The following is a 72089-nucleotide window of genomic DNA, read 5'->3' on the forward strand; positions in this document are numbered from 1 at the left end:
TAATCTGTAAATCTGCAGGTCTGATTCTTGTGAACCACACCGAGACAGTATATGTGTGTGTTCCAGGTGCTTGTGAAGCTCAGTGAGTTGTTATAGATTCCAGTTCAAGTTCAAGTTACCCTCTGAATGGCATCTAAAATTCTGTCTCAGATGGGAAAATAGAGCTAAGCTTTTCATTGCAAGGGCTCGTCCAGAGCTCTGCTATATATGCACACATTTCCTTGGGAAATATTGGCAAGACGTCGGGCCAACGTTCAAAGTCGAGCCAAAAGATGAATCCAACGCCTCCTGGTGGAGAATATTGGAAAATGTCTAATAATGTTACCAAGGAGCGACCTCTGTCTCTTGGTAAGATTATTAGACATTCCTCTGACCACTGACTAAGGATTATGCTTTTGCAGCTGTATGTAAGATAAGCATTAAACTCAGAGGCTGATGACGTGTTTTGGCGAGGGTGAAGGTCAGCTATGAAATATTTTATTTAATAGTGGAGCTGATGCCTGCTCAAATGGGGGTAAAACTGCAGTGTCGTGTCATGGGTAAACAGTGGTGTCTGAACCTGAGGGTCATGGATTTGAATCCTGGATTTGGACCTGCTTTTCAGGCTGAAAACATTGTGCAATGCTTCTGAAACAGGCTGAGCTGGTGAACACAACTCAGAACACAGCTAATTTAATATTAACCATTACCATTGGAGAAAGATTCACATACTTTTAGTATTTCTTATTCATTTCACATTTTTACAACAACAAGAGTCAATTGTCACACTGTTCATTTCCAGATGCCTTTATCCAGGGCAACTTACTTGCTGACATTTTTACATGATATGTTTATACAGCTGGGTATGTCTTGAATCAGTTTTAAGTTTGTTTAAATATGCAAAGATCTTTGCATCAAAGATCAAAGATACAAAGATGCTCACCACAGTGCCCCATGTGGGAATCAAAGTCTTCTTGCCACTAGATTACATAGCTGTGCCATTCTTCTGCATAGACACCACCCGGTCCATCTCCTCTAATTCTCATAAATATCAGGCTCTGGTAAATTTAATTTTAGTCAAGGACCAATCACTTTCACACTATCATGTTAAATATCTATAACACAGAAAATAGTGTAAACATCTGGAATGTGTATAGAGAATGCCTGCATTTAAAATGCTGGCCTTTCAAAAGACATCTTGGTGTTACAGTGTACTGTTGTTATAACGCAAAATTAATTATATCCCACACCTCTACTTTATAAACCATTTTGCTATTCTCTACACAATGGAACCTGTCTCCTAATCAGGAGTCTCCTCACCGTAGATCTCAAAAAGTACTGCACACTTCTTGCATAGAGACCTCTGGTGGCTATAATTAGCATTGTGCTTTAAACATGACTGCCAGCTTTAAATCTCAGTCCAAAGCAGTTAAGTGGGTTGCTTGCAGCAGATTGGTGTGTGTTTAACATTTTCATCTTATTAAGCAAAGGGCAGAGTGAAACCTGCACTTAAATTAAATAGAATCAGACCTTAGAACTTAAGTACCTCATAAACTGCTGCAGACTAGGCTGTAACAAACATGTGTAAAACCAGCATGCTTTGACAGCAGCCTTCTGGGATGTGTAGAAGTCAATAGTCCTGATACAGAGTTTCTAATGTTGCTGTTGCCTTTAATGACAAAGAATGGGGAAAAGGTAGGAGTTACCACTCTTACAGTCCAGTACAAAGACATTTTTCACTCAAAGAGAAAATGCCAGTAATAGTGTACTGAAAGGAGGAGGGACTCCACTTCATGAAGCCTGTTTATAAGTTATGTATTAACACAGCAGAGAAACCTTTTATGTGTACAAATGTACTTTCCCTATCTGCAGCACTGTCTGTACTATCATCAGCAGGCCCCGCGATCGCAGGTGAAAGGACAAACGTGCCACACCTCTGTGCTCTGGCACTCATAAATGTAGGAGCTGTTGAGTCATTATGAGTAAACCAATCCGTTTGTTTCAGACTTAAACCTCGAAGTGGCGCTGGTGCCATAAACTTCTTAGACAGCTGTGTGATATGTTGAGGAGACCAGACTAATCGCATTGTGACTTGTTCTGTCCTAAAGGGCAAATTCGTAAGAGAGGCAGCATTTAACAAGGACAGCATTTTCAGGAGGAAGAGAACACTGACCTTTTTTATAACTTGGTGACCTCTAAGATTCTCCTTTGAGAGGGACATTATAGAGGCTGGAAAAGGAAATGCATGCTTCTTCATGAGATATTAACCCTTTTACTGCCAAAACACTCCATTCAGTCCAGAACATTCCTTTCCCCATCACACATTGTTTCAGATAAGTTTCTTTTTTTCCACCAGCTATTTTGCCAGTTCTTGCCCAGTAATGACAGAATGAGTGGTTCTGGGAAACTGGTGCACATTTCATCAGCTATGTATTGCTACTTTTTCAGTTCACATGTGTTTGGCATATTTCCAGTAATTGCAGGACACTTGATTGGTATTTCCTGTTAGTGTCTAAACTCCAGTCAGACTGCATCATTTCTTCACCCACCACTTCAAAAGAATTGTGTGAGAATCAGAGTTGCTTATTTGGATTCAAATTTTGAGCTTGTTTCCATGACCACTCAGGCACCAGAAAGCTCATTGGTGTTTTATATAATATCATCACAAGATTGTTCTCTCCTGACCTTTATGAAACCCATCAGACCCAATGAAACAATGTAACGAAAAATGATTCGTTTCCAAGGAATATGTCCTCAAGTATCAACAACTAGCATGGTTTATGTCAACGTTTCTGAACTGTTGGCTTATGGCTGAATCTCAAGATGCCTGTCAACGCAGTGGGACACCTTGCAGAATAAATACTGTGGCTGTAAAAACAAGCTATCATACCTTCAGTCAGCAACTAGGCTATGACAGCAAACAAGCTAGAGTCTTAACACTGATTTTAACCTTGGTTGTTGTATACAATATACAATGCAATATACAAAGAAAAAAGTACGCCCCTTCTTTGCAGTTCACACTAAGGTCAGATGCCTTCAAACATATGGATTAAAACAAAATCATTCCAGGTTATGGGAGACCTGTCTCACACCTATACAGGGCAAAGGCAAAGCATCTGTGTGCTTACTTAACTAACCAAACAAACATTATTTGACCTTTAACTAAAGAAATTTGACTAAAGGCAAAACAGTAAAATAATTAACAAATGGAAGAAATGGTCAGTTTTATTTTTATTCAGAAAATCACAGTCACTAGGGCAGTAAGCTAAAGTACGTGTGACTCAAATTTCAGTTTTAGTTTTAGCTTTAGTTGTGTACATCTGGCTTCTGGCTTAATGCTGACTGTTTGCATTTACAAGAGAGATATGATTGGTTACTCTTGTCCTCAGATTCTGTTAAGTGTTAAAAGACATGTTTCTATGACTAGGCAAGTACACTGCTGTTAGAATTTAGCATCCTACAATAACAAACTGCTGTCTCACATTACAGTAATATTAAAGTAATATCAGAATGCTTTTTGTTTAGATTATAGTGTCAAACCATAATGCTTACAAGATTTCAAACAGTCACATTGTTCATAATGATGCTTATTACTACAGTTAGCACATGTTCAGGTGGAGCAAATAAATAAATAAATATAACACGCACACACACACACACACACACACACAGGCAAGGCATGTTGATAAATATTTTTTAATGTCTGTTTATGTGTACCATGACTGACTGCAAGTTCCGGGATAGAGTATACAAATATTTTTGTATCATTATTTAGTTCAGTGTTTTTTTTGTTGAACATCATGGGAAGGTTTATTTCCTTGTAATTTAGTGCGCAATGTCAGGAATGAGTTTTAGATGTGTCACTTGTGGTTTATCATCAAACCCATGGAATTAAGTGTTTTCTGTTCAACATTACTTGTACCTCAGTTACAATGCAGCAACCCTCCATTTTGTATAAACATTCCCAACATTGGCCAGCAGGGGGCAGACCCTCTCTGACAGAAGAGGTGAGGGTGGAAGTCCCCATCGACCTCTATCTTGCATTTAAAAGCTTCGGAGTCAGGATCAGATTTTAGTCACATTTTATAGTGGGAAAGCAATTTGAGACATTCCCCTGAGGGAAATGTGTAATTGCAAGAGCAGTCTGTGGTAATTTTGAGTTCAGGGGGAAATTTTATGGCTATTGCTTCAAAGGAGCCGAAACAAATATGCAGAATTCAAAAGTTAACAAGCACTTTGCTGACAGGATGTTGTTTTTTATCAGCGTTTATGGTACGTGATCCTTCTTGGAATTCCCTGCATGTCATGCTTGAGTGCGTATGTGTAGTCTGGGCACCAATCTCTCAGCAACCTATGCCCTGTTTGAAATAGTCTGCAGTGCCATCTTATTATTTCTGGTTACAGTGTATATATTATGTCATATTTTTAACAGGAAAAGAACACGTCTGCCAGTCCATGTGGTTTGACTAACACTTTGACTTAATTTGTGAGTTTGGTGTGTGAGGCAGTAATTGTAAGAAAATAAAAAAAAAACAAGCAGCATAAGTTTTCCTTTGGAAGATGTATCATGATCATGCAATGATCTCTATGTTACATTTATTCATTCATTCATTCATTCTTTACGACATGACAAGGAGATGTTGATAATGCCACCCCTCTTTCTCACAGTTTCTAGGCCCTGGGTTATATGAGTGTCAAACTGGCTACAGAGTTGGAACTTAGCAAAGGTGAGCCTCTTGCCAGAACTAACACAGTGCAAGGCTTCCTCTGTGTACCTTTGTGAAAGAATGTTCTCAACAATGTGTGCATTGTTCCAGAACACTGGAAAGTCCTGTAGGGTATCTCAAATCTCTCGGGATATGATCAACAGCAGCAGGTAAAAGGAAGGCATTCCATACATTCTCAAGTTTCAGAAAGTGGAGGAAGAGATAAGGTGAAGGCTGAAATATCCTCTGTTTATTAACAACATAGAGGTGATGTTTAAACATCTTGTGAATGGCCCTAGGTCTGATCTGAATATCCTTCAAACATGAACATGAATGTGATCACAATGATGGGAAAAGGTTTACTATTCCATTCATATTCTATCCCTCACCATATCCTCATTCTTAATCCTCTTCTCATCACAAAAATGCAGTGTTTATGCAAATTGTATCCCACCACCCCTCCCTGTTCTTGTATTCCCAGACAAACTATGGCTGTATTTTCCATGTAAGGAATACAATATATGGTGTTTTTAGTGAGAATTAGTGAGTCATATATGACTACCTATAAACTGTTTTTTTACATTGGCATGTAAGGAATGAAGGTGCACATATCCGCCCCACCCCTGACCTCTCACTCAGAGGATGTGTCTCAACAGAAGCCCCTAATTTATCACTGAAGCACCGCTATTACACCTGTATGAGCTGAGCATGATTCCTGGGCAGGAACATGGCATGCTGGTGCGTCAGCGGAATTTGGGGCGGGGTAAAGAAGGATCTGTCATCCTTCAGCAGTTCCCAGGTCAGTGACAGCAGGTCGCACCAATGTGAAGACAGCGCCAAGATTCCAGGCAGTGTTTTCAAAGCTCCCAAAGACCCATGGCACATGCTTGAGATAAGAGTTGTGACGCATTGTTCGACAGTGCTTGCAGACACTTGAGTAATAACATACAGCACGTTCCAAAATTAGAAGCCGAAGTCCAAAGTCCAGACTATTCCCCGTTTATGCCAATTCTCTCTCGTCAGCATGCATGAAAGAATGTATTATCACCATCTGAAGATGTGTCCAAGCTACAGAGGTGTGCCAGAGTTGACTAGGTCAAAGTAATTGTGGGGCTGAAGTAGCAACACCTACACATTCACATTGGTTCATAGCTGAGTGTGAGAAGGATAAGACCTGCAGCCGTCAGCCTACTGGTCTGGTAGAATGGTCCAGTGTTCCTTGTCTTTGTTCAGCATTGATAATTCATTTTGTTAAACAGTTTAAATATTTCATTTACAACAGCACTTCAAGTCTGAGTGCCATGGTAGTGTTATTCCTGAGACACCTGTGCCAGTGAGGCACATCTGAGGTTAAGGTTGAGTTAATTTGAGGGGCTGACTGGAGTTGGCGCCAGGGTGCCTGTGTGGGCTGAGAGGAAGGGCTTAGGAATGCACAGACTCTGCACAGACCATTTCACTCCCGATCTTCACCAGACAGCACCTGATTCCAGCTATAACGGCCTCACAAGTGCAATCGGTCTGCCTCCCAAAAATAGCAGAGGCCAGTGGTGCCCGTATGAATGCAGCTGTGGAGTTTATGTGGCGGAGAATTTTCCCACCACACTGTAGTCATGTGACTCACCTTCAGCAGGCCATGCTGGGTTTCTAAAATGGATAATCCCGAGGGTCTCGTTGCTTGAAGACTAGACATGAATGAAAAACGGAAAGCGCTCTTTAAATGTCCTGGGGTAGTGTTGGGCCCCAGAAAAACCAAACAGAACATTGACCCGCAATAACTCACAACTGCTGGATATGCAGACACAACACAGTTAGACTCAGGTTTACATTGAACTGTGAGAAAAAGAGAGGAGGGCATTTCCTGGGAATTACCTTGACTGTATGGCTTGCTTTAGTGTGAGAACGTAACAATTAGACCGGGCATGTCCCCAGCTTCTAGGCTGGGTCCAGGGCTCTGTCTGGTTTTGTTCATCTACCTGAACAAAAAAACTCTACATTAAGCCACTTCCAAATAGTTCTTAGTCTGTTTGTAATGATTGGGTTTCACTGTTTGTTGTGAGGGTTTCACTGGTCAATGGCCATATTAGAAAAACAGAAGAGAAGAGAACTTGATGTCTGTTTGCCTAGTATTGGTCCTGAGTAACATTCTGTAAAACCCACAGTTCAGAGTATCCCAGGGTGCCCACATCCAAGAATGCAAGTAGTCTAATCAATGCCAGTAGTACCTGCATATAATTAACCATATTGTTACTAAATGACCACTCTGTATAATAGAGTAACACACCCTTTCATTGATGCGTGGATAGTTCCATCAACCACAGTCAGAAAAAAAGAAACATGCTGTGCTCAGAGACAATGGCTCTATGGTCAACCTCACAACTACCCTAAAAGATTTGTAGGCCCCAGTCCTCCAGGAACAGAAAAGATCTTATTCTCTCTTTTATTTACATTGGAACATGATTGTTTTCCCAAAAGAAAAAAATTAATTCCCCATTCAAAGTGGATGTGCTCAGCCAGGGTTCAAGGCAAATTCCACTCTCAGAATAAACATGGCAGCTTTCCAGAAGAGCATTGTATTGTGTGACATATGCTTTAATGAAGCATATTACAATAATTTGACTTTAAAACTCATTTAGCTGATTTCCTTCTTTAAAGTAGACTAATTTTAGTACCAATAGTGTCATCTTAAAAAGAAAAAAATGCATTCACAGTTTCATTCTTACTAAGCCTGACTTCATACTCATCTGCAGAATCTGGTAATATTAAGAAAAATATGATGGTGTCAGTGATGAAATTTCGGGATGTCCAGCTCTGAAAGAATGGCTGATTTGGGAAATACTGTATGTCACGTGCTTGTGGGCAGATCTCTGTGATGGCTGCATGCTGGTCTCAGTGGTGGAGGTCTACCTCTCTGCAACAAAGTTACACAGATCCTACATCTGTACAGCCTTCCTTGTAGGCAATGCTGACATAAATACATGTGGAAGACTTGTACTCACAGACAGACACAGACAGTGTGTTTACTCATTTTATCTGGTGCATGTGCTGTTTCGTCCAACCACAGTCACTATTTCAGTTTGTTTTAGCCTTTACACTACTTAAGATGATTTAGTCATTAATCTTTTTTATTGTCATGGACTGTTTGTTCAAACTCTGAATACATAACTCTAATAAATTAAAGGCGTGGCTGTCTCAGTTCCTGCATCATTTGTGTAGCGATTTTAGAGGCTAGATAACATATGTCCGGCTTGGAATATGGAGGGAGAGGTTAATCTGGGCTGGTATGAAGTGTTGTTTAGTACGAAGGGGAAGGGAGGGGGCGAATTCGTGGTCCTCCACTTCCCGTCCTGTCTGTGAGGCATGTGTCTCCGACTCAGGAATTAGAGACGGGTCAGCCTGGGGGTTGGGGGTATTCGAGGATATTGCCTGAAGTAGGTCATACAGTTACCCAAATGTTTTACAGGCCACATAAACTCATTAACATTTGTTGTTTTTGTCCAGGCAAGGATGTAGTCACTGATTTGCGATGTGTATGTGTGTTTGTGTTTGTGTTAGTGTGTGTGTTTGTGTATGCGCAGACCAAACAGATGATTCCACGTTTTAAATCTGCGTACTTTAATCTTTCGGCTAAATAAGTATGTGAGGCTGACATGAACAGTTTTTATCAAAGGAACAAAATGACACATGGAGCCAGATTTCGAAAAAGTACAAAGAAACCTATTCTGAGATTAGTGTGAACTACCAAGGCAATCAGTCAGTGAAATAGATATAATCATCCTAAATTTTGTAAACTAGATATCTAAGTAAAAAATTAATTGTGGTTTCAATTATCAATAACCATCAAGGAAAAAACTATACTATGGCTAGTTGTTTACATATTGGGTGAAGGACTAACTTATATGAAGCAATATTTGAAAATGTTGTTTATCTGTCTCTGCAATTTCCCGCTGAACAAAGAGGCTAGCCTTGCTGTGACTCACTGCGAGACCTTCCCAGAACAGCTATACACATCATCCAATGCGTTAAAGCACAAAGTTTAAGATATCAGATGGCTGTGGAACTTCCAGTCATCTTTTTAATGGATGAGAGTAGAGTCAATGCTAGAGCTTTTTATAAGGCTGCCGCTGTGCTGTCCCACATTGTAACACCTAGGCTTTGCACCCAAGCTGAGGCTTTCATCAAAAGACAATTAAGCCATTGAACATGACTAGGAGGCAGGCCACACTAATGCGGTTTTTACCATTTTCGTACAACCTACAAGACAAGGAGAGACTGCTGTGAGAGTCTCCATAATCCTAACCGTTACTCGGAAAAGTAAGCCACAGCACCGGCAATATGCACAACATTAATTAACATTTAATCATTTGGCAGATGCTTTTATCCGAAGCGACTTACAAGTGAGGCAGAGAACGGCACAAGCAAATAACCTTGCACAACAACAGCAGCTGACGAATGAGTCAGTAGTCAAGGGAAATATGCTCCTGAGAGAGCCCTTACTTGCCCCACAAGGGATACAGGGCTGAAAATGTTCAAATGAGCCTTGGGAGAGAACAGTGTGGGTTGTGGTCTTGGGAGAGAGCAGTGTAGGTTGTGCATGTAGGGAGACGTCACCACAAAACAGGCTGAAACAGGGATCGTGGAATGCTTACACCAAAGGCTCCTGGGAGCAGCAGTCAAAGGATGATTTTCAGGGTGATGAGAAACTGTTGTGGAAAGATAAGAGATGTCAGCGTGAGAAACAGCACACACTATCTCACCATTTAATGAAATGGACTCCCACAAAAGCACACAAAGATACTTGCATTTTCCAAATGTATGGAATTGTAGGTGCACATAGGCCATGAGTCAGTTTGTTATGTCCATTTACAATAACAAAGACTGTTTCTGTGCAGTTCAAGGAACAGAGGAAGCTACCAATACAAAGTGCAATAGAAAAACAATCCTATTTAAATAAATGTATGGGAACTAGGCAATTTTAATTTGTTAATTAAAATTGTTGCATTATTAAAAAGGCAAATGTAAAAGTAAACTGAGTATTTGGGAATAGTAAAAAAGTCCATCAATATGTTCACACTGTCAGTATGTACTTCCATTGTATGATTTCCATAGTCCTTCCATAGTCCATAGCACCTTTAGTCATTTTCAATGAACGAGAAGCAAAGAACTCTAATGTAAAAACAGGGAATATTAACCTAAAAGCACAGTAGTTTTATAAACTGTTATTTTTAACAGCCTTTGCTGTACGACCAAAATGAAATGCCTAATGTGTAATGCGGCTAGGGAAGCGATAACCACAGTATTGCAGAGCTGAAAGTAGGGTGGGGTACTGTGGGGTATCTCCTTTGGGCAAGGTGTGGCGTGCTTAAGTCAATATCCACCTGTATGAATGAATACTGTGAATACTGTAGTCTATGTCAGTTTACTAAGCCAATAAAAACATAATAATGTACTATGTAATAGATGGAAACATTGCCATCATGACCTATGACTATTAGTTTGACTCAAGATTTGTTTGTCATGATTGATTGACTTGATCTGAACCTGATAAAATAGGACTTGAGGAAGCTTCTGCCAGACATATGAGCATTGCAATATGTAGCGTGTAGTCGTTTCCAGACATACCCAGCCAATGTAATGCGACCCCATGAGACTAACACAGAAAATAGGATGATTTATGGTTCGCAGACACACTGCACTGAATCCCACTTCCCTAATCTTATAGCATATTGAGAGTAATTTCACTATCGGTAATTTGCGGTGGCGGTCTGGAATTTGTATTTTTTTGCAACAGATTTGGCAATGTCTTTGCGAATTGTGTTGGATTTTAAGCAGAGCTTAGGAGCCAGCAATCTTTAGTGCTGTTAGCCATGTGAAATGTCAGGTTTAGATCTAGTGTTAGTTCAGGTATAATTAAATACACCATAGCAGAGCAACACCCATATTCACATGATAATACATCATCATGTAATAGGAGCGTGTTTCACGGGAAACCATAAATCCCATAGCCATGTAAAAACATGCATGTAAGCAGCAGGATAACACTTACACACACACACACACTTACACACACACACACACACACACAGTGTTGATTTTATTCAAGGAAATTAAGCCACAACCACATTCCAAAACAAGCAGGGGCAAAGCAAAGTGCTTTGTTTAGGAAAGGAGTGTTTCATGTAAGGGGCAAAATGGCTTCATAAATAAAAGTCAAAGATTAATATTTTTATGTTAATTGCATGAAAACAATCTGAAAAGCTGTCATAGGTATGTAAATTTAATTGTAATAGAAAATTGTTTTTGCTTTCAGCTCAAAAGCACAGTGTTGTTACCAGTGTTGTCTGGAGCTGTACTTTATTTGTTCTCATACAAAAAGAAAACACAAATTTCTGCAAAGCATTTCTTTATTATTATTTTCCAAGGACGTTGTGGTGGCAAACTGTGTACAACACTGCCTTGAAATGAACATAAATCAGTTGCACATTCGATCCAAGTTTCCCTCATGAAACGGTGGGGCCGCCGTGTCCACTGAGAGCCCTCCGCACCCCCACTGCCACTCACACTGTGACCCCACCTCTTTTCATCTGCCATAATCACACCACCAGAACTTAGCTCATTAGCGAATGTTTGCTCAGTGGTGGAGGTGCTGATACGCCGTTACTCAACACATTATGGCAAGGAGGTGGTATTTACTTAAGCGGGTAATCTGTCCACACGGTTCGCTCTTAGAAAAATATTCTCATGATGTGAACGGTAATTGGTTACAGGGTTCTTGGAGGTGGTTTTGTCGAAGACAGCATAAGGCTGACCATATTTTACCATCATACATTTGCCTGTTCCTCTCATGCCTCCTATGGCTCGTTCTCTTTTGTTTCATTGTAAAAATTGCCTTTTGTTGTGGTCTTAAGGTTTTTTAAATAATTGGTAGTGCCGGGGTTTAATGCAGAACGAAAGGGGATGGGACTCTCATCTCTATTGATTCAGATGGGATGATAAGAAATGCTCAATGTAGTGTTTGCTCTGCTCACCGCATAGATGCTAACGTTTGTGTGTCTGTCTTATTTGAGCAACTGGCCTTGTGAGTTAATGTTTGTGTTGAGGGGGATTTGTCACTTGTGCAGTTGGGGATCACACCTTTTCAACAAATTTGTCTTTGTTCACTTCCACTGTGCTGTCATGAGAGTCTTTTGTTTTATTTTCTTTGTTGAGACCACAGGGATTGGCTATGTATGTAGACAGTATTGCTCAAGCTATGTTGTTGGCATCGTTGGATTTTTTTTGTTCACATTTCGAACTGTGCAGAAGCATACTCAGTGTTAAAATAATACTAACGAGCTATCTCACAGCTGCTTTGCATTAGTCTATATTTATATGTTTATATTTATATTGACTCAGTTTGTCTGTTTTGGAAAATGTGAACACAAAACTATCCCTGAAAACTGGAAGCACGCTCTTGACCCAAGAGACTGTCAGCAGTGGACTTAATTTTCTTGTCAGCACAATGAAAAATTACATGAAATCAAATACAATGGGTTTTTGGGAGTTCTGGAATTATTTGGACGAGAGTTCTCATTACTGCTTAGACTCTTAGACACTTAGATGTTAATGTGGCTGAAAAGGATATGCACGGTCACCATCATCATCACCATCTTTATCAACCTGAAGTAGCCTCGACCTTATGCTGTAAATTCAGGTAACTGAATTAACGTGAGTGCTGCCCTGGCAACCGATCCTCCTTGACAGGAATAGCCAAGGTCATAGAGAGAGTGACGCTATTCCAGTGACTGTGATTTAAATTCATTACTCACAGGAACATGGAGAGAAGGATATAAAGATAGAAAAAAACACACTGATGTCATTGGAACAGAGGTCACCCCTCATGTCACACAGATATGGACAAGCATTCAGTCAATGCACATACTGAGAGCAGAGCAATGTTGTTGTTTTTTTGCTCAATCCCCATGTTAACATATTGTACATTGTACAACTTCTGTGTTCTCGGCAGAGATTATGTTTTCCCACCAGAGACATTCTGGCAGTGAGACTAACTGAGGATTTTTGGTCCATGTGGACTAACAATTTTCCTTTTAAAGGTCAACAAGACTGCTGCAAAGGGAGGAATGCAAAGCGTTCTGATACCAGCTGAGTTTAAAACGTCACTCTTTGTGGGTTACGGGTGCTGCATACAGTACAAACATTACATTTGCGTTTACCAACTTTAGAGACCCTCTGATTGGAAAATCTTGCGCAAGTTTTGTCCTAATTGATACATCAAGCGTGGGAAAATATGTGGTACATCTGAAAATGACAGACCTCCTCTGAAGTGGGCTTCTTTGTTTGACGTCTCAGTTTTCATAGTGCCTCTTGTTGTGCTTTCATCTCTCCTCGGCCCTGGTGCCAAACAAGAGGCACCTCCATGTTCCTGGCTCAGCTCCAGGTAGCCTCTCACACAGCGTTTCCTGTGGTCACTCTCGGGCCTGTCTTTCCCTCACAGCAGCAGGAAAAGACCCCTGGGGTGCACATGCTTAATTTGCAGCAGTGATCACTGCAGTGGAGCAGTTTCACTGTATTCTTTCAACTTAGGCAGTGAGGGCTAGTGATTGAGTAGTGAGTTTGTAATAGAAAGGCTGCAAGTTTGAGTCACAGGTAGAACATTGCAATATTACCTTTAAGCAAGGTATGTAACCGGAAATGTCTAAGCATACATTCAGTTGTATAAATAAATGTGTAATCTGTGAGCTGTGCAGATTGTCCTGGGTGAGGATGGCTGCAAGCACGTAAATCATGTAATCTATCTTGCCCGCCTCTTACATTTTATTACATTATTGGCATTTAGCAGACATTCTTATCCTCAGCAACTTACAGTTTTTAACATGCTATGCATTTATATATCTGGATATTTACTGAGGCAATTCCGGTTTAAGTACCTTCCCCAAGGGTACAACAGCAGTGCCCCAGTAGGGAATCGAACCAGCAACCTTTCAGTTGCGAGTCCTGCTCCCCACCACTACACTACACCACCGGTTACACAGACGGCATGAAAAATGTTGTGTGTAGCCTTGGTAGCTTGCTAACAGGTTTTATCTGGAAAGTAAACCTAGTGACCTTGTTTGGGTTGGCACTGCCAGGAATTCATTAATCCCATTTGCAAAAGCTCTTGATTGGTAATATTCCCTGTGTTTAATGTTTATATACTGTTGGCTGAATGTTAAGCTTTTGGCATGGGCACTCATTGTGCAGTCATTTTAACTGTGGTTAAAGGATCTACTGCCATAACAATGTTGCTTCAGAAGTGAACAAAGCAATGCCACCTTTTGCCTGTGTCTGATGCCAGGTGTGATCATGGCAGTGTCCATATTTGATATGGGCAGATGCTGCTGCCCTTAAGGGATTTCGCATTAAGAGACTGATTGCGACATATCGTGGTCAGCGTTGGTATGATAACCGCATGCTGTATGGTGTCATTCTAGTTCAGTTGGTCTTCTGTCTTTCAAAATGCTGAGTAGCCTCTCAGTTCTAGAACCTTTCAGCGACTCAGAGAACACGGAATCCCAACATTCCGGGGTGGGAATCTCACAAGAGCCTCTCATCTCCTCTGTTAAAATACAAGTTCACCGCTAACATTGTAACATTTGCTGGCCCTTACGTTGAATTTAGTAAGACACATTGAGCCCAGTCACCTAAAGTATTTATAAAGTTTTGAGATTTGAGAGTGTGACTCTCTAAGACTTTCCCCACTCCTGACTGGTCCTGTCTCATTTTGTTCAACTTCTCCATTACAATGATCCACATAGCATCAACCCAAGTCTCTGTTTATGAATGCCATGTTCCACATTAGGTGATTAATGTAGTGTTCCTGGCAGATGACTATAGCTAGACAACTCAGACCACTCATCCAGCTGAGGTGCCATTTATACACAAATCACCCTGTGACCTTTAAACATCCATGGAATAAAGTAGTGTAACTATACCAACAATTTTCTGCTGTTGGGCTCCCAAATGCCTTCTGTCAGCAATTAAACAATACAATAGTACTAAAAGACACTTTTTTATTCACTTTTAATTCATCAGGATCTGGTCCAGGGGAGCAGTCAAACAGTATATCCCAACCACATGCCCCCAAGAAATCCCACATTTTGTTTTTATGGATTAGAACCTGTTTGAACTCACATGCCATTCAGCCGTCACCACTGATATGAGCAGATTTCCTGTTCCTTTTGATAATCCGCATTCTGTAAAGTAGGTCTCCTTGCAAACTTTTAAGCGTGATGTGGTTCACGTCAATCTGTCATCTCCCTTTGCAAGGTGGGCAGGTCTAAGCAGAAGAATGTTAATGCAAGGTTATACCATTATCCAGCATCTGCAGCTCAACCAAAAGTAAACAAAATCCCTGAAAACCGTCCGTAGGTATCTGGCTTTTGCAGCACACGCTGGCCTTCTGTCAGGGCAGCCAACTCTGTGACTGTTTACATCAGCAGAGCTGAGATTTTGATTACAGTAATTGTGATAATTGTGACCAGGAATGCTGTTGCTGGTATGTTCAGAGTAAGGTCAGTAATGGGTTCTTTTGTTGGTAATGGTTCTGTAATGGGTTCCGTGGTTGCCGTTGTTCTAAAACAGCATGATAAGCTCTGTAAAAAAGTTTATGAATTGGAATGATAGGTATGACAGTTAGATAGAAGATAGTTAAGCAAACTCCCAAGTGAGCGTAGCACCTGACAATGGTAAAGTAAATTAACATAAAAGTAATACAAGTTGACTGCAGTTTTTTAGACTAAACATTATGATCTATGAACATGACATTTGCTGTTTTTTCCAGACTTACTCATTTTTCCATGGAAGTGATTCCCATAAAGAGTGATATGGATCTAAGCGCTGTGGGTTGCGTGACGCAGGAAGGTTTGTGGTCCACGTTTTCAGTAAAGGTTTTTATCCCAACATCGACTGGGTGCAGCAGCCCTCCCATTTCATTTTCGACACGTTCCCACTCGCCCTGTAGGTTACCAGTCTCAACACATTCCCGTAAATTTAAAATCTGCACTGTCTGTTGCATAACTGTGTCGGTATAGAGTGCTGAGACATTTAGACCATAGATGTGATTCAGACAGAAGCCTTAACATCATAACACTATCACTGGATGTAAGACACAATGGGCCCGCAAAAGATGTCCGCAACAACATGGTAGCAAAACAGGATGCACTTCCGGCAAAAATACAACAGACCCCCCTTTATACTGAAGACTTCCTCAGCATCAGAAGAGGAAGCTTCTTATTTCCTTGGATCCAAAAAAAAAAGAAATTACACGCAAGGCATAGGAATTCTGCCTCAACACTCTCAAGGGAACTAAACTGCTAGCTGAGAGCTAGACAAATTTTTCTGTTATTAGGACTACACACACATAAGCAACAGCGAAATGAATAAAGGGCCAGCTCCACATGTGAACAGTTACTAAAATGTAACAAATGTTACATTTTAAGAACAGGTATATATTTATATCGAGGTGGAGCCAATGGCCTCATCTGCTGTTGCACTGAAGTCTTGCCTTTTTATACAGTACTTTGAGGGTAGTATTATTGCACTGATTTACACATTATTTGTTATTGTCAGAGTATATACTACAGCACTTAGTCTTCAGTATGGTGCCAGTTATGACAGTATGTGAAATATTCACACTAGATCAAAAATGTGGTCTGTTGGTTTCTGTATATACAGTTAAATACATGGCCTTACCATGTGCACTTACATAAATTTGCTTTGTAAGCTGCTCTGTCTGCAGACTGAATAAATGTCCATGTCTGACGTTTAAACGAAGAAGGTTACACATTCCTTGCATTATACATTCAGCTCCATAAGACAAGGTACTCATAAAGTTTTACAGCTCTGCTGCACTTGGCACACACATCCAAACCCAGCACTATCTCCTCTCCACATCACCGGCACACACCCATAAAACCAGCCAGTCATGGCTTCAGTGCAAAAGGATACCTGAGACTGTTGTGATTACATTGAGAGACTGACTGACCTACAAGTCTAAATATGTCTGGCTGATCCAGCCCCTTTGAAAAAATCAAAATTCATTGTTTTATGTTTGGAAAATGTGTAGTAATAACATTGTCTGCTACAATCTCTCTTATTTACTGACTCCATTATAGTGAGACAAGTATGGGAGAGAAGTCTTGTTTGTTTTTAGAAGGATGGCATATTCATACAAAAAACACCCATTGATTCATCATCATTCTTCACACCGGTACTTTTTTCTGAATAACAATGCCGATTTATTGTAAAGACATACAGTCAATCAATCAATCAATTGTTATCAGCTGTTATTTTTTTTAATCTATTTAATAAGTGTTAACAGAAGAGATTACCCCTCAATAAGAATCCTTGTTTCCTGTTTCCTTTACATGAGGACATTTTCATTGTGTGCTTTGGCTGAAACGTCTCTTTGTCTTAGATCCACTTTAATATCAGGCATCATAAGTTTGATTCTGTTGACTTGAAAAGTCTGGGGCTGTCATTACAGGTCGAATGTGTTTAATTACAATATTGAACCTATTACAATTGTTGCTGTGACCCAGCAAATAGGGCAGACAGGACTTAATCAGAGAGACCGCTCTCCATATCTGGACTACAATGGACATTTCTGGGAAATTGATGACATCATCCTAAATGAAACCTCATAAAACACCAGAGGTAAATAAGTACATCTTTATCAAGTCTGTTATGAAATAATCACCCTTAATATTAATTCACTGTCTCATCCAGTGATTCATTTTTACACAAAAAATGTGTAGAACTTTCTGAGACATAAGATCTTGTAACAATTTATAAAAATGGAAAATATCCCAAAACAAAACACAAGTCAACAAGCAAGCAAATATTAATTTTAGTATATTTTTAAAATTTGGTCACCTTGGTGTATATTTTCATCAAATGTGCTTGCAGAAAATATATAAGCCCTAGCTTTGTCAATTCAGAGAAAAGGCGGGTGTGCATTTTATTAAAGCCACATTTACTTTCCTGGAGAGTTCTTGTGCAGTAGGCTTTGGCTGCCTGCTGCTCTCATTTCAATGGAAGCCCTTTTTTTCATGAATCAGTATTCAGAACATTTCGTAAGTACTTACACATGCAAAACCACAACTGAATGTGAGGCACCTCTTCATTAGCATATGCTTTGTAGTAAGAGGTGTCTTTATTATAGACATGGAGCGGTATGTAAGTGAGCTAACCACATCAGTATTTCTCAGTGCTCATAAGAGGAAAGAAACAAATTGTTTTTTTCTATTGAATACATGAAATCTGGAATCAAACTGCAATTACTGCTAGTATTATAATTTCAATGAAATAGAATTATTTCAACCTAGAGAATCCGCTTTGGAAATCCATGGCTAGGATAATCTCAAAGTGTCAAAGTGAACTGTGCTTCTTTTACTGTGGTCCAAACACGGCCCATGCCAAGGTGTCTGCAATGATTATAGATGAAGAGGAAGAATCACACACAAAAGTGGCAGTCAAAAGGTGTTTAAATTATCTTAAATTACTCACACACACAACATGTGTTGTATATAATTAGGTATACAGTGATATTTGTAACCATGGTAATGTAACTTGTCATAGTTACCAACTAACTTGTGCAGTGGGCTTGCCTTGGAGATGGACCTAAGGCCAGGAATCTCACAACCCTTTAGAGGTCATTAAAGCACTGGGCCTACCATTACCAATATTGAATCATGCAATTGTAGATGTGGTGCTGAGAATGACAGTAACACACCACAGGCTCAGGCTCAGGCTCTGGCTTACTGACTTGGAAATCATTACATTACTGGCATTTAGCAGATGCTCTTATCCAGAGTGACTTACATGGGTTACAGTTTTTTTGTGTTGCCCAAGGGAACAGTAGCAGTGCCCCAGCGGGGAATCGAACTGACAACCTTTCAGTTACAAGTCCTGCTCCTTAACCACTATGCTACACTGCCGCTCACTTTTAGATCTGTGGTATCACGGTGAACATTACTGCTGTTTTTCTCATAATATCACAGAGATGAGCAATGCATTTAATTCTGTCCAGCTGCTGCTGGTTATCATCACTCTTTACTCCAATCTGGGTTCATGTGCACTACTTCCTGTGAAGTGAGAGTTATTTTGACAGTCTCAAAGGGTACCTTAGACTTCAGTGCTTTAGACTTCCATCTTTACATCACCTATGAATGTATATTTCCAAATGGGGCAGAATTTAAAACTCAGTCATGCGTGAGTCATGGAAAAGGTCAGTGAATAGCTGTGAAATTATGCACAGAATCAGTGCGGATGGAGCACACATGGTGTGGTCAATCACACACTTTTTTGGGTTCAAGTTTCAAATGTAATTTTTACATATATTAATTGATGTTTTTTCATTAAATGTTTTACTCATGAGTTTTCAGCAAATATTTACAATGGTTAATTTAGAATGTCTACTTTCTAGCTGTACTTAAAGATTAAGGAATTTTTCAGGAGCTATTGTGGTGGTCAGTGCATGCTTTTAACACGACTATATATTTAGTGGGTTGTTATTTATTATCTTATAATGGCCAGTGTTCTATTGGTTGCATGCATAATATAAAAATGCTGAATATAAGACAGTGTTTGTCTTTATATGCATTTATCTTTCACAGAGTATAATGAGACATGTCTTCCATGGCGTAACCGGTGAGGTCCGTGGGGGGGGGGGGGGGGGGGGTCATTGGTGTTTAGGTTTTGTCAATGTATAAACAATACATACATAGAAAGAGACCTGTTGCTATTTTGTTTGCTTTAATTGTACGGTACACCATCTGAACTGAATAACTTCTCATGTGTGGAGCTTTCATATGAATATGCATTGCTGAATGAATAATAAATCGTAAGAACATTATCTAGAGCATCAAAATACATAGGTCTACGGTATGTAGCCACCTGCTGCTGCCAACGTGCATAAATTCAAATTGCTGCTGTCAGTGGAAGCGCTGATGATATAAGGAGCTGCGTTCGCGCCCTCTCTCACAACTATCACATACAGCGGACACTAAATACAATTCTAAACGGACTTGCGCATGCACTTGTCTCGGAGGAGAAGTTCTCAACCACTGATTTTTTTTTTATCCAGTTGTATTTAGCTTCAAATTTTCAAGTTGTATTTAGCTTCAAGTTTTAGCTCTAAAAAACTTTAAAAAAATGAGTGTCTAGGAGATTGTACACTCATCGTTTACCCAGATCTTGAGCAATGCCCTTTTTTACCAAAATGGATTATATTCATTACCATATGTGTCGCCACGCAACCAATCTACGTACCAGCAAATTCCAAATAATACCAAGACTGAATTCCGGGAAAAGTAGCAGAAGTGGTTGAGGAGTGGAAAACCAGTTTGATGAGTTTGTAACAAAGTGTCATTGTATTACTTTAATTTTATGAGCCAACTATTTAATGCATAGTCCATGTAGCATTTGCACAAGATAGAAAGGGACATTTAACGAAGGTGGGGTAAAACATTAAAGACACCGTTCCCCATCTGTTATATGAGAGTGTTTTGCTATATTGTAAACGTGTCATGCTCAGAGGAAAATTACTCTCACACTGAGAATATCTTAGTGCAGAATGTGTGCAAACAGATGGGCTGCTTTTGTAAGTGCAGTGGCTACAAACTTACTACCACCATCAGTTTATTAATGTTGCTCGGTTAGGTGACTCAACAGGTCACTGTTCCAGAATTACACTTACGATTCGACACTTCACAGACATTCCGCGAAGAAATGAAGCTCTATTGCCTGCTTCCAGGTGGAGCAGGATAACCATATTTGGTTCGAAATAGCGTCATTATTTTGGTGGACAGCGTGCTCAGCCAATGGCGTTCCATTCATTAGCGAGGGGCTGTGATTGATTACTGTGGTGCACACGATTTATATTCAGTTCTCTGGCTGGAGATTAACCGGTGTGACTGTAACTGTGTGCTTCCGAGACGGTGTTGACCTGAAAGTACTCAGTGCGGAGTGTACGTCTTCAAAGGAACCGTCTGTAATAACTGGATACTGTACAAGTAAGATAACTCATTCAGGTGGACAAGGTGTGCATTCACCGATCGTAAGGAATATAACGAATATGCTGGAGACGAGGATTTGCACGGCACTATTATTTTCTTTTTTCTATCTAATCGGAGAAGTTGCAGGTTAGTAAAAGACATTATTGTCTTTAATACGCTGGTGGATTTCAGAAACAGACCCGTTTTTCATTTCGGCTGCTATATGGTCAGCCCAGCATGAGGTTCAAATTCCTTTGTGTTGTCTTACTGAACAATGCATCGACATGATCATCTAACATTCGTCTTTTACGTTATGTATGAAACGCAGCAGTTTTGGCTCTGTTTTTTTTTAAATCAACATTTTCATTCGTCGTTTTTAATTCTCTATAGGTACGTATCCCAGGGCGCAAAACGTCAGATGGTCTTCATCTAATTTCAAGACACTACTGCAATGGAGTCCCGAACCAACCAACTACTCGTACACGGTTGAATTCTCTGTGTAAGTAGAAGTAGAAAAGGTTGCGTTGCCTTCTGTTTTATCGTAGAAGTTGCCATGCTGTGACTACATCACTAGCACTTAAAGTAATGTGTTCGCTTATATTTTCAGTAGGTTGCTGGCGCAAAATAATGCTTGAATCAATGACATGAGAATATTTCACTATGGTGCGTAATTAGGCTGTGCGTGTCCCTCACTGAAAAATCCTTCCAGTTAATCGTAGAAGTTGCTGTACTGTAACTATACTGAAAGTAACAAGGGTTAGCGTATAGTTACAATAGTTGTTGGCGCAAGATAATACCCGATTACATTACTTAATTAATATTATTTTTTATCTTATCCTTCCCTTTTCAGTCTGGCGCGTAATTAGGCGATGTTAGGCGTTATGTTACCACATCGCAAAATAATTTCGCTTGTCTTGAACTGCGCTCGAATTAGGATAACAATAGCCTTGATACTTCCATTGAGCAAGATCGCCGAGAATTAACTTTGTTGCATTTAATTTCAAATGGTTTTGCGCTGGCATGGGCGAACTTGTACCGTACATGAAATGTCAGGGTTCATTTTTGTTACATGTGTTATGTGACTCATTTTAAAACACAGTCCAAATGTCCCTCATAGTTTGGGAATCGCAGATAAATATGAAATCCAACCTTGTGTCATGGTGTAATTGTAATGACTGCATTCATGTACCGAGGTTCTATGGTCTGTGTTAAAAGTATAAAACCATATTCTGCTGCAATTTTTTAAAAATCCAGAATAATTTCAAAATGGGTTCATGTTCAGCCTTTACAGTTACATTTTCATTGTATATTGTCGTGTGGCAGACACCCTCAGCAATTCACAGCAATTTGCAAAGAAGTGCATGTAATAAAGGTGAAACACGGTACATACAGGGCATGTTAGAACGTATGCAACCCCTTTACCTACCGCTGTGATAGCTAGTTCATACATGCTTTGATAAATTTGCAAGTGTGATACTGCAATACAGAAATACAACACACCCTACAACCAGACTACACAAATATGGGAAGCTCAAACATGGTGAAGTGCCAGGAGTCTTCTGTCTGTAAAGGTCTGTGAAGGAGGATGGGGTATCATGCAATCATGCCTGATTACATGTGTGTATGTTATACACCACTTGACACATATATTCTCATAAGAGCAAACGTAGTTATTGAAAGCGTTTATGTACGTTGAGGTACACAAATATTCTTGGTGTTCAGGATCTTTTTTGTCTGTAAACATCACTGCCAAGGTTATATTGTGGAGAGCACTGAGAATACAATATGTGTCACCAGTATTGATTCTTTGAAAGATTCTTTAGCTATGCTATATACCATTTGAGTTAGTGTATTGACTGAGGATGGTTTCAAGGATGAAGATCAGTGCTGTTTTCATAAGTACACCATTTAAAATGTATGGGAATTCACATGGCTTTACTGTGCAGATGTAAACAGAAATCCAACTGCTTTGTGTGTGGTCCAATTCATTTTCATTGAAGTGAAGCAGATAGCATAATAAAAACAAGCAAGCTGACAATCAAGCAGTGGAATAAATTTTATGTCCTTTCAGTCTTTGCAAAGCCAGTTAACTGGACCTGGAGTAGAACACTGAATGTATGTGTACACAGAAGGGAATGTTAGTGTTCATGATGTTAATGGCTGTATGTGTACCTTTATTTCAGTGTTGGTAAAAATCGAGAGAGGAACCCACACTGTATCAGATCAAGTAAGACAGAGTGTGATTTGACCAGTATGTTGACTGACTTGAAGGCGACGTACTCTGCTGATGTTATCTCCGAGCCCTTGCCGGGGCAGAGCTCTGACCTGCCAGAATTCCCACACACCAGATCGGACACGTTCTGCCCATACAAAGACAGTAGGTGTCCCACCCAGCTGTAATCATCTAGCATGCTGCACTGATCGAAATACTGCAATATACAGTACATAATGGACACATTTGGTTATGATAAATCCTGCTGATCGTCTTGTTTTTTCCTTTCTTTAAGCTGACATTGGAAGGCCTGATTTCAGCATAGAGGTGAACAAGGAGAAAGACAATATTACTCTTTACATTAAGGATCCTCCATCTGCCATTTATAAGGATGGCAAACAATTAAACATGCGGGACATCTTTATGAATGACCTCAAGTACAGAGTCACATACAGAAGAGCCACAAGCACTGGAAAGGCGAGTGGAGTGTAACATTTTTTTTGCTCATTTGTGTTGTATATTTTTGCATAACCTTCACTGGCATGGTGTGTGTGTGTGTTTAAACAAGCATATCTGACATACGAAGCGCTTCAGAAGAATTTACACCTCTGGTCATTGTGTGTTGCTGTCTACAGAAAACGGCAGACACAGACAGCAATCAGATTACGCTGAAGGTGGATAAAGGCGAAAGCTACTGCTTCAACGTGGAGGCCTACATCCCGACTCGCAGCCCAGGGAAGCAGCTGGGGGAGATGAGCATGACGAAGTGCTCCCAGGCCGGGGACAGGCCCTTCTACGAAGGTAGAATAGCAGCGATTCACAAGGGCAACCTTACACAGTGCATCATGTCGTTCTGCGTTGGCACTGAGAGGGAGACCCCAGATAGCTCTCCCGGCACTGTTGAATCGAAGTGGAGTGGAATGGAATGTGGAATGATAAGGGCTTCTTTATGAATCTTCTGGGGCCATGTTTTACAGCCGGCAACTAGCAAGCAACGGCTGGGTTCCCAGCGTTCTCCAGGGCTCCCAACACACTGACCGACTGTGTGTGTGTGACCAATGACTGATAACAGTCTCGGCTGACTTGGCAAAAAAAAAAGTCTGTGCGCTTGCCCATGAATCAACAATCTCTCTCTCTCTCTTTCTTGTTCGTCTTCCTGTTCAGAGTACGGAATTGGTACCATCGTGTGCGCCATCCTGATCATCATCGTCGCCATAGCCGTAGCCATCACCGTGACCGTGGTGTGCTGCAAGCGGCGCGGCCGAGCCGGGAACAGAGGAAAGGAAGGAACGCCTTTGAACAGCGTGTAGACGTGTGGGGCCGCGGCACAGGAAAAACATGGTACGGCTGCACTGGGTCAAGCCCTTCCAAAGGGAGGAGACAGTGCACCCACAACATTCCTTTGTCAAACATTGGAATTCTGCACTGTTTCTGTGAAACATTACATGTTTGATATGTTACACATATATTTTACTAACTGTTTCTGTTATGTTAGTTTAAAAAAAAACAAAGCTGTATCTGTACATGCTGAGCATAATGGTGACTGGTACTTATAATGGGAGGCTAGAAAAACTGCTGTGATTATTTTTTCCCCATACTTCTGTACTTATTTGTTTTAGGCACATACACTTTTCTAAACTTGTAAGTTGGGGTAATCACTGGGAAATACTAGTTGATTTTTGGGAGATTTGAAAACAAGATTATAGGGGAAATGAAAAATCGGTGTACTATATTTTTCTAGATATTCTGGTTGTAATTTATTCTTTGTCATGTCTAACAGGGAACTTTTTGTATATTTTGGTATTTTCTTAACAGGGTATTTATGGTTTAAGGTGTATGGGAGCAATAGATTTTTATTTTGTTTACAAATACTATGATACTTAATATTTAATATGCGTGCACTGACATGGTTAAATAGAAGATGGAAATAATATCAGTGTAATTATAAATGCTTATGAATGTTTAACTTTGTTCATGTCTCAAGTGCAAATTATCTAAGGTGGAGTGACTGTCTATTTAGTTCTAGACTAAGTTGACAATTTGTGATGCACAAAAAGTAAAATCAAGTGTACATTTTTAGTCATGAATTAATTGTAATTTTGATCCATGATGAGCTGGTGCGTGTCCACCTTGAGTTTTCTTCATAAATGTTTGACAGTATGGTGCATTATACTTTTTTAACAATAAATTTTATTCACCATTCTGCTTATCTTTGCCATGTAAACCATCTACCTTTCACATTTACACAGTTTTGAGTAACACATGGCTGTTCAAACAAAGGATATGTCAAACGTTCTATCTTTTATTTTCAGTGAAAACAGAAGTACTGTCACATTTAATTCCTAGCTGTCTGCGTTTTTGCAGCACAGGCTACCAAAAACAAGCAAGAGCCTCAGTTTAATGTAATCCACATCCCCTTCCTCTTTCAGTTTAGAGGATATTGTATTTTTGTGTATTGCACATAAACAGAATAGCATCACTCACTTCCCTGACCCCCGTTGTCCTTCGCTTAGAACAAACAGTAAAAAAGAAATTGGACAGTGTTGATATAATGCCCTCTACAGGCTAAGTAGTTTCCTTGATAAAACTGGATAGAAACAACATCACATACTCTTGCGAAATTCTAATTAAAAATAAGTACAAAAGATATGTGCTTATATAATTTTGGGAGACATCCAATCGAGCCATAATTCTCCTTTTTCCATGGTACTGAGAAACAAATTGAAATATTTAAATGTTCATATGCCTTTTATTTGGACATGTAATGAAAAATGAACATTTGCATGTTACTTATAAAGAACAAAGTGCTATAGCCATAAAATAGAATTCCCCTCTCAGTTAAATTCATTTCCAATGCAAATTATAATTAAAATAGTGTGAGTGAGGCTGTGTTTAAAAGCAGGTTACTGTTGATGAAAAGTTGTATCTCCTCTCCCTCTGTCAAATTCTGCGTTTCCCCAAAGTGGTTTGATACAAACATTTTCCATCAGCTTGGACGTAACTGATAACCATTTTTTCTGGCATGACCTCAAAGTGTACAAAGCCACCTCTTGTGTTGTTGACAGCGCTGGAGAATTGCAGCCAGGAAGCAGGGAAACTCTCCCTGTGGCTGACAGACAGGTCCTCAAAATTCCCACTTCCGCTGACGACATACGCGCTCCCATCATCCTCTTGGATAAACTACAAATGGAATTGAGAAAATGAATATGAGGCATTAAAAAGAGCGTACAATGATTTCAGCATGTTACACCAGCTCAATAGAGATAGCCCTTAAAAATGAATGAAGAGGCAGACTAACAATTCTTCATCAGTAGGAGCTATAAAAATGCCTGGGGACCAAAGAAAAGCATAGCGCATTTAGTCTGAATTAAGACTACTTTTACTCTTCTGAGAATTCACTCAATGAATGTGACTCAACTGTGTTAAAGTCAAGGTGCATTGTACTTTTTAGTTATAAAGATGAATCATGTTATCTAGTGTGAGTGTGTGCACGTGTTCATGTATGCTTTGATCACACGCCATGTATCACGTATGTGTGCATGTTAGAGAACAAGACGGACATGGAGCATGTCATCGTGAACTGTGTGTTGTAGACAGCGATATGGTGCACCGTGGTGGTCGTCGAGCACGTCATGGTGATGTGAGTGACATGTGCAAAGGATCGAGTGACAGAAGGCCTACCTGAAGGCTGTGGTCATGGCCGCTCAGGTACACTGTGACGTTGTGCTTTTTCAACAACGGTCTGACTTTGTCCAGTAGACACCGTGTGGGGCCGTGGTGGCCGACTGACCACACAGGGTAGTGCCCAGCAACAATGACAAACTCAGACCTGAGTGAGAACCAAGGTAACAAAAATTGATCATGACTCAGATTCAGACTCAGACTCAGACATGATCATACGTACATAAAGACCCTGGACCAGGGGTGCGAACATCACCACAATCTGAAGTTACATCAATGAAGGCTGTAGAGTGGGGATTTTCTGAGACTGACCTACACTGACCTTGGCAACTGCTGGATTGAGATGTGGGGATGAATTCTTTAAGTATGGTCTGTAGGGGGTGTATTCTCTTAGTGATGTCTGTAAAGGGTGTATTCTCTGCACTGCGTTCAGAGAGTATATTCTCTGAGTGAGATTTTAAGTGATGTTTGGCCAAACATTGGGCTCTGAAGAATGTGAGGGTGGATCAGGGGAACTGAGTGGTAGGGATGATGGGAGTCACAGGATCCAAAAATACACTCTCATATTTCCATATTCTTTCCCAGGGACTTACACTAGGCCAAGGGAAGGGCACAGATGATATTGTTCTTGCAAAGATCAAAGATATTTTTGGTCAAATCAGTTGTTTACACACTCACTCCTTTGTTAGACTTCTCTCTCATTTCACTGACATTTGTTTAGCGAGGACTTTGGGAGTATGTACAGTGCGTAACATTCCCGTAGTAGGGGAGTATCTGAGAGGTGTTATGAGGCATTTTCTTACTTTGTGTCCTGTAGGCGTGCGTTAATCCAATCCAGCTGCTTGTCAGCTGCCTCAGAGTCGGCAGGCCCCACAGGCTGGGTTCCGTCATAGGTGTTCCCACACAGCACCACCGTGTCCGTCATTAGAACGGTTACCGACGAGTTGCTTTGTGGGACCTTAAAGCGGAGCTCATAGTACAGGCCAGGGAAGTGCCTGTGAAGCGCCGGCAACAAACTGAGCACAAAGTCTGAAAAAGGGTGCTCCGCATTGGTGCCGCCTGGGCTGAGCAACAGGCCTTTTTTAAATGTAATCTGTTGTTATTACTATCATTGTTATCATTATTATTTTGTAATTAAAAACCTGAGGACAGCGCACAGGTCAGGGAGGCTCACCATCTCTCAGATCTCAAGGAGTAAGCAATCTGTGCCGACACATTCCTCAAATGGTCGTGATTTCCTGCCACAAGATACCACGGGACTTTGAGTAGTGGCGTTTCAGAGAAGACTTTTTCAAAAGTCACCTAAAGAGGAACAAATCCCAGCATCACACAGGAGTATCGAATGCTGTCCTCAACACACAGCCCGCCCCAAAAAACTACATTGTCTTATGATGATGTCATCAACATAGCCACAAGGTGGCACAAGCTCCATTCAAATCACATGCCATCACATGACACAACAGTGTGTTCAGAGTGCTTGTCAAACTAAGTGGCTATTCCACCAGTTTTCACTGTCACCCCATACTAAGTAACTTTCCTTTGTGAAACAGTCCGTTGGCGGGTTGTCATTAGCAGCAGGGAGTTGTGACATAGCATATGTTGACACATCTCTCTGAGTTTAACACGGGACACATTAGATTTAGACAGGACATTAGAACAGAGAAGAGGTTTCATTGCTACTGTATAGCACAGTAACAAACACATCATTAGCAGAAGTTTTAAAAGCTTGCAATTACCTTGAAGCGGAAATCCTCAACATTCTTCACCCCTTCATAATAGAAGTGATCTCCCAGGCTCAGAATGAAGTCAAGGCCTGAGGTTTGAGCCACTCTGGCCAGTTCGGCTGCATTGGACTTCTCCAGGTGTGTGTGGAATGGTGGTACAGGTAGACCCCCCCAGTCTCCTATCCCCACAAAGCGAAGGGCTGTTGGGGAGAGAGTCATAAATCAACAGCACAGAACTGCTAACTTCTACAATGACTCACCATAGTTCCTCTTCAATCAGTGGCTTTTGCTTTCAATGTCTGAAAAAATATCACACGCTCCTTAAAATTTTAAACAAATACAAAGTACAATGCTGAAGAACTGTAATGCATCCAGCCTTTATATATCAGAGAACTCCGATCATGACAAGAGGTTTCAACAGTGTCACTTTACCCATACCACACCAGAACAATGACATTGTACTTTACCATGCTCCCGTGACTGGCATAGCGTCCACAGCATCTGAAGACACACCAGGACAACCAAAGCTATCTTGTACATTGAGTCTACTGTTAGGTTCAGTCACATGTGTCATCCACAATTAAAGTGAGTCAGAACTCCACAGACAAACAGACAAAAATAAGAGACGCGTCTCTTTCCACTTAGGGCAGCACAAATATAGGAAGCAGTTTTGCGGTTAAGAGACTTCCTGTATTATGCGGAACAAGATAAGCAGGCCAGTGATCACACTCAGTAAACATACTGTAGACCTGAGGGTTCATAACACAACATCAGATGACTTTAAATGCAACTGATGATAAGGGCTATAAAGACATACAGACAACTCCACAAGTGATATTCATGTTCATTATATATGCTCATGTTAAATTAATTAAATGAACTTGTACAAAACACAACTATGAATTGTGAAATTTAAATTTTAGACCTTATCATTTAAGATTGATACATCTTTGCATCTAGGTAAGGACTATAAACTGTAAATTTTCAGACTTAAGGAAATTCAGAATCAGTCATTGCTTTTCCAAAAAACACCATAAATTTATCTAAAGTGGTCACTGTTTAACAAAGCTGAAAAAAAAACTAAGAAAGAAAAGAACAGATTGCAAATTGTATATTTTGAATGGGAAAGTACCCAAAAGACCCCAGGCATAATAACTAACACAATGATACCGTACTGCTTTGCGTTCACGGATACTGGTTTCACAACTCATTGACAAAGCCAGTAACCTCTGACCCAGTAGGACTGGGAGACATTCCAAGATGAGGCTGGCCACGGGGCAAAGCTCAGGTGCACTACAATACAGAGATCACACAAGAAACCTACTAAGCTTACAGTCTGGCTGCTTACCAGTCGTTTCTGATCAAAAAACGTAGGTGCTGAATCTCAAAATATCCATTTTGAAAAGAACACAGAGCAGCAAGCCCTTTAGCCAGCTGAAATCACACGCACTGCGTGTGCAACAGCCATAAGATAGGCCATTTTGTTGCTTGTCTTCTTTCCTAGAGCTAGTGTATCCTTCCAGTCAGAGCGACCTTTGGCACTCCCCACGCAGTGTCAGGAATCTCGCACTGTGGCATGTTTGTGCAGTACTGCCTCCTGTCATGGGATGAACCCCCGCCCCCCCCCCCCCCCGCCCAAAAGCAGCCAGGATGAGAAAATCAGACACACTTGTTTTCTCGGATCTTTTCTTTAATGAAAATGTACAGTTCAGCTTATGTCAAGTCCATGCTCTTGCATTTCAGTACAGGTGTTCCTATGTTATTGTAGTTTCCCCATATAAAATCATGAACTTCAGGTTTGTTTACAGTTTGAAAATGACTTATTACATTGTTACGTTTACACTGAAAAGTGAGGCATCTACTGAGAACGTACAGTTTAAGCAAATCCCACATCCCATAGAACACCACTTGATCATTTCGTAAAACCAGGGTGAGCAAGCCCTTCCCTGGAGCACTTTGAATCATCTACTAGGCAGTACTGCAGGAACATGATGTAGTACTTCAGCACAGATGCAGCACTGTAACAGCTTCCGTTAATTAGCAGTTTGGCCGATACAAAAACCTGCAGTTTCTCCAGAACTCCAGAACAGAAGAGCTGCTTACTTACATAGCAGACTACACAAGAAGGCTCAGATCAAGCTCCTTGCACTGACACATACATGTTATCTGTGGGCTGATTTCTCTTCATCTTAAAATTCATCCTAAATCTCGGACATAGACGCGAACTCATTTAATTCAGGATCAGCCCATGAACTCAGCCCAGCCTATATAATTGGACATTAAGGTATTAATTACAAGGTATATACAATCATTAACAACAAATGCTTTATTAATTGGACTTCTGGATCTTTAAATACAGTGTCAAAACCAACAGTTACAATTGATTAAAAACAACTTCCTAGCTTTAGTTTACAACTCAATTTAGTGCAGAATTACTGAGCTTCGTCCCCCTGTTGTGCTGTGCTGTGCCACGACCTTCTTACGACCCGAACTCCACCGTCTCTGCAGTGATGGGTTTGAACTCGTAGTTCCCCCTCCCATCCATGTGCAGGTAGAACTGCAGAAAAAAAAAACATGGTGTCAAATTTCCATCCAATGAGAACAGGGCAAAAGCTGGGAAAGGAAACTTTTGGAGGCTTTTTGGGAAACTTTTGGGGCTTATTAGTTCCTTTTCGCCATCTACTGGTAAAGTAAAGATATTGCCATAAATTAGGAGGCACTGCTCACCATCAGTGGAACAAGTAGGACCATTTTCAGGGCTGCTCAGTCGCAACACAACATAATATATAAAACACGAAATCATTACATATAAATATATTGTTCATACACAGAAGGCATTTTATTCATGGATTTGCACTCCAAATTCTTTTCCAAGTGTTACAGAAATACATAATAACCATTTGTTCATTGCAGAATAACATTTTCAAAACTCATTCTGTGGTTCTTTTTTTGTGTTGGGAACAAACACCGCTTTGCATGTTACATGTCTAAAAAGCAGAGACATGGTGTTCCTGGGAAAAAGAGGACATTCAGGCACGCTGAAACACATGGGAGTCACATTATTCAGGGACCCAGGAGTGTTCAGAGCTTACCTCATGGTGTTTCCACAACGACTTCCTGTGAGAAACTGTGAACAGTGTAATGCCAACCTACACCGTGAGAGAGACAAAAAGAACATTATCAGCTTTGAAGAGTTTTACAGGGATATGCCAAACGTGCGCTTTAGACCTTGATCAGGACTGTAATGATGGTTTGGGTCTCTGTGTGCTCTCCTTGCTTTAGGGCAGCAGACAGTGCGGTGCAGAATTAGGGAGCAGGACTTGGTAAACTAGTCAAAAGGTCTGTGATTCCTAGGTGGGCCACTGCTATTGTACCCTTGAGCAAGGTATTTAACCCAAACTGCCACAGTGTATATCCAGTTATATCCAGTCGTGTATATTGATGCCAGTTGCTCTGGCTAAGAGCATCTGTTGAGGACACGTAATATAATACAATAGACTGTAAAAACTTCCATATTGAGGAACACAGCTCTCCAAAGTGCACTCTAATGATTTCTATACTGATGCTATACTAGATACAGGCAGTATCCTGTAAGAGCCACCAGGACTCTGGAGACTCCTTACCTTTCTGCAGTGGCTATAGATGTAGTCCTCCACATCAACACTGACAGCACTGGTGCACTCATCCAGGATGGCAAACTGAGGCTTGTGGTAGAACAGCCGTGCCATCTGGACACAGAAATTACACCCAATCACCACAGGGCAAGAACTCATTTCAATATACAGTATATCAAAGGGTTCTGAGAACATTATTAAAATGGCTTTAAGCCCAGCTCAACACATCACTTTTAATACAATTTTTATGCATTAATTTAAAATTGCAATAAATACAGCCATAGAACATACAGAACAAGAACATACTGTATGTACAAATGCATTTTCTTGCTATAAATGTCATTTGAAACCATAGACTGCAATAAGTGCTGCTGGAGGTGGAGTTGGATAATCTCAGATTTCTCTGAAGTTAATGCTGTCTGTCCTCCTGTTGGAAAATGCTTATCTCCCTTCCTCACTCACAGCCATCCTCTGTTTCTCCCCTCCACTGAGGACGTCCATCCAGTCCTGCACGGTGTCCCACGTCCCCTCCCTGTCCAGGATGTGGCCCAGCTGCACGTTGTCCAGGTACTCCTTCAGCACCTGTTCCCATACACACACATGCGTACACAAGAATAAATCTGCTGCTATGCCCAGGGAACACATCTCCTACATGAAATGGACCTGTCTTTTTTACTACTTTTTTCCCTATATAGAATAATACCAGCCATTATGACTGAATGCATGCTGCCTGACATGGTACCGCACCTGATCAGAAATCCCTTTCCTTCTCTGGTCCTCCTGGGTGTCTGGGTAGATCACCTGATCCCTCAGGGTCCCCAGGGTCATGTAAGGCCTCTGTGATGAGATTTCACAAATCACTACCCTGGATCCAACAGGTCCCTCATTTCCAACACGCAGGTGTGAAAGTTATACAGCAGCACAACACTGATGCATTTCCAAGATATTTCACATTTACAAAAAGGAAAGAACATACAGACTGTTGCAGGAAGCAATATAACTGAAACATCAATGATAAAGAGCTACATGACTGTAACATTACTTCTAAGCTGAATGAAGGGAGAGATAGTAAAGAGAGTGGGCCATAGAGGGAGACATATTACAGAGAGAAAGGAAATAGAGTGAGGGATGAAGGGAAACACAGGTCAGAAAGACACGAAAGAGTGAGTGAAAAAGGGAGGTAGATTATAGGGATAGGAAAAAGTGACAGATGAAGCCAACACTGCTGCTCAAATGAGCCTCTCAGGTATGACGTTTTACCTGTGGCACGTAAAACAGCTTCCCTCTCTCAGGCTTGGTGAGGCGTCCGCCAAACAGAGGCCACAGCTGAGAAATCGACAGGTATTTGCAACCACCATTCAGAACTTGACTTTATCTCATCAATGTCCTGCCAGATATTTACAAAGCCACACCACCATTCAGCACTTTACACAGTGAACTTTCAGCCAGACGTTTACGTCACACCATGATTCAGAACTTTACACCATGAACTCCCAGCCAGATATTTACAATGTCACACCACAATCTAGCACTTTACTTGATAGCGTGAACTTCCACTCTCATTATTTACATTTTTGAGCTTGATTTTAAACATGCAATGACAGTAAAGGGTAATACAGTGTTAACATTCGTTAATCACCAACACAGCTCTTCTGCATGTAGAATATAAGGAAGTCTTTCTGGGTTTCATCTCTGTAACGCCTACCTCTCCAAGCACTCGGAAGAGGGAGCTCTTCCCACAGCCATTGGGACCACAGACCAAAACGTTGGTCCCAGATTTAACCTGAGGGAGTTAAGCAAATTTGGTTACATCCTGGACAGCAATATGTACTCTGAATGCAAAAAAGTTAATCAGCAACCAGCACCAAGAGCCTTATTTGATTTTATGGTATTAGAATCAAGGCTCACATTTTCAGTTCTACAAAAAGAGCAATGCACTTAAGGTCAGAAGTACTGATTAAACTAAAAGTAAACATTCTTTTGAGAGAATGATTCTGGAGTTCTCAGTTATAATTATAGGCAGGTATATTTACAAACTATCGGTACATGTAACTGATTAAAAACAAAATCTACACACCTCAAAGGTAAGATCTCTGATGAGAACATCTCCGTTGGGTGTTGCTAAGGGTGTGTGATCGAACCTGAAATACAAACATTTCTGTCTGAGCAGACTGCTCTCAGGGAAAAAAATGGCACCTAGACAGTGAAATTTAGAAAATTTGTAAAGCTGTCAAATATAATAAGGGGAAATTTAGTATTACAAGAAAAATACAGACATGAGAAATTGTTTTCGAGAGATGAATTTGCAATATTAGTGTTTCACCCACTTACTTGATAATCTTGTCTACATTAATAATATCTCCGCTTCCAGGAATCAGCGTGAGTTTTTCTACAGCTTCCGTTTCTAAAAAGAATACAGCCATTAAATATTATCAGACTTGGTTTTTTGGTGTGGTGTGATCATTGCATCCTGTTTTTAAAACGAAGAAATGTGTTGATCCAAACACTGATCACTACCTCTGTCTTGCTGAGTGACCATGGTTCGCTCGTATTTGCCCACGTTCAGCTCTTTCAAGACCTTCATGAGCTCTGTGATGCGAGCTGTGAACCTGGTAACACGAAATAGGAGTTTACTGTCAGATCATTCCGATCTAGCAGCCGATCATTCAGAGGTTTTCCCCTGAAAGAGGCCTACGGAAGAAATGGAGGAGGAGAGGCACAGGGGAGCTCAGAAAGCTGCACAGGAGCTCAGGGACTGGGCAAGACTCACCCTGACAGCCTGGTCATCTCCCGGCCCGCCAGCACAATGCGGCCCAGCGCCTGAGACATGCGCAGTAGCATCCGCCCGCTCTGGTAGTAGTCCTGCAGACAGAGGGGTCAGACTGGATTACACCACAGGGGAATTCTGGGGAACATCTGCCTCTTTTTAGTCCCCCATTTGTAACACTTAAATCCTCTGTTCCTCTGTGGGGGATTCAGCCTCTGAAGTGCAAACTGTTCATTTGGGCATTACTGAATGATTACATGACATTATTGTCATTTAAAAGAGCCTCTTACCCAGAGAGACTTAGATAGGTTACAGTTTTCACATTATCCATCTATACAGCTGCATATTTACTGAGCCAATTCTGGAATAAGTACTTTGCCCAAGAATACAGCAACAGTACCCCAACTGGGAATCGAACCAGCAACCTTTGGGTTAGGAGCTCCTTACCACTACACATTTAAGTATGGGGTCTGGTGAATGCTTGTTGCACTAAAAATTTGACAGGCTAGTCCATCTGGTTTGTTGAGCTATAATATTCAACATTGTATACATGCAATACAATGTGAGTAGGTGTTTAGCAGGTTAGACTAAGTATGAGTGGAGGTATGTAGCAGTTTGAGGATTTGTGGGACATATGGTTTATGTATTGGTTACAGGTGACACCATACTCTTGTAGGGAGGTAGGACTACACTGTTTTAAGGTAGTTCAGAAAACATGGTTCTTTTGTGGCTCTTTCTATTGGCCACCATATTTCAGAGGATGTCAAATCTCCTTCACCTCGAGCAGTTCTGAGTGTGTGCTGTTCAGGTGGCGAGGGTGAGACAGGTTCAGGAACGGCCGGCTGACCACCAGGTAGCCCACCACCGTGGCCAGGTCTGCCAGAGAGAGAGAGAGAGAGAGAGAGAGAGAGAGAGAGAGAGAGGGGGGGGGGGGGGAGTAAGAGTGACAGTGAAGGAGAGTGAGAGATAGGGAAAGAAAGACAGAGAAAGAGGGAGAGAGAGAGAGGCCTATGTCAGTACAATCACATCTGTCTATTCCAAACATCCACTCCAAATTAACAAGGACGTACCAAAAAGGATCTTCTTTCACTTCCCCCTCAAGCATCATTAGCCGACCATTAGCGGTTCATTATGTTCTCCAGTTCACTTGTAGCATTAAGTATTGGGAGTGTCAAGTAACACTCACTTGAAATATCAGGTAGCTCATAGAATATTAAGTGTTGAAATACCAGATAACACTTACACTTGGCAATGATGCTGTCCACAAACCCCATGGAGAAGCGGAAAAAAATGAAGTTGTGCAAGTGGTCAACCTGAAAGAGAAATGGCATGAGAAACCTTAATCTTAATTGGCCACAGAATCCATTACCAGCCAAACAAGAAACAATTTCTTCACCATGGTTACTAAAATGTTTATTTGTCACATTCTTTTGACTATGTGTACTTTAAAGCAAAACAAAAATAATCAGCTAACAGCAATGTCACCTAAGGCCTGCTAAGGCCTCTCTTGGCACAATTGGGACTGAGGAATGTTCTTACCAGTTTCTGGAAGGTAGAGTGAATTGTTTGTTTCTCTCTTACATTGCCATTGTAGAAGGCAATCTCCTCACTGTAGGGGATAAGAGATGATTTTAATTCAGGTGCTTGACACTGGTGTCAGTTTTCAAGCCTCCAACTTTTGAGATGTTCCCCTGTAGCTTATAGAGCAAGATTCCCCTGCAGCCTGGAGCTGTTCCAGGACCTACCTGTTGGTGATGAGACGGGAGTTGACGTATCTGTACTCGCCCTCGTATCTCTGCTCTGTCACCGTCATTTTGCCGATGGGCCGCCGCAGCCTCGTCAAGAAGAGCCCAGAGATCAACAGGTAGGCCATCATGGTGGCAGGGCCCTGACAGCCAAGACAGATCACATCTCATTAGGCCAAGTGCATGACGAATATCTGAACAAACCATAGTAAACACTCAGAAAGTTACCATTTAAAGTTACCATTTTGTCACTTAGCAGACGTTCTTATCTTGAGTGATGTATAAGAAGTGTGTATACTAACATCAAATTTACATATTTGATACTATAATGACATACCTGGGCACCAATGGCACTTGTGAGCTTGAAGATATACAGGCCAATGTCGAGAAGAGGCTAGAAGACAGAATCATTTTATTTTAATTTCATAATGTTTCACTGTTTGAAGACATACAAATAATATTACTGCATTTTTTATACCACCCATTCAATACTACATTTTCCCAGGGTTCCTCATAGAATTTTGAGTTTAAAAAGTTAGTTTTGAGTTTTATTTTTGAGAAACAAGTTTCTCACAATAATAGAGTAATTCATCACAATACTGTCACAGGGATTATGAGGTGCAGTTAACACAACACTGAATTTGAATTGCTTGCACAAAACAATGAACCCACACTATCTTATCGACATATGCTGTCAATGCCCGGAGTTTGAATTAAGATAAAAATGAAACAGATGAATCTCTATGTCCAAGTACATGACAGGGTAACCTTACATAAGACCTCAGCAGAGAAAGACAATGCAGCTTTATGCTGTGTATGCAAATCAAGGTCTATGTTCATGCATACAGAATCTAAAGGTTGAGACAAGCTTTTGCTGACAGAAAAAAAGCACAGCTGTAGTTCTAGAGAGAGTTACAGTTGTTACAGTCATGTCATGACAGAAGTTCTATATCAGTGAAATGTTGCTACACCAGTTGTAATCCACTATTCCTCCTGGTCAGTTAGGTAAGCAGAGCTCTCTCTAGAACTACAGCTGTGCTTTATGCTGTGTATGCAAATCAAGGTCTATGTTCATGCATACAGAATCTAAAGGTTGAGACAAGCTTTTGCTGACAGAAAAAAAGCACAGCTGTAGTTCTAGAGAGAGCTCTGCTTACCTAACTGACCAGGAGGAATAGTGGATTACAACTGGTGTAGCAACATTTCACTGATATAGAACTTCTGTCATGACATGACTGTAACAGCTACTATCTGAAGCAGCAATAGAAAATATTGCAGATTTTGGAATGTTGATGAAGTTTCAGATATAATTTACTAAGAATATGTGGTTATAAATAGGAGAGGCATGGACACACTGCATTTATCATCAACATTTATCATCATCATTGACTGTCAAGGAAGAGATAAGAAATCAAGAAACAGTGCCCACAGTCATGTTTTTAGTTGAGGAGCACAGTCATACAGAATTTGAACGGCTCTAAAAAGCACTAAAGTATTAATTCCGCCTTTAGGAAATTTAAAGCGGTATTTCACTGATATTGGAAAATAGTTCAAGAAAGTGTACTCTAACAATTACTCCAACAATGACAATTAAAAACAACCTCTAAAAAGTGCAATACCTTCTATAAAGGAGCTTCAGAGAGGGAAGAGGGAAAGGAAAGTGGGTCTTACCTTGCTCAGGTTGGAGTACAGGTCGACCACACTGTTACAGAACTTCTCCACATCCTGTGTCAGCAGCTGGTCAGCGTTGGCAATGCGATTGTCCAGGTTGCCCATTTTGTAGTAGGTGTAACCTCTGGCAGGAGAAAAACATAAAACAGGAACTCATACACATTCAGTCCCTTTGGGTTGATTCCTTAGGAAGCGGTAGCAGTGACTGGCTGACCAGGCTTCTTGAAACATGACACAGCTTGAGATATGTTACTCTGCCAGCGACATATAATTACTGAAACCTTTGAAAGTAAAATGCTTCCAACAACAAAGCATCTCAGCTGGATTAAATCCGTGACCAAATAGCACACAGTGACTCAGGCTGTTGAATGCTTCATGAACCCTTTAGTGGCCACCACTTTCTAGCTTCATTCAAACACAGACCTTGGTCATGACGAGTGATTTGCAATGCTGGTCATGCACAAATGTACTGAAAAATGTACTGGTGGACATGACATGAATCCAGATGGTGACCTGTTTGGCCATCACACCTGTTCTACAGCACTGACTTAATGGAGTGGCCAGAGGAGGCAGGGCAGCAGGACTCACTTCAGGTACTCGTCATACAGGTGCTTGGTGAGACGCACTCGAAATCGAAGCTTCAGCTCATTCAGTCCCAGCTTCAGAAAGTTGTTCACCAGGGCAATCTGAAATGAGCAGGGGTGACGGTCATTCAGTCCGACAATTATACAAGTACAATGTAAAGGCAGAGATGAATACACTGTAAAAGCAACTACTGTACATAAAAGAGATGTTGTCTGGGCAATGCAGCTTGATTTGGTAATCTTTTTCAAAATACACTACATTTTACGCTATCAAGAAAGACACTACATCAAAAGATCACTCTCTGTGTAAACCATACCACACCTTGCTCAAATATTTTCTTGCTGTATAAATGATAATATCTGTACTTATCTTTTTAATCTGTGTAAATAACTGTTATAGCTTTCTTTATTTTTAATGTATTTAAATTATGATCATGACCTTTTTTATTTTTTTACTTTTTGTGAAAACAGTGATTATAAACATACACCACTTAATTCTGTGAAGAAAAGACTAAAATCACATCTAAGTTTTAGAATATGTTCTTGACAGAACAACAGATTTCTGATACCCATTGCATACCGAGATACATTAATGCAAGGTAATATTGAGGTTATACGTTAAGTAGTCTCTGTGCAAATAAAGCAATCGTGAAATGAGAATTGGTGCACTGGATTAAAGGAGAAATCAGATAAATATGGATGTTTTATGATATGTACTTTATGATAAGTATAAGCAGAAAAACTACAGGGGTTTGTATTTCTTCACAGTAGGCTGGATTGTGTTACAGACCAGAAGAAGGGAGTTGAGTTTTTCGCTTAGTTTTTTCGGTGTGTGGCTAGGAATGCTTAATTGCAGAAATAAGTACTTTAAACATATCATAAAACATATCAAATGCATTATTTTGAATGCAAGTCCTTGATAAAAACTTTTCAGTACCAGGGTTCAGTCTACAGTCACATTATGGCTATCAGAGTGGATGAAGGCCATATATCACAAATTGCAGTCTACTTTCAGGATATTGTAAGCGCCAAACTTGAGGACTACCTGTGATTCAAAAATCAAAAATGAAAAATGCAGTAATAATTCACTTACAAGCGGCATGGCTGTGATAAAGTTGAACAAGTACCTCTTGAAATCTTTTGTTGAGCGACCGATAATTGCACTGCAAACCACAACATGCACAAAAAGAACAGTCAACATATACTAGAGGACAGAGTGCAACAGGAGGATAGCATGGGAGGCCTGCAGCTGCGATGGCGATTGTTCTGAAGAAGCGCTCCGACAACATGATTCTCAGCAGCCTGGCTGAATATCCACACCCCGATCTTCTGCTGTGTTAAACAATGGGCTGGACAGAGGAGATCTGGGAAAGTGTACGAGGCGCTACACATCACGGATATACTACCTTGAAGCAGATGTGCATTGAGAATACTGTGACCTGACTGGCCATTCACAAACTGCAAAGGGATTAATAGGTGCATCCGTGACTATGTTATACAGTCAGACAAACAAAGCGCACACGGTTACAGATTTTGATGCTTTCCACGCCAAAGTCACGTGGACATTTACCCCAGGTATGACACCAACATAGGAATAAAAGTGCTTCTTGAATAGCTTGATATCTCTGCTAATGATACCACTGTGGGGGATTAAAAAGAAGTAATTAATATCTGTACCTGACACTGATCAAAACTGTACGTTTTAAAGTTAACATTCAGAAATACATTGTTGGTTATTGCCATAAGCCAAGTTCCAAGTACATAAAGGTAGAAATGATGAACAATGAGGAGAAGTACAGATTTCAATCAATATCAGAGGGGCTCGTAGAAAAAAAAAAGCTTTAAGGAAGAGTCCTCAAAGTCAAAAGGGAGTCTTCAGAGTGAAGAGTTGGGAATGGTCACTTCATAACATGAAGGAATACAATTCTGAGGCAGGAGATAGGTGTCAGGTAGAGCAACAAGTTTTAAAAAGAAAATGCCAATGCTCAGATACCATTGAAACTGACTGCAGTCAGTTTTCACTGACCGGCTGGCATTTACTCAGCACACTGCGTGTGCATATTACATGATTACATGACTGATATTACAGTATATATGTATATTTACTGAGCATATTGCATGTGTACATTCGGGGTCTTACCTTTCAATCATTGTACCATTCTGGATCATCCACACATCACAGTACGTCCGAGCTACCAGCATCACTGCGATGAGGAGCAGGTATCCAGACTGGGAAAATGACAGCAGTACAGACCCGGGTGACATACAGAACAGCAAGAAGTCACAGATACCAGTCACCTGAGCTGAGGGACCTCCTCCACCCAGTTAAAGTTGTGCTCATAAACTTCACTTGAATGAATGCATGAGAGGATTCCTACCAAAATACTTTCAGGTAACTTCTGCATTAAGTACATCCTGCATTAAGTTCTCTTTTTTTTTTCTTCGAACTTGGTATGGGCCACTGACACCTTTTCATACTGACTTCACTACCTAGCAGGGCAAATGACACAGAAAGTTCCAGTCCACTTTAAATTCACAATATCACTGCGATTCCATCTTATCAATGTTAAAACGTTTTTATATAGTGGAAGGGTCTATACTCTCCTCAAATGGTGTCAGGCTGCAAGGAGGTGTAACACAGACTCAGAACAGCTCTGACACTTTTAAATGAGTCATCAATAATAATCTCTGAGGAGCTGATTCAGATGTGAGATATGCATGCATACACCCCTTAGCAGTGCTCCCCAGAAGAGCTCTGTGATTAATTACCACTAAGGAAATTCTAGGATCCTAAGTGGTCCACGTGGGAGATGTGCACTTGGGGTGGAGTTTGCACAAAATGACAGCATGTCTCAATTATTATGAAGATATGTGCATTCTGCTTCCACACTTAAGTCGATTTTCGTACTGCAACGCTTATGCTGATATTAACATTTTTACCTTTGACCATTTCTAGCAAAAACACTGAAAAGGCAAATCCCAGTTCCAGAACTGAAATAAATGCTCAGCTTTCACAATTACAGTTGCAAGTGTCTTGTGGCTAGGTTCTGCAATGAGGAATGGCTGTAAAGGAACTCTGTGAAAATAATCATTGGCCACCAGGCTATCAGAAGGGAAGTGTAATTTTTACCAGGGTGAAAAAGATACATACCTTTTTAAGTTAAGTCTGAATATAATAAATAAAATCTGCATAAAATCAGGTGTGCAGAAAAAGCATTCAGCTGCCCTAATGTTAAACTGGAATGATTGCATTTCTCTACTGCAACAGTCCACAGTCTACAACAGATAAACAGCTGAAAGAGGTCATGTAGCTAAGGGAATGTGTCAAAGTGTTGCAATGACTAAAACTGTACGGACTCTGCTGATTAGTTAATGCTGTCATATAACAGAAGGGCAGGGGAGATTTGTTGGATTGTTCCCATGCTAATTGTTAATATGATGTAACAGGCAAAAAACAGAAATATGCAACATGATAACTAATCAAAATCATAATAAGATATGCACCACAATTAATGACTGAGCACTCACCAAAAATTGTCACATGAATTACATAGTTTCAAACCCTCTGTTTTAGAAATGTAACAGAATCTCATCAGTATCACATTATATACTGACCTGTTATCATTACTAGTCTGAATGAATGAAGTGTTATTCTACCTGAACATTTACGACAGTTCAGTTTTTATAAGTGAGGGAGAGGGGTCATGAATGAATCGCAGCAGTCTGGTATGTGTCAATGTGTAGAAGCAGTACATAGCATACATGAGGCCCACCTCTTTACAGAACGTTCTGGGCACCATGATCTTCAAGATCCGATAAAGCCTTGAGAAGAAGACCTTGTCGACTGCCGCCCGGTCCTTCTTTGCATCTTTCTGGACAAGTAAACATACATGGAAATAATGTATCAAATTCATTTTAATAACAAATTACATGCAGCGCATGAGCAAACAACCATGACTACAGCATGTCTTCCTTAAGACTTCTCACAACTATCTGCATGTCCAAGTCTAATTTGTCAGTAATAAACCTTGGAAAATTCATCCAGCCAACCACCTGCACATCTTTGCATTTCAGACTTAAGCTGACAAACTGGAAAGATGACAACCATTGAATATACTTGCTTTTTTTAAAAAAAGAATACAAGTGTTACAGCTAGTTAGCGAGCTACACTGGTAGAACTTGAAATGTCAGAAAGGAAGTTGCCGCTTACATCGCTGTTGGGGTGTGCTTCTGAGACCCCTTTTTTACTGTGAATGAAAAAGGTACAGGATTAATAAAATCTGGATGGTAGACACGATCTTAGACGTATTAATTTAGAAATAAGGTTAAAGATAACATATTGCTGGCTACAAAGTTGCAAAAAAAATGACAGGGTGAAAAATGTTATTCGTCTGTACTGACTTTAAACGCAGCTCAGTCAATGGCTGTTCGCGCATATTTCTCTTGACAGGCAAGAAGGTGTTACTTGCGTGCTTCACATTTCTCGCTGAGCGCCGACCAGCTAGGAGGAGTTGTCAAAACTGTTAAACAAAATTGCTAAAATTCATAGAAACTCGCCGTTGAAGTACAGCATTTTGGCGATAGCAACATTCAAATCTGCAGAGGAACAATAATCGTATATATACGGTTTGATCCTGTGCAGTGACGAACAGTGGCATCTTTGTTGCTTCATTGTCGAACGTTGCAACATTTCACTGATTAGCTTGCTAGCCAGCTTGTCTGTCTCGGAAAATAAAGACCTCCATTGTTTGCATATGAGGAAAGATTCGTGAAGCATGCGCTGATATATAATGCATGCCATACACAGCACTTTGCACCAACTACATTAGTTAAAGCGTCAAGAAGACATCCCTTATTTAAAGGTTAACAGTGGCTAGTTACTGTTACTATAAGTTCCGTACAAAGGAGACAGTCCGGCTAAATAACGCTACACCTGTCTATGTATGAAGGTTAGCCAGATAGCTAGCTGGCATCGCCTGCTGCTGTACCTAGTTCTAGCAGCGATCTGACAGCCGGGCCGTTATTAGCTATATCATGAGGAACAATGAAACATGTTTTCTGCATTCGTGGTGCTCATGGCACATACCCGTTGAACTTGGCGGATCTTCTTCTTTGTCTGAGAAGGTACAAAACTAGTAAAACACCACCAGCAATGGAAGAGTTCTTGGTTGTCAAGTATTTACTGATGGCCGCCATGTTTCCGACACTGAGCCGGTCAGAGACCAGCAACTTGCATGCCGGGATGTTGGGAGGGGACAGATGACACTAGGTGTATGTCACGATGTTACGCTGCGCAAAATGCTGCGCAGATTGTTTGATTTGAATAGTAGCTGGATGGTTGAAGAAATCATCTACACTAATTATATTAGTCTATGTAGCAAAGATACTCATCAGTGAATCTGCGCAGAATTTGTGCTGCATGCTTCGATATACCTAGACTTACAACAAGTGTCAGACGTTTTGGCACGTGAAGAAAGCAAGTACTCCCTCTAAAAATTGACCTTGGTTAGGTTTCCTGGTGTTACTGCTTTATAGTTTGTTGAGCTGCATTTTCTTGTAATTTAATATTTCCTATTTTTCATTTAACATGAATTCCATATTTTTATATTTCATATCACAACCCAAAATTTGCAATTCATGTGTGGATGATAAAAGCGCGTTGAAAGGCTTTAGCGAGTTACCGTAATGCATAATGGTGTAATAAACTTGATGACCTCGTTACGTCAAGCAAATGGGCATACGCACGCACGCACGCACTTATACAGAAATATGTATATAACATTGGTGTCATTCGTTTGTACTGGTCTGTACAATTATTTCCCCCATTCCAATCGTAATTCAATACCTCCACACCATGCGGTTACTAAAATTAAATTATTAGTACAGTGTAACGCGGTGGTAATACAGTTTTTATCGCATTTTTGAGAAAAATACATTTAATGCTTAACAGAACAGTAACTGGATAACCTTTTCAATTAGTAAATTTCATTTTTAATAGTTTTTAATAGTTTCAGGTTAAAAAAGCACTTGCACAACTATAACGCAATAAACACACATACCACTAGATGGGCCATAGAGCCGTGTTTCCCAACGACGCGGGATTCATTTGATTGCTGTTTAGCTAGTTCAGTGCTGGTACATTGACAGGAGTCCATTGAACGAACGTGAATGTTACTCCAAAATTGTATTGTTCATTTACGATGAGCTGGATATGTTGATCGAGCGAAATTTACACGAACAAAAGCTAACGCTAATAAACAATGTTGTGTGCCTTGAGTCATGAATAAATCATAATAAATATAATTTTATATATAGGTCTCATGCGTGTCTTTCATATAGGCTAGCATTTCATTAACCAGAAAACTCACACCCTGCAGCAACAGCGCTCCTGAAATTTCAGCTGAACATCTTTGAAACTTGTGCCTCAGACCAACTTTCAAGGCAGACTGATTTTCACACACACATCCTCAGGTCTTCAGTGATTTTGATCTGACAAGAAATGGCCGACACAGTACTGGTGAGCAATGAAGCAATTGTCCAAAAAGCATAACTCTTGTAGACTAGCTATGAGATCAGCCTAGAAGACTCACATTTCAGTGGGTATGCTAGGAAATCGAGAGAAATTGCTCCTTGTTACTCTGGGATGAGCTGCAGCACTGCTGCAAATCAATGATTTCAATGGTCTGAGATCTAGCCTAATGAGTTAGGGCAGCTAGCATGTTACAAACCCATCTAACGCCTGCAGGCTGTTTCAGTAAGGCATATATCATTAGCTAACTACCCCTGCCTGAAGACACAGCACTGCTTAAGTGCTGCATCCTCAAGGTCTTTCCATGCCTAATAATATATGAATGTGTAGATTAACAGTAATGAAAATATGAGGGTTGAAAATATGTAAGTCTTTATCACATCTACACTCTCTTTCCCTATTTGTATGACAATACATCAATAAATAACAACCTCATAAACTTCATTGCAACATAGTAAAACACTGCAGATGTGTTTTCCATTACCTGGGCAGTACTATTTTGTTGCCTTATTGCACTTTAACTGGATGGTCCATCACGTTTGGTTCCACATTGTAGAATTGACATCACCTATGTGATCTGTCTATTACCTTTCTGCAGCGTGTAGAGAAGTCGCAATAAAGAACTGAATTTAAAATCCAAAGCCTGGGGTGGTCCCTCTGCTCCTACAATATAGTACAGTAGTTCTCTGTTTGAATGTACTGTGCAAATAAAATGGTTATCTCTGTAAGTTAATTATGAAACCAGCTACTGTGACTCTGAATAGCAACACACATCTTTCAGTGTTATTTTAGTTTTTTGTTCCTCAGTTGCCTGAATGCATGTGAAACAACGTTGTTAATTCTGGGTTAACCCCAGACACACAAATTCTGCATTTTGCAGAATAAAAAAAATGCATTTTACTCCTTTGCACACCTCTCTTACCTCCCACGTGCCTGCCTTTTCCTCTCTCAGGTCCCAATATCATTGTGTTTACGGTGATTTTCCAGTGTCACCCTTTACACATGTTTCAGGACTGACAGATCAGTTGATGATTGTGTGTCATTGCATTGGCACATTGACTCAGACATTAAAGCAACTGCAGCAAACATGGAAAAAGACTACAGAGCAAACATTGTTGATTACATTTCTGTGCTGAGTGTTGGAGAACAATGCTTAAAATTTCCTAATAATGTAAATAATGTAATAATGTAAAATGACAAGACGTTCTGCCGATGAGTTTAGGTTCTGAACACATATGTTGTGCATTAGATATCACTGACATCAGTTTTTAGATAAGGTAGTCAGCAGCTGAGAAAACAGTAAGCTTTGCAGAACGTGCACTCACGTGACACCCATTAAGTTACAACAAGCACATATTCTTGAATTAAATAAATCATCTACATGATTAGATCAATCACTTCAACACAGAGTTTAAAGTACACCAGTTTAATGAGTATACATTCACTCATGTACTTTACTGAAGGTTTTAAACCAATATCATATTTTAAAGGCGTGGAATTTAGATATATATCTACACTGATGTTGGTGTGTTGAAAAACTGCTTTCCAAGAAAAACTGTAGCTATGACAAAATTAATTGTCGTGTTATTTTATTTTTATTTGCACACTACCCTCTTTCAACATTTTAAATGTGCCATGAAAATGTCCCGTCTGGGCGTCTCAGACCGCAAAATTGCAGGGTGTAAGCAGGAGACATGACAACAGACAACACCTGTTGTTAAGGGGAGGGAAGCTGGACGAAATCTCTCCTTCCCCTGTTTCCGAGAAGCCAATCATAAGTTACCTAGTGCGTCACGTGAAAGAGGGCGGGGATTGGTTGCCACAGGGTGAACGGCGGTTCCAAATTTTTAACAATTATGAAGTAGCAGCGTTAAAAAAGAGTTACAACCGTACTGTAGCCACGCGAAGGATTTAAAAACCTGGATCTAGACGTGGTGCTTAAACTACCAATTTCTGGATTTCCCCCAAGTGCAATGTTACAGAATTACAGCCCAAGTGAGTATATTTATAACGCAAATGATGAAGAACTGATGTAGTTGTAACCAGTCAAATCTTCTGCAAATCAAACTAGCAAGCTACCTCATAGCAAACAGGACTAACCAGTGAATATTTTGCCTTTTGCATGCGTGCAAGTGTTTGTTTTCTCAGGTTACAAATTGTGCATCACTGCTCAATGTTTAAAGACCTTGTTTTTCAAACGAGAACAAAATGAGGCGTTTGGAGAATTGACGCTTTGTCATGTGTAGTACGGCGCATCTCCTACGTTGCATTCATAAGGATTACTGTAGTTGCAGTTACGGCGTATAATGCGATGAGTATAACGTGGAACGTGACTGTGAATGTGTGCCTATAAGGGACGATCATGTGGAAACAACAGATTGAATTAATCTGAATTGTTTTTGAAAAACAACTTTTCTACGAGCGTATCACGTAGCTGTTGACTGTGATTTGACTGCGATGGTGTGGTTCATTTTAAGTGTGTCAGCATTGCCTAGAGATACCTACAGCGAGTCGAGTTAACGTGTTTACATCTCACGAGGTGAAGTTAGAGATTATTTATTTCAGGAAATCGTGAAATGATAGCTGTTGTTTGTGCATGCAAGCAGTTGAGAGCCCAAAACAAGGGTCGATAACTATACTACGAAGTCCAGTTACATTTCTATTATCAATAATCGAGAACAAGTCTAGCAATATAGTGTTATAGCTAACTAAAAGGGAAAACAAAAGGAATTTTTAGTTTTAGTTTTTGTGTTAGAGATTGTTTCAGTTTGTGGATAAACGTTTGTTTCTCCCAGTTGTTGAGTTTGAACTTCTGAGAAGGGCAATACTCCCATGTAAGCGTATTTTCTGGTTGAAGAGACACCATCGGCCACCTTGTTGCCAGGAAGGGTTAATTACCCGTTTGCTAATCCGGTTTAGGTGTATTTTAGGGGGGTATGATCAGACATGTGGTCATAGTGGGGTCTTTAGAGGACCACGGGGATTACACAATGAATTTGTTCCAAAATAGCAATTAAAGGTGTGTGGGCCTCTTATAATTATGGCCAATTATCTCTGTGTTCAGCACCCAGAACTACCTGGTAGCGCGGTAGTACGTTACCACTTTTACATATTCTCTTTGGTAACAGTACATCTAATTATATCTCTTCGCTGCTACTTCTCCAGTAATTCTCGTCTTCAAAATAGAGAAGAAATTATGAACTGAATGCTCTTTTTATTGTTTGAAATTTAGAAGCTTGGAAATTGCATTTGTAACGTAATGCTCATCACTCATGATCGAGGACACTAGAGCACATACTCGGTCATTTAGTAATGAAGTATGGATGCGAGAATGCCTTTATCCTCCTACGTACGATGCGTCTATAGATGGTATTCAGAGGATGTCGAAGCGTGGTTTTTATGGCTCCGTCGTTGTCATGTAAGGTGCTACTAATGCATGTTTTCGGATGGAAGGGTGGGGAGATGTTCAATTAAAGCTGTTGCAGAGTTAAGATTAGATGAGTAGATGATAGCCTGTTGTCTCTGTAATCATTTTTTCCACCCAATGAAAGGGGGCTTTGACGGCCCTTTAAAGCTCTTATCAGCTCACTGATCTTTCACAGATGGGGTTTCTGAAAGGCCTTAAGTGTGGCTGCCTTGTTACCATGAGCTGTCCCTCAGCATAAAGCCTGTCCTATTTCATTTGATATGCCTTATTGCATCTGTTGAATACAATGTTGATATTAAACATGAATGATTTCATATCTGTGCTGTATTTGTTCATAATTCTAGAAATAATTTCCCGTTATTATGTGGCAGTATATGTGGTAGTTTTCTTGACACGTAACCTGTCTCTGGGAACATCATTGCTTTTTTCTTTTTTCTTCGTTTTTTGATTTGAGATGATGTCTTCACTTCCTGTTCCCTTTGTGCGGTTCCCTTTTCTGACGAGGTTCCTCTTTGCAGCAGGTTCAGATCTCCACGGTCCAGAGTCTCGTGGAATCTGAGGGTGACGAGTCCGGGATCACTGTAGGGACGGGGGCTCCGTGGCGGCTGCCGGGATGTTACGACAGAGCAACAGTGGTGGGAATAAGCGCTCCCTGGGCATCTCCCGGCTCTCCAACTCGCACTTCCTGCCCCTCTCCCCAGGCTCGGGCACCTGGGGCGTGGGCCGCACGGCCAAGAGCAGCTCCCTGAGCTCCATCAGCTCTGGCTCGGACGGGGCCGACGCCCGGGGGGTAGACCCCGACTACATCATGCAGCTGGTCAACGATGTGCGCAAGTTTGCCGACGTGCTGCTGCATCTGAAGGAGGCTTTCCACTCTGAAGGTGAGTCTACCGCTGTCCACCTCTGTGCTGGGGGGGTGATTGGGTGCTAGGTGCAGGAAGGTTTCCCCTAGACATGTTAGGACATTAATCGCTGCAGAGAAACAACCAAGACATCCTCTTGGGCAGCAGTTAATTCTGTGTGGAGTTCACATGCTGGAGGAGCTGTCAGTCAGACCCAGCCTGCAGAGTAATCAGCAGGTTCAGTGTTGTCCTTCTGCCTGTGAACTGACCTGGCCTTGTCCGCTCGGTTAGTGACTCCGCTTTATCTCCAAATGGGTGAAAGTTGTACTCAGGTGCAGACTGTAATCTGACCTCCAAGATTAAACATGGTCTGTGATACAGCTAAGAGAGACCATTTGTCCCTTGTGTCTCTCATTCCTGGAAAGGGCACGTTTTGGGCAGGTTTTGACTGATTAGGTTTTGTAAATCACCTTATTTGTCTCTAATATGTCATCAGAAGTAGTTTTCAAATGAATTAATATCTAGTTTTAATTGAATTCCCCTATCCAGGTCTGCCTTTAGTGCTACTTGCCCTAACCAGCCTGCAGGAACTGGTCACTTGAATCTACTTAACCTAAATGGGTACAATAGTGTTGAGCTATTTTGTAAGGTGATTGCATGCAAAGGGATTAGATTATAGTGCATAAATGCCCTCATTGATACATTTTGGATTAAAACAACAGCTCTTGTTTGTTGCTCTTGGGCAGTTGGGCAGTTTCAAAGCTCTTAATGCCTAATTTGGAGAAAATTAAAAACAAATGCTGCACCCATTACTGTGCTGGAGAATTGACTATAGTGGTGTCGCTGTCCTGTGGTCTGAATACATTGTCATAACATGGCAGCTATGAGGATGCCAGAATGTTGTCTGTAGGAAACATACAGCCTGTGTTTTAATAGCATGTCACAAAAGTTGCTTCAGACTTCCTCTTGCATCATTACCCCGTAAGGCTGAAAATAGAAAGCCAGCGCTGGTGTGGCTGGATTCATGAGAGGTTCTGTAAATTGAAGCAATCCTCTGTAATTAAATAGCTTTTATCCCCACAAGCAATCATGTCCAGATGTTAATGTGGGGGTCCCTGGAGTGCTTCTAAATCATTCAAAAACACACATTTAAAAAATGAGAGAGTAAGCGCCTCTTAAGAAAGTGATTGATCTTGTGTATGTGCGTGTTTTGTCATTATTGCATTCTTCCTCCTGCTGCTTGGTCAGCTGGGATCAGGCCTGGGGTTTGTAATTCCTGTCTTGCGGTAGTTTCTGCAGTCAGAAAGCCCTCCAATTAGAGCCGTGCCACAGTGTCTGAGCTTTACGGAGGCCACTCCTTGTGAATCAAAGGCACACCGACTGGCTGCCTGGCCTCAGCTCCGGAGAGTGACAACATGAAAGGGAGAACTCGAGAGTAGTGGGTTTGACCTGGGTTCATACCCAGGAGGTTGCCGGTTCAGGTCCAATCCGGGACGCTGCTGTTGACACTTTCAGGAAAGGACTGGACCTGAAGACCTGAGGTTCTTTGGTTTAAGCACTAAGCTGTACAGCGTGGTGATTTGTAACATTTCCATTCTAAATTTACATGATTCTCCTGACTTTATTCTAAGAGGAATGACCAGTTTTCCAATATACTGATTTACCATTTTAAGAGAGAATTATAATGGTAGTTTTCCTCGCTTTATATATACTTCCTGGTTGTAACTCTGCTACAGACTGGTACACTGTTATACATGGACAAACAATGTGACAGGTTTACATTACCCTCACAGTGCGTATTGTTTCACAGCCCTTAGAAAGGGTTCAGTTGATTTATAGTATCCTCTCAGTTTTTACGTAACCTTCTGCAAATGACCCAGGAATCTCAGCGCAGTAACTTCACAGCACCTTTGAGAGAGTTTTGATTTGTAATGTACTAAGTTAAATGCTTTTTGTTTCTTCTGTCTGCTCTGATGCCCACACATTTTAAACATGCACTGGAGAGCATGTTTGGAAGAACAGGACTGAGATGCTAGGATTCGCAGGAAGAAGGGAAGCATGTGGTAGCCTGAATTTATGGGTAATTGTGTAAATAGACTCACTGGAACCGTGACAAACGACTAAAAGTGACCATTGCAATTATCTGCAAAGTACAGGAAAGGGCAAATTTGCAAGGGAGACAAATTATCCTGGAGGAAATTGAAAGCGGAGCTTTGAGGAATACGACCTGCCTGTAATTCATTCTTTCTCAGCAGTCGATCTAAAAGAGAAATTTCACTTTTGAAAAGGAATAATAATAAAAAAAACCATGAGCTGTAACTGAAAAAATGTGTTCTGATGTTGTGCTCTGCTTATCATTAGGTAGTATGCTGTATGTCATGTACAGTGGTACAGGATGAAATTCAATCTTTCCGTTTTGGAATTTAGCATTCATTTTAACAAGAACTTCAAGGATACATTGCTTCCCCCTGCAGTACTTCCACTTTTTATTTCAAGTTAAAATTAAATGTGGTGTAAGTTACGAGAGAAGTGACCCAACACATCCTTAAAGATATAATTCTGTGCTGGTCAAACCGCAACACAGGAAGACTGAAAGTGGATCTATTTGTACCTTATTGTGAATGCAAAAGCATTCACTAGAGAATCTTTTTGGCCTTATCAAGCTGTTTTTTTATGTCTGGTTCAACACAGAAACTTGTGTCATGGTTCCCTCTTTGTTAATGTTAAAGTTGTGCTTGGCAAGAATAAATCTTGATGATAGCAAATGCATGGGCCAATAAATGTCTTCAAAGTGTGTTTAGTGGCAGTTAAAAGGGTGAGTCTTAAAGGCTGAACTGTGTTTTGCCTGAGAATAAAGCTCTTGTGAATTAGTTCATATGGCTTGGTTAGAAGCGGTTCAAATCCCTTTCAATTTTTGACATTCTCATTCCCCTGTCTTTCTGTGAAAAGGCATAGCAAGCACCATCTTTTTTCCACCATGCAGTACTTAATAGTAAACGGCAATACTCCTTGCATGACCCTCAGTTCAGCAATAGTAACTTTGTTCACAGCTAATGATGTGAAGTTGACACCCTTTGTCTCATGGATTTGGTCCTGAGTTCCTTACAGTGGTGATTTGGCTGAAACTTAACTTTCCCATGTAATAATAGCAGGAACCTTCACATTACTCCCTAGGGGAGCCATGGCTGGTTCCAGTAGGGATTTGATTTTTTGTTTTGCTTTGTTTTTTCCACTTTCTTTTTTTATTCATGCCACCTTAAATGGTGATGATCGGTCGTTTGCTGCATGTAGGGTTTGATTTAGCAAGTTAGGAGTACCTCTGACCTCTTATGAAGATCTGTGATAGCATCCTCAATGGATTCTCTACAAAAATGAAAAAGGGCACTTGGCTGTTTCGTCTGCTAGGGAATACATTTTGAACACAAAGTTCTCTCAGTATAGAGATAATAGTTTAGAGACATCTCAACCTTTTCATACACCGGATTCCATGTGAATGGCATGAAACTAACTGGGCTGGATTCTTCGGTGGTTTTCTTTTTCCTTTGGTTGCGCTGGTCAGTTTTTTGTCTGAAACCACAGGTCAGTTGTGTGCTTACTCTACTGGTTCTTGGTCTTTGTAATATGCATGTTATTCCCAAAACAATCATTTAAAAGACAGAAAAGTTTCCTTTTGATAAGAGGTGTGCAATTTGCATTGACAACTGACCTTTGGTCATTTCCATTAAGTGTGTAAATCATTATAGAGACAACATAACTACTACATTTGTGTCACAGTGACTGCATAGTTATTGCTCATTTGTGTATTACTGTAGAGAATGTAGTTAAATGAAAAATTGTTAACACTTCTTTGAATTTTCTAGTTGATAGTGGTTACTCTGTGTCTCTTAGGCTATGGCATGATCATATGTGTGGTCTTGCTGAAAGGAATGTCAGTGTGCTGCCACTGGGCATTTTCAGTTTTGATCAATATGAGAAAAGTGTAGATGATTTCTATAATTTTTTTTGTCTTCTTTTATCTTACATGAGTACTCTATAGTAACTGCGAGTTCTTTTCCTGCTGTTTGCAATGTAGACCATAGCCCATAAGCTTTTTCTTTGTCGGCGTCTGTGTCTGTTTTATATGTTTGACTGAAGAGGTATTCAACAAGGGTGTAGACTCTTTCAAGAAGCAAAGAGCATTGAAGCTAGATTCGTGCATTCGTTTCATTGTGCCAGTGTTCCAAGAAGGCGTATTTGTTCAGGAATTTTGTTTCCTCCAACTTGAGCCTGATGCTGGTCTCAGACCTCATGACCTGGATCTTTGATTAGCGGCGTCTTAAACTGCAGAATGTCTCAGGGACTTGGCTCTGAGATGCAGCCACAATTTTAGTGCTTTTTGGGTATTTATCTTCATGGATACAGGATTTAGTTTGCCCTGCTTCTGTTACTTGGTGTTTTTTTTGTGCATACAAAACGTACTGTATATGTAACCTTGTAACCATGTAATTCATGTTCCACCAAATATCAGAAATTTGGTTCATTTTGTATTTGGTACGGTCATTGGAAAATTTTAATAGAATTTTTAAATTTCTTTGGAGTAGCTGCTGTGATAAAATTGTCGTGGGTGTTTTAGGTTCATCTGGATGATTGCCTTTGTGTGGAGAACCTACTTGACTGTGAATATGTGTTTCTCTATGGTCTAAATCTAATGGGAAAAAATGCTTTTGATGTGGTTTAGGATCAATGATGCTAAACGCATTAGAGTAGGAGTTGGTAAGAGTGGAGTCAGATGAAATTAAAGATGTATTGAGCAGAACTGAAAGAGAACCCATCTGAAATATCTGTCAATTATGCAGAGGCATGGCAGAGGTTGGCTATGCCTCACTGTTCTTTTTTCAGTGTTCTTGGTATGAGGGACAGAGAGGCATGTCCACTGGCATGGCTGTTAGCTAGTGGCTGTGCCTGTCCTGCTGTTAAAAGCTCTACCAGCAGCACATTATTCAGTGTCTGGAAATGACATGCCAGTGTTAAAATGTTTCTTTTTGTAGTTGGATTCAGCTGTGACTTAACTGATTTGTAGACTGTTGTGTTTCGCCTCATCAGTAATCAGTGATTGGTGATCACTGAGAGTGATTGTGATGTCCCTTCTATGTAAAAAGTAAAATCCTCTCCATACCCATTTTCTACTAATGTCCTAGCTACACCTCACTGTGATTGCTGTGGACGCCCTGCTCAGCCTCACTGCTGGGTTTTAGAGAGGGCATTATGATGTCACCACATTCTGAAGCACAAAGAGCAAGCACTTCTGCACCGCATGTCTTTTACAAATTCAAAACATTCACATTTTTCTGAGTTTTATTCAGTCGTAGCTGTGACCTCTCTGGCACAAAAGCCAAAGAGGACAGGACCTCGTGTGTCCCACCCGCTGACCCAAAATGAGTGTCACATTCTTTTGAAAACTAGTTGTTGGTCAGAATAAAACAAAATGATTGTTAAAAAACAGAAACGTTTGGGGAAAAAAAAAAAAAAAAAAAACTGTCTGCAGTTCACTGCATTGCATAAGTACATGTTTTATGTATATATAGACACGCATGCACTCACTCACTCACTCACAACCTGTTGCTGTTGATGCAGCTTATTTCATTCTTTGTTCTGTGAAGCAGAGTGATGGTTAGCATGTGTCAGCCCTTTTGAAATCAGAAACAACAAGAGCACAGAGGGGCTCTCTCTGAAGAAAAGTGAGTGCTGCTGGGAAGTGGTCCTTTGGAAAGAGATACCGCACTGACAGCGCCTCTTTCATATTCATGCCACTCCTTTGGCCGCTCTCTGGAATTCGGGGACATTTTGCAGCTCAAGTAACCCTAAATATGTTCTGAAATCTTTTTCCCTCTCGAGGACCCATGCGTTGGGCTCATGACCCATTGAAAAAGAACATTTCCTGCTATTTGCATTCACGCGTTTAATATTTAGCAGGACGGTGGCTTCAGAAGTGGGTTTGTTGTCTTTGAGTTTATCTTCCTCAGTATGACTCAGAATGCTGAATGACTCGGTGTACCGTGCTGTCTCTGATACCATGTCTTGGGGTAGTGAGATACAGCACCAAAGATGGTGAGTAATACATTCTCTCCAGTAGTGCTCAGGGGACAGTCTTCAGGGCTCAGGCAGAGAGGTCAAATGCACCTTATGACTCAAGTGTTCATCGTGAAGTACTCAGATGAAGGTTTCAGGTCTGCTTCAAGTCAGCAGTGTGTGAAATGGTCATCACATCAATCTGATGCTGCACACACACGCACTTCTCTCTCTCTAACATGTGCAAATTGTTTATGTGTCTCTTTATACTGGAAAAAGACCGTATGATTTGGCAAGATTTAGCCTAGAGTTCTGCCCTTCCTTACACCTGAAGCTTCAGCAGAAATTTAAAAAAAAAAGCCTCTTGGCTGAGTCTCACCATCAACCTTCCCTCACTCCTTAATCTTTGTGATGGCTCCCCCTAAAAAATAACAAAGTGGGCTTGATTTCACATATATTGCACATCAGTCATTTTTTTCCCACCTGTGCGTTTTAAACTGCAGGAGGAAAGCTCATCACATTTTCAACCTCGACTATCTGCTATCTTCTTTTGAGGTTGAAACTTTACTTTTTTAAAGCCTGAAAGGTTTTTTTTTTCATTCCTCTTCAGGGACAGCTGCAGTGTTGTCTTCCTTTGTGTTTCTGGTTATACTCGACTGAAACCCTGAGGAGAAATGGAGGGTACATTTTGTACTGCTCCATCAATATCAACCCTCACGGCAGAGCCCGTTAGCGGCGGCACAGCTAATCATTTTGATGGGGGTGAAAAAGCTCCTGGGCTTCCATAGTGGGGCTGTATGTACCTCCCCTCCCCCTCCAGCATACTCCGCATTCCTTTAGAACAAATGCTCACTTGTTGCTTTAGTGCCTAAGATCAACAGTTGCTAGATGTGAGACACTTCTGAAATACCAAACTGAAAAATTGAAATTTTCTTTGTTTTTGTGAAGTCAGTTTTTTCTTTCTTTCTTTCTTTCTTGAATGGCAATTCTTTGACCTGGTGGTGGTATTCTGAGACTTTTGGCAATTGATCCCACTGACTTGGCGCACAAAAATACTCTATGGAAGCCTTGCGTACCACTGGTATCCAAGGAGCCAAGTCGTGGTTGTCACAAATGCATCATGGTTGACATGGCGTCATTTATAAGGACGTTTTACCTCAGGGTTTTGGAAAAGACAGTTTGCTTGCTTAAATTTACTTTAGGCTTAAAAAAATAAACAGGTTGGTTGTTTAACCTTTTGTTGCACACCTTTCAGAACTGACAGCAGGTCAGTTCACCCAGAATGCGTAATACACTGCATGTAGTGTATTGAACAAAACCTATAATCCTAACACATTCTGAATGTTGTGCTCTGTAGAGTTTGTGCAGGTTTGTGTGCTTGCTTTTTTTTATGCACAACCTCGAAGGAGGCACTTGGTGAACCAAAAAAGAGCCTGGTTTCGTACAGTGGCACTCACTAGGTCATCAGTGACAGTCTTTTCATTTTGTGTCTGACCCAAATAAATCAGTGTTTTTCAGGACTTTTCAACCTTGCTTTCACATTGACTGCGCTGAAGTGTGTGCGCAGGAAAACTCTGCGCCTCCTTTGTGCCCATTTCAGTTTTGCTCAAAATTTTCACCCATTTTGAGTCATCCCTTCTTGTTTATTATAGCTTGCCTTCCTGCCTGAGTCATATACTGTCCTAAATCGCCGGTGACATAGATAAGAAAAAATGTTTTTCAACATGAGAAAATGTGCGCTTTGATTTAATATTTAACCAAGTAGGTGTTGGAAAAGTCCGCCTTGCCTTTGCACAAGTGCTGTTACGTTCACTAGACTGCATCGATGACTAATTTGTGGCAGGACTCCAGGAATGTGTTGGGGCATACTGATTCTTTCCCATATCATGTTTTTTATTTGCTAGAATTAATATCAAACACATGAACCCTCACTAACATCCATACATTCCAAACAAACAGTGTGTTGTATGGCCTTATTTATGTATTTTTTGTCATGGTAACTTGATAGAAAGGCTACTCCCACACAGCATGGGAGATTTTTTCCCCTTTTTTTTCATAACACCAAAACTTTGTGGGAAACTGGTTAAGCTGTTTGTCCTCTGGGAAAACCTGAATGCAGTTTTGTGATTTGTGGTTGAGATCTCCCTTCATGAAATGATGGTCTAAAATTAGCCTGCTCTGGCTTTTCTCTGATGTTTCAGACCATTCAGTGGCTGTAGATATCTGTTGAGAGGAGTTTTCCCTTTAGATTTAAGAGCCACAGGAGAGAGCGTCAGCTGGTCAAAAAATCCCCTTATACGGGATCCTAGAGTCTATCTGTATTTAAGGATACTGCAGATCAACCCAAAAGGATTGTTTAGTTGAGATGTCACTCCAGGAAAGCTCTTAAATGAAAGATCTAGTTTCACTCCTGGTTTGGACGGCAGCGTGAGAACATCTCATTCTTGTTGCTGAGTGTTGTGGTAGGCCTTGACTGATTGCCTTTGAGGTTGTCTGCTTTCGTGACATGGAGACGAACGGGTTGGTGCACCAAGTAATCCAGGTTGCATGGATTCTTCGCGCACAGAGTACATTCATAGGTTGTAGAGACAGGAGAAGGGATTGGAAGGGAGGAGAAGAGCAGGGCAAAGAGGAACAGAGCAGTTAAATTCACCGAGGAATATATGAAATGGGAAATAGTACGACAGGTACCCAATACATCAGTCAAATTTTATTTGAACTAGAACTAGAAAATATTATCTCAGAGTATTTCACAGATGATGTGCCATATGAACAATTTAAGTAAAAGTGATTTAGGTGAAAGGAATGAGAGAAGTCCGGACAACACACCTTAGTTACATAATAATAAGTTATATAACTAAATTGTTCTTGAGAGGTAGAATAATTCTAGAAAAACCACACATGTTACTGAGAAAAAGGTGAAACATTTCCCCTCAGTCCTTGGGTAATATCCAACTGTAAAACCTCAAGAGCAAATCCTCTTTATCTATTGTGCTGATAATAGAGCTAACTTAAGAGGTAACCAGACTGCCACAGATAGAGCATTACAATTTATTATCTGAAGCCACAGAAAGCAGACACATGATTCATCGTAGAATGGGGCCTCCGTGCTGACCAGGGTTCGAATTTCCTTGCATAGATTGGCAGTTAAGTAGATAAAGTGAAATGAACTATTTTACAAGCCCACACCCAAAATGCTTAAATGCTGTGGGTGGTGTTCTTTTTTTTTTTTTTTTTTTTAGCAGGCCTACATCTATTTGTAGCTTAACTGCCTGCCACATTTAAATAAGAGATTTGTAGATGTGTTTCTTTATTTTCCCCACAGAATGTGAAGCTTGCTTTGTGGGTCTCTTGTTGGGTGTGTCTCCTGGAGTGGGGATTTATGGGAATGGGCCCGGATGCAGCTCAGGGAATTAGTTCTGGTGCAAGCGCAGCAGTTAGAGAGCCCCCGGAGAGGAGTTCCAGCATGGTGGCTGGATTGTGTGGGCTTGGCAAATTTATAACCGTGGATAAGCATGTAAAAAGGGGGGGAAAGCATTGGCCCCTCAGTATATCACCCGGGCTCTGTATGCATTACAGGGGTCCTGACACCGAGGTGCTTTTTTGTACCAATGCTGATGTCATGCTTTGTCACAACACCGCAGTGTGCTAGACCCGTCTTGCCAGCGAATTACTCACCCTGGTGTTGTTGACGGCTATTTCTGCTCATTTTCACCATCAGAGGTCTCTTCCTGTGGCATTAAAGGTGTCTGTTGAAATGAAGCAGCAGTGATGACAACTAGGACACCAGCTATGGAAAGAAGGAGGGCTTATTTACAGTGGTTTTCAATTACAATTTGGCATATTGTAAGAGACTGACAAGCCTGTTGACTTATAGGCCTGTTTTGACTCAGAATCCCATCTGGACAAAATGACACCTCAAAGGCCATTGAAGCTGTTGACCTCACTGTGTGGACATGTTAGTCCCTGCAAAGAATTGTAGATGTCCTCCAAACCCAGCTCTGCAGACGACACTGTTTTCTGAGCTCTGGAGAAGTGTTCTTAGAATGAACTGAAGGCATGACTCTTGCTCTAGGCAGTCTGGAAAATGGTGACCGCAAAACTCAGTTGATTCAGTTACAGTGGAAATAAGGGCTTGGACAGGAACTTTGCTTTGCTCATGCATTTGCCTACTTGCTGATCACATTACTAAAGATGAGGAGGATGTGAACTGGCAGGTGTCCTGGAAAAACACAAAATCGACATTTGCACACTCCTCTTAAGGGAAGTTTTTATTCTTTATGCTTCATTTCTGACAAATAAAATGACACATTCTCTATGTGGTACAGTTAATGTGCCATGAGCGGAGCCTCAGTGATCTTTGTGTGAGTTGTGAGTTTTCTCCTGGACAGCTCATATGCCTCAACGGCAAACTACAGTGTGAAACTCCAGTGGCTTATCGGTTATAGCATGTAACTGTGAACGTAACTCTGAAAGTCGTGGTACCTTTTTATTTTACTTTTTTTTGACAGCATATCCTGTCACATTTTTAAAGACTGAGATCCTCCTTCCCTCAGAAGGTTGAATTCTCTGGAAGCAAGTCACTTCCCTTTTCCAACTGTCACAGGCATTGTGCAAAGTGTGGAAACTGCCAGGGGCCTGGCTGGGCTCAGGCTGACGGTGCTCGTGTTACCCAGCCGGTTGCAGATGTTGAGTAATTCCATGTGGGGTGGATTGTGGAATGCCTCCTCCACGGGGAGATCTGGATGAGGGGACTAGTTGGAGACGTCTGCTGGTGTGGGCTCCTTTTTGGACCCCAGTGGGGGTGGGGGTGGGGGTGGGGGGGGGGGGGGTGGTGATGGGTGGACCCGCCCCAGTGCGTGTCTCAATGATGAATCACACGGGCACAGCATGGGAGTCTGATGCGACATGGAGCCGAGGCGAGCTCAGACAGGCCAGCGAAACCACCTGTTGTTGGTATTAGTGGAGAACGTGGCAGCAGACAGCCTTTTCATTTAATGAGATGTTGTTTTGAAATGTGGTGTCATGGGCCCAACTCTGTAGACAGTGCAGTACATATCAAAGGGAAAATAAACTCCAGCAAAGCCCAAAGAAACCTTAGTTTTCAAATGCGCACACACTGAGTGTGCCCTCAGTAATCTCTTTTACTGAAATTAGGTTAAGCATGTGCATTGTTGCCTTGAAGATTTGAAGCCAAGACACTAAATCTATCCATATTAGATTAGGCTCCCTGGAGCCCCCCTCCCCCCAACCTTAACCCCAGACAAATGATCTGAAACCGAGATGGCAAATTTATAAATTGAGGTTCCTCTAACCCCTGCCCCCCACAACTCCCCAGATTAAAGTTGCCCTAGAGAAGACAAGTCAATATGCCATCACATATTGTCAACTCCACTGCCTTGCTTACAGGAAAACACATCATGAGCACTCAGTAGACAGCTCATATGGTTTTTGTAGCTATTTACAGAAGGTGAATTTGCAAATCTGGGGCAAAGGTGATACTGTTAAAAACACAGAAAACAAAAGTGTGTATTCTATTTCCAGTTTATAACAGTGCTTCAGCAGAACTTTGCAGCATACCAACAAAATGTGGTAATTGGATAATTGAATTTTTTTTAATTGCCATCAGCTTTTATTCCTTGCAGCATTTTAGAGCTGGGAAGAGATTTTGCCACGTTGCATCTGTAGAAGCAGATTGCGACTTTTTGTGCTTAGCCCCCCCCCCCCCCCCCCCCCCTCTCTCCAATGATCAAGAGCTACACCCCACCCTCCTACTTCACTGAGTCCCCACTCAAGGGTAAAATATAAACATGGACTAATCAGCTAAAGGTATTTCTGTCAGGGGCTTACCGAGTGGAACCTTCTGTCTAAGGGGAAGTCATGTGGCCATGTGTCATCTTCCGTATAGGCAGCCATGTACAGTACTGGTATCGCATTCCTGCATTAGTAGGCCAAGACACATGTGGAACATCAAGGTTAATTTGTTAAAAGCATCAAGATGTTTACCTTAATCCTTCCAGACCTGAAGCTGATATAAATTTCAGACGAACGTTCCCCATCGGGTTGTTAACAATGCCCATCAAAGAGGAGAGGCTGTAAACCAGTAGGTAAGGCCATGCTAGGCAGTACTCACAACCGGTCATCCTAAGTCGTCCCATGTGAGGGATGGGGGGGAGGGGAGAGAACCAGCGGGCCAGCTTTGTCAATCATGCATAATAATGCTAAAGTGCTCATGGGTAAAGTAAAAAAGGGGTCCCCGTTTGATGTAGGGTAAACAAAACGTGAACAGACCGAGCGTGAAGCGTGGCTGGGGAGTGGCGCAGACAGGGTGGTGGTGGTGGTGGGGGGGGGGGGGGGGGGGGGGACACACGTCCCTTCCTCCAAGACAGGGGGGAGCTCATCCAAGTGCTCACTTCAGTTGATTTTCGCGGGTCTTCTCTGCCCCCCCCCCCCCCCCAGCAAAACAATACCCCCATCCGGCAAATATCAAGTGTGCTCCTTGATCCCATTGTTGTGACATAATGCTTTTATCACAGGACCTACATTTACATTATCTGCAGCTGGTTTTTAAATGAGCCCGATCCTTTGTAGTTAACTAGGCCCAGCATGAAGATGTTCCATGCCCACAGAGTGACCTGACATACATTATAATCATGTCCTCCTACTGGCAGAGAACCACCACTAAATAGAGTTGTGCTGATTACCATTGTTAAATCATTCATTGAACCGGAGGGGGGGAAAAAAGTGCTTGGCAAGGCACCCATCTTTTATGGCTGTGTCACACAAACTGAAGCACTGATAAGTGTGCTGTTATCCTTTATTTTGTTTATTGAGCAATGTCTATTACCACTTCCTCTGTATCGGCTGCTTTTGCTTTCTGAGATGTTCAGAGCCTTTAATCTTTATCTGGTGAATGTGTACACATTGCACTGTGCATGTCATTTGCATTCTGGCTGTATATGGTGTAAATAACAACTGAATAAACTCCTTGAAATAAACTCCTGAGATGCATATGATTCAGCTTAAACTTAACAGACGAACAACCACTGAGCAAATCGGCAACTCTCAAAAATGCTATGTCGGGAGGTGATATTTGGACACAAACCCCGTGGCTCTTCTCATGCCGAATCGGTGGCCTTTGAACTTGACCACCGTGTTTCTCCTCTTGCTGACAGGAAGGCACAAGCCCCTGTCTGTTCTCTGGCCTTAATTCCCTGACCCCCGACAGAGCTGGTCCGGCGTGAGGGAGGGAGGGAGAGCGAGAGAGAGAGAGAGAGACACTGCGGCCATGTTAAGCAGACGAGGGTGAGAGAGCGCTGGGCTCGGGGGGCTTAAGCCGTGCGTGTTGGCTGCCAGTCCGCTGCTGCTCCGTGGGAGTTTTCAAACATCTCCCAAATAAAGCATAGCTGGAATGCCAGCCTCCATACAAACAGGGGCTGCTGAGAGAAGGCCTGCCTGTCTCCTCCCTGTGATGGACAGCTCGGTACAGACATGCAAGGAAAAGCAAATTCCTCGCAACTCACAATAAGCTTCACATTTGTATGCAAAGACAGAGCAAACAATATCCAAGTTTAAACAAGCCGAGGCAAGGGGAAATCTATTTTGGGCCATTGCAAGGGAGAGGATACTCAGTAATATTGTTGTAACGTTAGATGTTAATGTTAATGTTAGAGCATGTAATGCAATCTGGTTTCAAGCAGAGTAGAGCGCATAGTTTTCTGCGATAGGTTTTTGTAGGCCCATACTTGCCAAAATTGTGCTGAACGCGCACTTGATCGGCCCCCATGGTTTGAAAGAAAACATGTTTTTTTTCACACATTCCGTTTCAAAGTTAAAATAAATAATACATTCTTTTGCACTTTTGATCTAGCATTGTTATTCACTAATAAAATAGCAGTCATTGACATTAGGGCACAAACAAAGAGGTTTTGAGGTTGGCACCACAAATTCTAGAGCATGCCTTTGTCAGTCAGCCATTTCTGTTCTGAGCTCTCAATGTCACCTCTTCACAGCAACATGGTACAGTAAGATATTGCAGTGTCACACCTCCCGTTCTGTTCCTGACACTATGGGTTCATCTGCTTCTCTCTGTATGCTCAAGTCATGAAACTGGTGTCTCTGGGAGGTGTTATCCTCCCTCCATTGTGGCTAAAACCTCACTCTATACTGCGGTGCCCATCTCTTTTGTCATGCTAATGAGCAACCTGTGCCACTGTCCACTCTAAATGGTCAGGACCTACAGGGAAGGTGCTCTGCCTTCCCTGTAGCAGCTCTTTGGTGGTGGCCTATTGTCTGTGGTCATGGGAAAAAAAACGCATCAAAGGTGAGGCAGCAGGGCCAGGCATGGCTCTCCTCACCAGGCACCGCTCTCTTCTTCTCAGGCGGCATGTAATCTCCTCACCCCTTGGGCTGGGCTGTAGGTGGTCTGCGTGCTTCTCTGAGGTGGGTCAGGCCAAAGAGAAAGTGCCTCTGGGCCCATGCTAGCTAATGGTCCATCTCACCACTGAAAGAATGGCTTGTGTCAGAGGTTAAGTGATTTGATGTTTTCTGCCTTTTAAAAGAGGACTATAAAGGTTAATTTTACTTATTCAGAGTGCCTGCTGGCATCTATTCATGAAGTCCCGCTTTGCTGTGGCGCCGCGCATAATGCCCAGTGCTTTAAATCACTTCAGAACCGCAGAGCTTGTTAACCGTGCTGGCTGGCTGCATAGGTGCACCTAATTCAAACTGTCACACCCAATGCTGTTTGATCTAAGCTTTCACAATAAATTAAAGAAGCTGGCACACACTCACGTGCACACGTGCATGCATACTGTACCTACATACACACCTACTGTAGTAAAACCTCAGGGGCTTGGAGAGGTGAGATGCAGGTCGTATTTTCCCTGTGCTGTGCTTTTCAGCTGGAATCTCACTCATGTTACGGTTCACACTGAGCCTCCCAGAAAATGGGCCACATGGGATGGCATTTCCTAGTTTTGGCCAAGCATGCAGTCGTAATCTGTATTTGTGAAGAGTATTTATTCAGCAGTGCATGAGATGGAGGATGTATGTATGCATCTCTGAATCTGAGATTTTTTTAACGGTGACAGTCCAGGGAGAGAGAAATTACAAGTTTAAAGCGGGGTCATTATCTAGAAATTACAGCCTTTTGCTACTTTTTTCTAGAATGTTCTCTGTTCATTTCATTCACTTCAGGTAAAAAAAGAGTGGAAAAAATGGACTGTAGCACAACCTGATGTTTGTGAGCCTTGTTGGAGCTGTCAGCTGTAAAGTAGCCCTCTGGTTCGTCAGTTGGCCACATGGCTATTCATTTGTGGCATTTTATTCGGTCCTTGTCAGTGCTGTTTGCTACCCCTCCTTGCTTGGGGCATTTGTGCTTTTGTTGTGTTGCAGAGGTGGAGTTAACTCCCACTTATGCCATTGTGCTGCATCCATCCATTTCCAAGAGCAACTGATAGTTGGTATTTTTATTTGACCAATAGATAGGTGGCCAGTATATTCAAATGCACAGTTAAGCAAAGTTGCAATCACGGAGTGAGTCGCCAAGATTTTCAGAGCCATTTGTGTGTTACCGATCACAATGATATGAGCACTGTTAAACAGAAGTAAATTGGGAGGTACAGTGAACACTCCAGGTTGCCCCAGATTGAAAAGGCTTGATCGCGTAAACTACATGAGACTCAGACTCAAAAAAATTCTTGACCTAATAATAAATAGGCTTCCCGTCTGTATTGATGGAATTGCTTCTTGTAGTGTGCCACTCTGATTAATTAGGCCACTTATCCACGTATTTTGTGGGATTTAGGCCTGTGGGTTTTCATATCGTGTTGGCATCTCAATGGTGAATGATCTCATGATGTTTTTATTGTGGATTGCCCCCCCCCCACCCCCCACACACACACACACACACACACACACACACACACACACACACACACACACACACACACACAAACACACAAACACACACACAAACACACACAGAAAGAGCTGGAATGCAGTGTTGGTTTGTTGGTTTCCATGACGCTAATTAAGTAAAAATGTTATCGGTGCTGCCAGCCCCGCGGCCTCTCTATCAGGGATCCGGATCCAGGGCCCGGCTGCTACCCGGGACAACTCATTTTTCACCCACGGTACTGCAGCCCGGGAAGGTGGTGGGGGGGCGGGGGGGTGGACGGCCAGCCAGCAGCTAAGTCAGGGGAGGGCATACAGGGGAAAGAATAGAGGGGGGTGGGCCAGTTTAGCCTCATGCCCCCAATCCTTCAATCCCCCCTTCCCCTCCGCAAACACCCGAAAGCTTGAGCTCCTCAGTTTATTATTCTGTGAAAACCCTTTGTCTCCATAGGCCCTCTGTGTGCCGGCAACCTCCTTGGACAATGGGAGGGATTCCCTCAAACAGCCTGTACTGTCCCAGAGAGCGAGCCGTGGCCGGAGGTCTCTGGTGCTCCTCCACGTGGGAGCTGGGCCCGGCCCATTGTACGGCACTCGGGCTTAGCCACGAGGTTAAGTGTTGACCTGTGGTACATTACGCTCCATCATGCTGGGCTCAGAGATGAAGCTTAATGTCCTGCTAATTAGTTTTTAGGACATCGTAAGAGGTCAGTTGGTCAGGATGTGCTGCTTTTTGGAGAACTGGATATCTTTTTTTTTTTTTTTTTTTTTCCAGATCTTCAAGGATTAAACCAGAAGTGTGTCTTGTTCTTATTGGACAAAAAGATGGCATAGTTTGGAGATGAAAGAAGCTTTGTGATACTGTCCAAATTGTATAGCTAATTGGATGCAAATGATTAAGAATTTTAAGCTTGGGCTAACTTGCCTTAAAACTCTCACCGGCCCTTATGAAGTGTGAAATGTTGTTTATTGAAGATGAGCAAAACGATTAGATAAAAAGTTGATGTTTTTAAAGCCCTTAGATACTCTTGCCTTTGCCGTGACCGTGGAACAGACCAGTGTTTGTTCTTGAGGCAGACTGAGGATTTTTCAGATGGAGTTTGAAGGTTTTTGCAATTTCGTGTTCATTTCAACACCAAATACTCTTGCACAATGGGACTTCTCAGCCTTTTCTTTCTTGTTTTTGAGTAAAGCCTTTCGTAACAGCCCCCGTTTTAATCCCCGCTTTTTTAAGAAGACACAATCTCTGCTCTTTGTGCTGTTGCCTTGTGTGAGTGATGTAGTGTGGTGTGAGGCTGTTGGGGTCGTGTATGAGAGACTGCATTACCTGGAGTGTTGCTGCTGCAGTCTGTAGAATATGAAGCTTTCCATGCACTGCTACCTCGGGGTGCAGTTCTAATGGAGGTGACGTTGCCTGTGGGTTATGCATTGTGATGGTGTTTGGCCTGACCCTGGGGTCAGCCGCGAGATTTTGAAACAGTGCAGGGCAATTACAGTCCAGTCAGTGTGCTCATCCAGTAATGCCTCAATGGGGGAGGCCTTCTAAAGCACACCAGAGGCACTACGCCCCCCCACCCCTGACTTATTCAGTGGCGCACAGGGTTCCCTCCCCAAACCTTTACAGAACGCACAAACCCAAACCAAACATCTTAATTCCAGTGAGCTGTAGGAGGGGTAAAGGCCTTGACAGGAAGTCACCCTGCGGTTGCCCACTCAGAGTAAGAAATCCATATGTCTAATTCAGCTCAGCATGAGGAATCTCCTGGCCAGGGTGGACTCTTGGCTTCATTCATACACTTACTGTAGGACCACGGGAGAGGCCGGGACTGAAACAAAAGAGGGTTTTAATAAGAAAACAACAGGTAACTGCGTTGGAAGCGTCGGAGCCTGACGCCTGATGAAGATGGATGAGCACAGTTGCCATAGAATGGCGCTTGACTCTCGGCTCCCCGTAGGGAGGCTGTTGGCAGTGGGCTGCTGGGAAAAGTGTACGGGTACTGGGAGAACGCAGTCCGCGCCTCAGAGAATGTGAAAAGGAGACATGACCCTCATACCTTCTTCGCCACATTCATTCGTGCACATGCTCATCCAAAGACTCCCTCTGTCAAATGTTAAGGTCATGACAGCAGGGCAAACGTACCTTTAGATGCTCACTCTACATGCTCTTTGCTCAGGGTACATTGACATTTTGACCTCAGCTGCTTTTGCTAAATTAGAGAGGGTCCAACGGGGGTCAGGTCTTTCTGTAAAGTGATCCAATGCAGTCAATTGGCTGTACGAATCAATACATTTGCCTGTTTTCAATGTGTGTGTGTGTGTGTGTGTGTACATTTACTTTTATTCATCTGGCAGATGTTTTTATCCAAAACGACTTTCAAGTGAGGTAAGTGAGTACAACACAAGTGAAAGCCATGCACAGAGTCACTGTATTAGAAGTGCTGCATGACCAAGTTTCAGCAGTTGGCCAGACAAGGTACAAGCTTGTATGTATGTGTGTATGTATGTATGCGTGCATGCATGCATATATGCATGTATATATAAATATGTTGTTTTGCAAATGTAGCAGCGGTAGAAATGCATCTTTTAAACGTCCACATGCAGTAACGGCACTCTGCAAACATGGCACACAAATGATTGGATTTCCTGAACGGAGCACAGCTCTCATTGTCATGGCAGCCACTTCCACAACAGCATTAGTTCCACTGCGGGCCCTTTTTGTCCCGCACCGAAAAAGGGGTGAAAAAAACGGGAGACGGCTAAAATCTCCCTGATCCCCTTTTCCATGAGCTCCGTAATCCCGCGCCGACCGTCAGCACAAATGGAGCTTTTGATGCCGGTGGAAGTGCGCTCGCGGGCGCTTTACCTTTCCATGGCCACGTTTTCAGATGCACAAAAACAGATGCGGGCCAAGCAGAACCACAGCAGTATCTGTGCCGGGAAATTAAAGGTTTCGAGAGCTTGTGGGGCCAGTGAAATTTTCCCATTTAGTCCTCTACATCCATCGGTAGTCTGTTACAGTACATTATTGGCATTTTTTAGCAGACACTCTTATCCAGAGTGACTTACGTAGGTTCCAGTTTCTTACGTTTCCCATTCATACAGCTGGATATTTACTGAGGCATTTCTGGGTTAAGTACCTTCCCCAAGGGTACAACAGCAGTGCCCCAGCAGGGAATCAAAGCGGCAAGCTTTCGGGTACGAGCACTGCCCCCTACCACTATGCTACACTGCCACCTGTAACCTAACGTTCTGGCCTTGTAAAATGTATATTTGCAAGTGGTTATGTCACATGAACATTTTCTGAAATTTTTTTCAGGGTAATGTTGACTTACACTGGCAGGCAGCAATATAGCATATTAATATATATATATATAATATATAATATTATATATTATATATATATAATAATATAGCAATATTTCACTTCTTCTTGAAAGGTGTTATTTTGAGGGATGTCAGACTTTTTTGAGAAGAGCACCATTTTGAAAAGGAGACCGTGGAATGTGACACTCATGGTATTTGAGTAACCTCTGTAAATTCACTTAACAGTTAAACGTGCAGACTGTAGCACAACACGAGTCCTTTGCCAGCTTCTCGTCTCCTCTGTTTTATGTGAGCGTGTGGTGGAAGAGTGCGGGTTGAGAGCATGTGAGAGCAGGCAGGGGAAGTGGCAAAGGGTAGCAGTGTGCGCTGACCTCAGATGCTGTGCTTGTGCCGTTCGCAGAGAGTCAGGACTGCCTGCACCGAGTGGTGCACGAGCGCCTAGGGGAGCTGCTGAGGGTCCTGAAGGCCGTCATCGGCAAACACCAGTCGCTGAACTCCGTGGACATCCTCAGTGCCGCGGGGACCGTCATCGCCAAGGTCAAAGGTCAGTTCCACCCGGCCACTAGAGTGTTTCTATTCCTGTCTTTTCTATTTCTGCAGCTTTTCCATTTTTCCGCTCATGCGCCGTAATTACGTCACAATTGCTGCGCGATTTTATTGGTTGCTTTCTATAAACGCCTTGCTCTTATCTGGAATCACAGGTGGCTTGCCTTCCTGTCCAGCAAAGTTCAGCAAAGTCATTACTGTCAGAGATGGAATGAAAACCAAAAGTGTTCCTGACAGACCGAAGAGGTCATGCATAGGACTGCAGTGGCCCACACAATGTGGCATTGTGGGGTAGCAGACAAAGCAGTGGAATACAGATATTAAGCGTGCATGTGGACTACAGTTTTTTCTTAAAAAGCAAGGCGCTCATCTTGAGTATAGGCTGAGCCCTACATCCCAGGTTCAAAACCCACATCAGTAAATTGGTTTCATTCCACTGGGGACAGGGGTGAATGTGTCACGCAGGGCCTCCTTGTCTCACCCCTCTCAGGCGCACTGTAGGTCGTCAAGCATCTGTGCGGTGCTCAGATGATATCAGTGGAGCACATTCTCCAGTTGGGACCCACTGTACTGTGGTGTAACACAGAACTTATGTAATGTGGATAAATTCACATTCGTCTCAGAGGTCGCCCTAATGTGCACTTGGCAATGCCAAAAACTGTTGCATAAAATGAAGAATAACAAAGTTACATTACTCAGTGCTGAGGATGCTTCTTTGGAAAGGAAAAATATTTTTGGAGGGTGTGGTCAGCGTGTCTGGAGTCTAAAGTCTGGAGGGTAGGCCCATAAACTGGTAATTACAAATCATTTTAAAATTATTAATGTCACAATTAATTTGGGACACCATAAAGGTTGGTACATGCCATGCAACAGAAGTTATGTAACATGAAGAACTTTGTATCAGAGAGCCATTTGATGTCCAGTGGTCGATTATGCATGCTTTTGTGGTATCCTAAGAGATTACAGCAGAGGAATCCCACTTTGCCAGTTCTCCTGCCAGAAATATGATCTTGTGTACAGTGTAATTCTTCACTTGGCCCTTGCACAAGAATTTGAAAGTGTACCTCGGTCCAGTTTGCATTCCAAAATGGCCTCGATTCAGCAGCATACTTTTGGCAAAACCCTCTGTTAATGAAGAACAGCAACGCTGCGACCCAGAGTGAGTTGGGGGGGAGGCATTCCTCACCACGACAGCAGCGCTCTCGCCGCAGCACGATAACACCTCCTATCTGCGGGGGGCAGTTTATTTGTTTTCGATATCGAATCGACATTGAGCGTTGAACTCTCTGCGGCAGTATCCGTGCAAAAAAAGAACTGTGGTCAGTTCCAAGATATCCTTAATCCTGGAGTGGAATTCCTGATGCTTGAGGTCCTGCCTGGACAATGATAATTAGGGCTCTAAAGAGCACATTTGTGCTGAATGTTGTGATGACTGAAACAGTCCAACTTATTTCTAAAACTGCTCCCTATCCTCCAGGCCCCCCTTTAGACTTAAGTTAAGTTTGACCCCTGACAGTTTAGGCTTAAAGCCATGATAGAACAAGCCATAAGTCAGATAAGAAAGAATCACAAAATCAGTGGTTTGTTTTTGTACTTCAAATGGAATGTGGCCTGAGTGCAATTTGAAATAACACTGATGACCGGAACAAACTTTCTCACACACACACACACACACACACACACACACACACACACACACACACACACACACACTGCGGGCTGTGCTGGCAGGAATGGCCGTACATATCTGCCTTTCTAAAAAGCCACCGTCCCTAGTAGACCCAATTGGTGACATTCCTTTCCGCCAGGGGGCTAGAGCGTCGTTCCATCTAGTGTTTGTCTCCTGCTGCGGGCTGTTGCAGGTAATGTAATACTGACATACTACTGTGAAAGCAGGCAGAGGAAAGGAAATTAAAAGGAGAAGCATGAATCGCAAGCGTGGCATTCAGCATGTCAGATACCTGCCCTGATGCGTTCCTCTCTAGTGGCACTGTATTTAGTGTGTATACTGTAGGAGTCATTCAGGCTTTGCTTAATTCATACTTTCACAGCAGGGATACGACTTTCAGAGGGCTGGCCAATGTCCAGAACGAAGAGAGCACTCTTGTTTGGGGCGCTTGATAGATCTGGGCTGGATATGCGGTTTGAATGTGGATGTGTGGTTTCAAATCCCCCTCCAGAAACATATTCCAGAAAGCATGCTGATGATATTTGCACTCTTACTGTGCGATTGCTGTAATTATTTCAAGGCGTATCTCCCCTGGTTGAGGAAATAAGCCGGTAGTGTTGTTTTCGTAAAGGAGCCATCTGGATTCTCTCTCATGCTACAGAGACGTAAAGGAAGTTTTTTCTTTTTTTTTTTTTTTTTCTCTCTTGCTTAGCTACAAAGGCATCGGGTTTCAGAGGTTATTGAAAATCGTTTTTGCTCCGGTCTCTCTTGGGCAGTCACAGGGATCTGACAGAGCGCAGTTGTTTATCACAGCTGAGGTACAGATTGCTCTTGTTTACATCCCATTACCTTTTTAACCCCCTGACATTTGTGACCTTGAAGCTGACAGATAGCCTCAGGTCATTTACACTGGAAAAATTGTGTGTGTTTAATATGTATAGAAAAATCTAGAACTTTTACCTGGCTTTTGCCAACAGTATTTCTGCAGGAGTTCTGGACTGTTGATAGAAAAGAAATGGACAATGCCGATTTTAAAGGAGAATGTGTAACCTTTCATCTTTGCTCTACAAAAATTAACTGAACCAAACTTTGAATA

At 41.7% G+C, this 72089-nt stretch overlaps 4 protein-coding genes across 4 annotated transcripts in view; 2 read left to right on the forward strand and 2 right to left on the reverse strand.

Moving 5' to 3' along the window:
* The first annotated feature begins 20621 nt into the window (after nt 1-20621).
* Nucleotides 20622-25146, forward strand: f3a (coagulation factor IIIa). The gene is made up of 6 exons (XM_036521889.1): nt 20622-20863; nt 21107-21215; nt 22900-23093; nt 23224-23405; nt 23564-23729; nt 24093-25146. Exons 1-6 carry the CDS (start codon nt 20797-20799, stop codon nt 24236-24238), a joined length of 864 nt encoding a protein of 287 aa, XP_036377782.1. The 5' UTR covers nt 20622-20796; the 3' UTR covers nt 24239-25146.
* Nucleotides 25147-25714: 568 nt separating this feature from the next.
* On the reverse strand, nt 25715-29022 carry acp5b (acid phosphatase 5b, tartrate resistant). Its single transcript, XM_036521891.1, has 6 exons — nt 28801-29022; nt 28346-28533; nt 27784-27911; nt 27413-27604; nt 26610-26757; nt 25715-26108 (listed from the first exon to the last, which is right to left on the reverse strand). Exons 1-6 carry the CDS (start codon nt 28871-28873, stop codon nt 25869-25871), a joined length of 969 nt encoding a protein of 322 aa, XP_036377784.1. The 5' UTR covers nt 28874-29022; the 3' UTR covers nt 25715-25868.
* Nucleotides 29023-30014: 992 nt separating this feature from the next.
* Nucleotides 30015-43929, reverse strand: abcd3a (ATP-binding cassette, sub-family D (ALD), member 3a). The gene is made up of 23 exons (XM_036521004.1): nt 43801-43929; nt 42925-42961; nt 42488-42586; nt 40855-40943; nt 39808-39877; nt 38719-38816; nt 38131-38254; nt 36797-36853; nt 36460-36602; nt 36254-36323; nt 35958-36027; nt 35493-35590; nt 34718-34809; nt 34465-34556; nt 34279-34351; nt 34025-34088; nt 33653-33730; nt 33208-33273; nt 32695-32784; nt 32410-32529; nt 31957-32061; nt 31426-31482; nt 30015-30890 (listed from the first exon to the last, which is right to left on the reverse strand). Exons 1-23 carry the CDS (start codon nt 43908-43910, stop codon nt 30813-30815), a joined length of 1980 nt encoding a protein of 659 aa, XP_036376897.1. The 5' UTR covers nt 43911-43929; the 3' UTR covers nt 30015-30812.
* Nucleotides 43930-47114: 3185 nt separating this feature from the next.
* arhgap29a (Rho GTPase activating protein 29a) overlaps nt 47115-72089 on the forward strand; it is a 39954-nt gene continuing 14979 nt past the window's right edge. The window contains exons 1-3 of the mRNA XM_036521881.1: nt 47115-47238; nt 49189-49551; nt 69179-69322. Coding sequence (XP_036377774.1) covers nt 49284-49551; nt 69179-69322 — 412 coding nt within the window. The 5' untranslated portion in view covers nt 47115-47238; nt 49189-49283. The remainder of the gene's footprint in view (nt 47239-49188; nt 49552-69178; nt 69323-72089) is intronic.

Source organism: Megalops cyprinoides, chromosome 2, assembly GCF_013368585.1.
Source record: "Megalops cyprinoides isolate fMegCyp1 chromosome 2, fMegCyp1.pri, whole genome shotgun sequence".
In the NCBI taxonomy this organism is placed as follows: Eukaryota; Metazoa; Chordata; class Actinopteri; order Elopiformes; family Megalopidae; genus Megalops; species Megalops cyprinoides.

Bases quoted from the DNA above. Each gene is read 5' to 3' on its own strand.
- f3a (XM_036521889.1), top strand. From the start codon at position 20,797: ATGCTGGAGACGAGGATTTGCACGGCACTATTATTTTCTTTTTTCTAT. The intron at 23,094-23,223 runs GTAGGTGTCCCA...CCTTTCTTTAAG, and splicing joins GTTCTGCCCATACAAAGACA to CTGACATTGGAAGGCCTGAT. The intron at 23,406-23,563 runs GCGAGTGGAGTG...TGCTGTCTACAG, and splicing joins GAGCCACAAGCACTGGAAAG to AAAACGGCAGACACAGACAG.
- acp5b (XM_036521891.1), bottom strand. From the start codon at position 28,873: ATGTACAAGATAGCTTTGGTTGTCCTGGTGTGTCTTCAGATGCTGTGG. The intron at 28,534-28,800 runs GTAAAGTACAAT...TCTCCCCAACAG, and splicing joins ATGCCAGTCACGGGAGCATG to CCCTTCGCTTTGTGGGGATA. The intron at 27,605-27,783 runs GTGAGCCTCCCT...GGCGCTTCACAG, and splicing joins TCCTTGAGATCTGAGAGATG to GCACTTCCCTGGCCTGTACT.
- abcd3a (XM_036521004.1), bottom strand. From the start codon at position 43,910: ATGGCGGCCATCAGTAAATACTTGACAACCAAGAACTCTTCCATTGCT. The intron at 34,352-34,464 runs GTAGTGATCAGT...TATTCTTTTTAG, and splicing joins GGTCACTCAGCAAGACAGAG to AAACGGAAGCTGTAGAAAAA. The intron at 31,483-31,956 runs GTAAGGAGTCTC...CTCACGGTGTAG, and splicing joins TCTATAGCCACTGCAGAAAG to GTTGGCATTACACTGTTCAC.